General features: G+C 44.8%; 1 protein-coding gene across 2 annotated transcripts; it reads left to right on the plus strand.

The window, feature by feature from the left end:
- Positions 1 to 26,518: 26,518 nt before the first annotated feature.
- CLDN19 (claudin 19) lies at positions 26,519 to 55,942 on the plus strand. 2 transcript variants are annotated; one of them, XM_044278380.1, is made up of 5 exons: positions 26,519 to 27,046; positions 41,152 to 41,316; positions 42,740 to 42,824; positions 47,101 to 47,250; positions 54,405 to 55,942. In XM_044278380.1, exons 1-5 carry the CDS (start codon positions 26,824 to 26,826, stop codon positions 54,445 to 54,447), a joined length of 666 nt encoding a protein of 221 aa, XP_044134315.1. In that variant the 5' UTR covers positions 26,519 to 26,823; the 3' UTR covers positions 54,448 to 55,942. The 2 variants fall into 2 exon arrangements, with proteins under 2 accessions (XP_044134315.1, XP_044134316.1); XM_044278381.1 differs by having other exon boundaries at positions 47,101 to 47,199.
- Positions 55,943 to 72,089: the final 16,147 nt, after the last annotated feature.

The following is a 72,089-nucleotide window of genomic DNA, read 5'->3' on the forward strand; positions in this document are numbered from 1 at the left end:
AAGAAACAGGCGAGGAGATCCACGTTAACCACGCTTAGTCATGCGTGATTCCCCCCTTTTTGCGTGCAAGCGACGCGGGGGTGAGCCCTGAAACACTGGGTACATAAGTGCAACAACCTTCATTGATTGTAGTGGCATATGGCATAATTAAAATTATTGCATAAAGGTGACTTACCGAGGTATTTCACCGGGCGCCCCAACTTGTCATTGGACGCGGAAGCCCTGCCCGCCGGCTGGATGGGGAGAACGCCGGACACGGAAGGCGCAGCTGTGCTACCGCTCTCTGAGCACCATCCGGCCGTGTGGGCGTAGGAACCGCAACCAGCGCAAGCCGGGGCCTTGAGGCCCGCAAAGTGGCGGCAAAATAACTCGGTATCCATCCGAGACCAGTCTACGACATGTTTGCACTGAGCGAGTGTGGCCGCCGCCTTTGCCGAGAAGGAGCGGTGGTACTCATAGAAGGCGGTGCCTCCATACTTGTACCCTAGGTCGACGACCTTGAATAAATACAGGTCCAGCTCCTCCCTCCTAAGGGGGCTAGCAGAGCACACCACGTCTCGGTAAAGGCTGAATGCCAGCACAAACTCGGGAACATTGAGTTTCCTGTTGAGCCGTGCGTCCCTAGACTTGAGCACAACAGAGACCTCTCCGCAGGATATGGTCTTGTTGTCCGGGGCTTCGTGTGCTGGCACGAGCAGGGACGCCAAATTAATGTCTTTCCCTTCCAGAATATCCTGCCGGATATTGGGAGGAACAAAATGGGAAGGAGCTATGGTTGTGGAAAAGCTGGACCCACCCGGCGCTGCGGATGCTGATGAGCTGGCGACAGACCCTGTCTGCAACACTGTGTTGAACGCTGCAGGCTGGCCCTCGACAGTCTCCAGCCTAGCCTGCATGTCTGACACCGCTGTACCCATGGTGTTGACCGCAGCATGCAGCTCCATTAGGGAAGTCAGAATGGCACTGAGGGACCCCTCATCTCGGCTAGGAGCCGCTGGTTGTGAAGTCAGAAGGTGGTGAAGTTCCGCCTTCCTTGCGGCGGCCGGGAACGGTATCCCCCTTCTTGATAATTCTGCCGTCAGCCTAGGGACGGTCCACAACCTTATCGGCAACTCCGCTGATCTCACGGACTGCTGCTCCCCGCTGTCCCGAGACGATAAGGACCCCTCCGGAAGTAACTCCTGCGACATCTCCCTACTAAAAGAAATTCAAACTCAAGTAACCACATCAATGCTAACCGTTATCTACTGGCCGGACCAGACCGGCTCTGCCCGGGGGGGGGGGGGGGCCTAGTGTCTGTGGCCAAGGGCCGACGGCGCCCACGGTCGTGACCAGAAGCGCTGCCAGGGATTCTGAAGTCCGTAGTCAAATGAGCAGGTCCGAGTATCGTAGTCTTTGTGACCGTAGCCAGGATGCGCGACTCCGCTGTTAACTGCCCGGCTGTATATTTATATTTATTTATTTATATTTTTTGTGGCGTGACTGGGACCCGCTGGGAGACTGGGGCCTGACCGGGCCTAGCCTGTGACCGTGAAGTTGCATTCCCCGGCTGTGTCTGGGCTGCATGTGTGGCCGTGCCGCCACCTCCCGCAGCTATCCCCACCCCGTGCCTGTGGTCAATGGGAGTGCGGCCGAGTCCGTGGATGTGACCGCCTCGCACCTGCAGCCCCGAGGGGACCCTGCATCGTAAGTAGCGGTACCGGAATCCCTCCTACCGCCGTGGTAGTATGGCTCACGAGTATGTCGTCGTGCGGTTACTGCGTGCCGTAGTGGCTGGCCTAAATAATGAGTCTGTAGTCGCAACGGATTTGTGCCTGCAGTCGTGGCAGGGCTTTAGAGCGGGTCTGTAGTCGTGACAGACTGATGCCTGCAGTCGTGGCAGGGCTTTATAACGGGTCTGTAGTCGTGACAGACTGATGCCTGCAGTCGTGGCAGGACTTTATAACGTGTCTGTAGTCGTGACAGACTGATGCCTGCAGTCGTGGCAGGACTTTATAACGTGTCTGTAGTCGTGACAGACTGATGCCTGCAGTTGTGGCAGGACTTTATAACGTGTCTGTAGTCGTGACAGACTGATGCCTGCAGTCGTGGCAGGGCTTTAGAGCGGGTCTGTAGACGTGACAGACTGTTGCCTGCAGTCGTGGCAGGGCTTTATAAGGAGTCTGTAGTCGTGACAGACCTGGCAAAGCAACATACCTCTCTGTACAAATTTATTTTATTTATTTTTTTATTTTTTTTTCTTCCCATCCCCCCCACCAAAGGCCACGACTGTAGGCGCCACCCTGTAATAGATGCGTCAGCGGCCTGGACCCAGTAGTCCACCATCCCCCGACCCCCAAGCCTAAGCAGGAGAAAAGAGGGGTTCAGCCCGTGCATGCACCACCCCTAACTCACCTGGCGGCCATGACAGCCACAAACCCCCACAGTGTCGTAAATTTTGCCAACCACCTGTGGACCTGGGTAAACAAGGACAGACATATGAGTGAGCGCATGCCGGCTGGGTGACCCTTCACTCATGCCGCCGCTCCCTAGCTAACCACCGGACTATGGTGACTGCGCTTTAACCAACCCCCTGCCGCACCGTACGGCCTTACGGGCGGCCCGGCTGCGTGCGCAAGTGCAGTGGCCAGCACCCCCTCCTTGAAACCCTCTATGTCTTTGCTCTTCATACATATTCCAAATATATTAAACACACACTTTTTTTTTTTTTTTTTTTTTTTTTTTTTTCCCCCCTTTCCCCTGCCTTGTACCTGGCCACTGCCTTGTACCTAGCCACTGCCTGAGCAAGGGATGCCTGTACCTGGACTGCAGTACCAGTATGGGCCTGTAGGTGTCGCCCACTAACAAGCCAGGAGCTGCTGGAGCGCAGCAAGACAGTGAGCTGTGCTGTGGAGCCGACGGCCGGCGTGATCCGACGCTGCTGCGCCACAGGTGAGGGGTGCCCGCCTGGGGGACACTGTATGTGGGAGCAGGGGTGCTTGGCGCCGGGCCTGGCGCGGATCGGGGTGCCTGTATGGGGGTGCCTAGAGCAGGAGTGTGTAGTAACCACGAGTACACACCTAGAGAAAACCGGAGATGTCACTGGGGGTGCCGGCAGCGATCGGGAGCGCGGGTAGTCGCCAGCGCGGCTGGGGACCGGCGGCACGCTCGGCAGCCCCACATGTTAATACATAACACCCAATATGTTAATACATCGCAAGATGGGTGTGCGGCCACCCTGCCTACCTAATCACCGTAGCGACGAGCCCGACGCAACCGATCACCCGATCCTCCAGTGACACATACGCTTCTCTGGCACCAACCCACAAGCCGATTTGAAAGTGTTCAAACCGACAAGTGGGGGCAGGAGGGCCAGGTTTAAATAGTGAACGCCCCGCCTCCCCCTCACACAAATCCGGCACTCTCAATTGCCTACCACTTGTAAAAGATACAACAAGTAAGAGGTGTCTCCTTTTTCCCCCTTAAATTTCCATACATCATACATTGCATCAGTAGCAAAGTCAAATCATATACAGATTATAGATATATCCAACATCATATGACAACCATCAATGAATTGAAATCCGCTCCACGGACACCTCCTAACATAAAAACTAAGCCCTCCCACCCATATCCCAACTGTATCCCTTGCATTCCGTTTTAAAGGGAGTCTTTCACCGAATATGACCATTACAGACCACTCAGATCAGGTTCTCCATTACTTTCCCCAGATTACTATGGTACCTTTCATATTACAGTCCATCGCCGATTTGCTCCAAAAAACACTTTTATACCATATGGTAATTAGGTTCTGAAGGTGCCCAGGGGCGGCGCTCATGCGGCCGGTGCCCAGGCCCCTCTGCGCTTTGCTTACCATACCCCTCCTCTTTCACCCCTCTGGCCCACCCTTGTTTAATCTGATTACCTCCTCCTCTCTGTCTGAAATCCCGCGTCCTCGCCGCTCCACACATTCCCGGCGCGTGCGCGCTGCATTGCCCATTATGGGCAGAGTAACACGTACTTTCAATGCGCATGCGCCAGCCTGCGCAACCCGATCCAGCCGGCAGAGGCACGGGATTTCAGAAGGAGAGGAGGAGTTAATCAGATTAAACAAGGGCGGGCCAGAGGGGTGAAGGAGGAGGGGTTTGATAAGCAAAGTGCTGAGGGGCCTGGGCACCTTCAGAACCTAATTACCATATGGTATAAAAGTGTTTTTTGGAGCAAATCGGCGATGGACTGCAATATGAAAGGTACCATAGTAATCTGGGGAAAGTAATGGAGAACCTGATCTGAGTGGTCTGTAATGGTCATATTCGGTAAAAGACTCCCTTTAATACAAGTCTATGGGCAGCCTAACGGATCCATCCTTCCGTTTTATGGATTCCATTATTTTTCGTTATAACCATCCTATAACGAAATCTACAACGCAGATGTGAACCTACCCTTACAGAACATACCTCCTGCTCCCCAAGAGCAGGAAACCCTGCGATAGTCCATAAATATATGGTGGTTATCCAAACTGGAGTATATAGACACAGTGCAGACAGGAAGGGGTTAATGGCCTCTCCAGTAAAGCACATTAACAGTCACTAAAGGGTTAACTCTTCGGAACACTACCATACACATTAGTCATAGACACCAGTGACATCACAAGCACGTGTGTCATAAGAGAAAAACCCTTGTAAAAAGCCACCGAGCGGCCATATTTGATGCCGTACTTGATGGCCTGAGGACCTTGAGCTTGACTACCCCTGCCCACTGTACCTTGATGAAATTTAGAGGTTCTAGCAGGAAGCCCATCGCCCAACGGGAGAAAAGGACATGTGCCGAGCCTTCCAGATCAGCCCGACTGCTACACCCCCCTTACTATTTATGTGGCAGCCACATAGTGGCATTACCCTCTAAGCCCAAGGGAAGGGCAGCCCTCCAGCCATGGTTCCCTAGAGGTTTCCTCCACAGGGGGTTTTCCTCTCCTGAGTGTTGAAGGGTGACTCTCCGTGAGTCGGGGGTTTGCCATTTTTAATATTTTAAATAAACAATTTGGCCATTTATCCCCCAATTAACATGTTCTGTGTCTTTATTCAGTTTCTTTAATTTGGGTTCTTATTTTCAGGGGTGTATGCATGATTTTTTCAGGGAGGGTGTTAAAGGGGTATTCCCATCTGGGACATATCTGGTATATATTGATAGCATGTGCCATAAATGTCTTCCTCTGGGACCCACTCATATCTCCAGAACAGCGATTCGAAGTAAACGGAGAGCACATTACGTATGCTCGGCATCCTCTCTATTCATTGCTATGGGAGTTCCAAAAATAGCGAGCACGCTTGGCTGTTTTTTAGAAGTTTCATAGCAGTGAATGAAGAACAAGCAGCACAGACGCGGCCACCTCTCCTGGTCACCACTATGGGACTCCTGAAAATGGTCAAACCGATGCTGAGCTATTTTTATTTCAATTTTTTTTCGGGGGCCCCATCCTATAGATACAGTATGCCAGAAATGTCCCAGATAGAAATACCCCTTAAAATGAAATTCCTTATGAAATAACCAAGTTAGCAGAGCATTGCTAGGACTCTTACCAGTATTAGGAGTCCAGGCACCATAACGCAGACTGAGAACAGTCACTGGTGAAGCCGAGGGTCATCTATTGTTTAGGTGAATGATGTGGGCGAATGGATCAATTTTCTACTCCAGTTTTATGGCATCGGAAAGTTGAAAATGTATGTCCCATTTTGTGCCTATATTGGAACACAGCCTTCCCTAAATATATAAATGCGTAAAATATATATATTTATTTATAAAAGCTATCTACCAGTAAGACTGTCATTGCCCATCAGCTTAAATTTTTCCAGAGCAGGTAAAGAAATGAAAGCTGGCCTCTTATTGGTTGCTAGGGGCAACTAGAACAGTCCTTGGTAAATGAGGCCTAAGATCTTTCGCATGTTTCTACCATCGCAGTACACCAATAACACCACAAGTCGCAGTCCCAGTGCCATCATTGTGCCCCTTTATCATAAGTGCCATACTGAGCCCTCATACATTTACTCAAGAGCCTGGAATTGCCCTAATAACAGCCAACCATAGTTAGTGCCAGCCACATTACTCCTACAGATCTTAGGCCCCTTTCACACGGACGAGAATTCTGTGCGGGTGCAATGTGTGAGGTAAACACATTGCACCCGCACTGAATACGGACCCATTAACTTCAAAGGGGCTGCTCAGATGAGCGGTGATTTATACGCATCACTTGTGCGTTGCTTGAAAATCGCAGCATGTTCTATATTCTGAGTTTTTCATGCTGGCCCAATAGAAATGAATGGGTCTGCGTGAAAATCGTAAGCATCCGCAAGCAAGTGCGGATGCAATGCGATTTTCACGCATGGTTGCTAGGAGACGATGTACGTAAATTGATAAAAGTCAATTTACTGTATTATTTTCCCTTATAACATGGTTATAAGGGAAAATAATAGCATTCTTAATACAGAATCCTTACTAAAATGTGGCTTTAGGGGTTAAAAGATAAAAAAAAAATTAACTCACCTCATCCTGTTGTTCGCGCAGCCGGCATCTTCTTCTTTTAGGACCTGCCAAAGGACCTTTGATGACATAATCGCGCTCACCACATGGTGAGCACGGTGACATCGGCGCAGGTCCTGCTGAATGAAGATAGAAGATTACTTCATCAAAGGTCCTTTGGCAGGTCCTGAAAGAAGAAGAAACAAGACGATGTCGGCTGCGCGAACAACAGGATGAGGTGAGTTAATATATATATTTTTTTTAACCCCTAAAGCCACATTTTAGTAAGCATTCTGCATTAAGAATGCTATTATTTTCCCTTATAACCATGTTATAAGGGAAAATAATAAAATATACAGAACACCAAACCCAAACCTGAACTTCAGTGAAGAAGTCCGGGTTCGGGTCTGGGTACCACAGTCAGTTTTTTATCACACGCGAGCAAAACGCATTGCACCCACACCATAAAAACTGAACATCGGAACGCAATTGCGTTTGTTCAAATGGACCGCGCTGCTCCAGAGCAAACAGACGCACCATAAAAAGGCAACGTACTAACGGCTGTTTATCTTTATTTTCATATCGGAACGCAATTGCAGTCAAAACTGACTGCAATTGCGTACCTACTCACACGATTTTCCCTGATCGCAGACACAATGCATCCGGACCTAATCCGGACACGCTTGTCCGCAAAGGGTCTTAGAGTTGTGGGCTCACAGTATCCCTATTAGAGATAGTGAGCGATAATGCCATATAAGTGCCAACCACCGCGCCCATAAGATTCATCTGCTGTCTCTGTAACTGGCAGCCATAGTTACCCAAGAAATTCTAGCAATATTGAACCGATAGGTGTTTTCCACACTGATGCCAAAAGAAAAAGGCCCCAGTGCCCCAATAACTGCCAGCCACTGTACCGCATAATTGAAAGCCACTGTGCCCCACACTGCCAGCCGCTGAGTCTCCATAAGTGAAATCCACGCTGTCCCTACAACTGCCAGCAATATTGGTAACATAAATGCTATCCCACACCAATGCCAAAGGTGACAACTAGTGTTGATCGAGCACCAAAGTGCTTGGGTGCTCTAGTAGAACACCTCAGGACGCTCGGAAGTCAATGGGAGAACCCGAGCATTAACCACTTCAGCCCCGCTAGGTGAAACCCCCTTCATGACCAGGCCACTTTTTACACTTCGGCACTACACTCCTTTCACCGTTTATCGCTCGGTCATGCAACTTACCACCCAAATGAATTTTACCTCCTTTTCTTCTCACTAATGGAGCTTTCATTTGGTGGTATTTTATTGCTGCTGACATTTTTACATTTTTTGTTATTAATCAAAATGTAACGATTTTTTTGCAAAAAAATGACATTTTTCACTTTCAGCTGTGAAATTTTGCAAAAAAAACGACATCCATATATAAATTTTTCACTAAATTTATAGTTCTACATGTCTTTGATAAAAAAAAAAATGTTTGGCCAAAAAAAAATGGTTTGGGTAAAAGTTATAGCATTTACAAACTATGGTACAAAAATGTGAATTTCCGCTTTTTGAAACGGCTCTGATTTTCTGAGCACCTGTCATGTTTCCTGAGGTTCTACAATGCCCAAACAGTAGAAAAACCCCACAAATGACCCCATTTCGGAAAGTAGACACCCTAAGGTATTCGCTGATGGGCATAGTGAGTTCATAGAACTTTTTATTTTTTGTCACAAGTTAGCGGAAAATGATGATGATTTTTATTTTTTATTTTTTTTCTTACAAAGTCTCATATTCCACTAATTTGCGACAAAAAATAAAAAATTCTAGGAACTCACCATGCCCCTCACAGAATACCTTGGGGTGTCTTCTTTCCAAAATGGGGTCACTTGTGGGGTAGTTATACTGACCTGGCAATTTAGGGGCCCATATGTGTGAGAAGTACTTTGCAATCAAAATGTGTAAAAAATGGCCTGCAAAATCCGAAAGGTGCACTTTGGAATATGTGCCCCTTTGCCCACCTTGGCAGCAAAAAAGTGCGACACATCTGGTATCGCCGTACTCAGGAGAAGTTGGGGAATGTGTTTTGGGGTGCCATTTTACATATACCCATGCTGGGTGAGAGAAATATGTTGGCAAAAGACAACTTTTCCCATTTTTTTATACAAAGTTGGCATTTGACCAAGATATTTTTCTCACCCAGCATGGGTATATGTAAAATGACACCCCAAAACACATTCCCCAACTTCTTCTGAGTACGGCGATACCAGATGTGTCACACTTTTTTGCAGCCTAGATGCGCAAAGGGGCCCAAATTCCTTTTAGGAGGGCATTTTTAGACATTTGGATCCCAGACTTCTTCTCACGCTTTAGGGCCCCTAAAAAGCCAGGGCAGTATAAATACCCCACATGTGACCCCACTTTGGAAAGAAGACACCCCAAGGTATCCAATGAGGGGCCTGGCAAGTTCATAGAATTTTTTTTTTTTTCGCATAAGTTAGCGGAAATTGATTTTTTTTTGTTTTTTCTCACAAAGTCTCACTTTCCGCTAACTTAGGACAAAAATTTCAATCTTTCATGGACTCAATATGCCCCTCAGCAAATACCTTGGGGTGTCTTCTTTCCAAAATGGGGTCAGTTGTGGGGTGTTTGTACTGCCCTGGCATTTGAGGGTCTCCGCAATCATTACATGTATGGCCAGCATTAGGAGTTTCTGCTATTCTCCTTATATTGAGCATACAGGTAATGAGATTTTTTTTTCCGTTCAGCCTCTGGGCTGAAAGAATAAAATGAACGGCACAGATTTCTTCATTCGCATCGATCAATGTGGATGAAAAAATCTCTGCCAAAAAAAAAAAAATGGAGGGGAAAGGCGTCTGCCAGGACATAGGAGCTCCGCCCTACATCCATACCCACTTAGCTCGTATGCCCTGGCAAACCAGATTTCTCCATTCACATCAATCGATGTGGATGAATAAATCATTGCCGGGATTTTTATATATATATATATATATATATATATATATATATATATGTACAAAGTGCTTGCCAAAGCATAGGAACGCCGCCTCCTCCTCAGCTCGTATGCCTCGGCAAACGTATCTGTCACTGCAGAGGAGAAAATCCCGTCTTGCAGCGCCGCATACACCGACTTGCGTGTAATCTGACAGCAGCGCAATGCTTCTGTCAGAATGCACATCAGTGCTGCAGCTAGTAGATTGGTTGGTCCACCTGGAAGGTAAAAAGACAAAAATAAAAATGAAAAAACCAGGCCACAACGCAATAATTTTATTAACTTTGGAACAGAACATGTAACTTTAACTTTTGGAACTAAACATTAACCTGTTTGCTTACCTGTTTTTTTTTTTGTTTTTTTTTTTACCTTTATAGAACAAACCTCTCCTTCCCCATGGGTCAATGTGCAAAGCGCAAATCGCCCAAAGATGTGGCGAAGTGCGTTATGCACTTTGTCCCATGTGAAAGGAGACGTTTGCAGCAGCTGTGAGTGAATGGGCCCTAATAGCCCTGTGTGCCTATCCTGGTGAGATGTGATCCCTATGCTAGGTGTACCTGTGTGTGGTACTTTCGGAAACACTCCCCTAAGCATAGGGCAGGGTGGTCGGGACAGTCAGGACAGAAATAGCGGGTGTCACGCCTTATTCCACTCCTGCTACAGACACGACATTTTTTTCGGGGTGGCGGTCGGTTTGAGGTACCAGCAACGACACTAGGGAAGTGTCGCTCGTGTAGACGGCTAACTACACTGGTGGATGGGGCCACGGAACCTCCTGGATACAGGAGGTTCGCGATGATCTCTTCCTGAAATTTGAGGAAGGATCCAGTTCTCCCAGCCTTACTGTAGAGAACAAAACTATTGTACAGAGCCAATTGAATTAAATATACAGACACCTTCTTATACCAGCGTCTGGTGCATCGGGAAACTAAATACGGAGCCAACATCTGGTCATTGAAGTCGACCCCTCCCATGTGGAGGTTATAGTCGTGGACTGAGAGGGGCTTTTCAATGACACGGGTTGCTCGCTCAATTTGTATTGTCGTGTCTGCGTGAATGGAGGAGAGCATGTAAACGTCACGCTTGTCTCTCCATTTCACCGCGAGCAGTTCTTCGTTACACAGTGCGGCCCTCTGCCCCCTTGCAAGACGGGTGCTAACGAGCCGTTGGGGGAAGCCCGCGCGACTAGTTCGCGCGGTACCACAGGCGCCAATCCGTTCTAGAAACAAATGCCTAAAGAGGGCCACACTTGTGTAGAAATTGTCCACATAAAGATGGTACCCCTTGCCGAATAAGGGTGACACCAAGTCCCAAACTGTCTTCCCACTGCTCCCCAGGTAGTCAGGGCAACCGACCGGCTCCAGGGTCTGATCTTTTCCCTCATGGACCCGAAATTTGTGGGTATAGCCTGTGGCCCTTTCACAGAGCTTATACAATTTGACCCCATACCGGGCGCGCTTGCTTGGGATGTATGGTTTGAAGCCAAGGCGCCCGGTAAAATGTATTAGGGACTCGTCTATGCAGATGTTTTGCTCAGGGGTATACAAATCTGCAAATTTCTGGTTGAAATGGTCTATGAGGGGCCGAATTTTGTGGAGCCGGTCAAAAGCAGGGTGGCCCCTGGGACGGGAGGCGGTGTTGTCGCTAAAGTGCAGGAAACGCAGGATGACCTCAAATCGTGTCCTGGACATAGCAGCAGAGAACATGGGCATGTGATGAATCGGGTTCGTGGACCAATATGACCTCAATTCATGCTTTTTTGTCAGGCCCATGTTGAGGAGGAGGCCCAGAAAAGTTTTAAATTCGGAAACTTGGACTGGTTTCCACCGGAAAGGCTGGGCATAAAAGCTTTCCGGGTTAGCGGTGATAAATTGTGTGGCATACCTGTTTGTCTCTGCCACGACTAAGTCTAAAAGCTCCGCAGTCAAGAACAGCTCAAAAAATCCCAGGGCCGAATCGATCTGAGCTGTCTCAACCCGAACTCCAGACTGGACGGTGAAAGGGAAAACTACGGGTGCGGCTGAAGTTGGGGACTGCCAATCAGGGTTTGCCAGCACCTCTGGGATTCTAGGGGCTCTACGGGAACGTCTTTGCGGTGGCTGCGACGGGGTCACTACTGCACGTGCCACCGTACCAGCTTCAACTGCCCTTCTGGTGCTCGCTACTTCACCAGGTTGTACGGCAGTGCTGGTACTAGGTCCAGGAAGGGCTGGGCTGCTGGTGTATGCCTCACCACGTAATCCGACAGCACCAGCCCCACTCTGCTGCTCTTGAAGCGGATCCTGCGCAACCTGTGGTCTAGCGACACGGGGCCGGGTACGCCTGGTGCTATCAGGGACCTCAGCCTCCTCGTCCGAACTTTGGGTCAGAGAGCCACTGCTTTCTACAGGTTCGTATTCTGACCCGCTGGATTCATCAGATGAGGGTTCCCACTCCTCATCCGACTGGGTCAGAAGCCTGTAGGCCTCTTCAGAAGAATACCCCCTGTTAGACATGTGGGCAACTAAATTTCGGGGTATTCCCTGAGACTACCCAAAAAAAAAAAAGAAAGCCTGTCTTACAAATGGGAGACTAGCGAAGTACCGGAGGCTGCTGCGGTTGATAAAAAATATCAAAACTGATTTTTTTATCGCCGCAGTGCGTGTAAAGTGAATGTGCAGCGATCAAAAAAAAAAATTTTTTTTTGTCACTGCGGTGGGGCGGGCGTGGGTGTACGCATGTGTGGGCGACCGATCAGGCCTGATCGGGCAAACACTGCGTTTTGGGTGGAGGGCGAACTAAAGTGACACTAGTACAATTATAGATCTGACCGTGATCAGTTTTGATCACTTCCAGATACTATAAAAGTACAAATGCTGATTAGCGATACGCTAATCAGCGAATAACGGACTGCGGTGCGGTGGGCTGGGCGCTAACTGATCGCTAACTACCTAACCAAGGGACCTAAACTATACCTAAAACCTAACGGTCAATAACAGTGAAAAAAAAAAAGTGACAGTTTGCACTGATCACTTTTTTCCTTTCACTAGTGATTGACAGGGGGGGATAAAAGGGGTGATCAAAGGGTTAATTGGGGTGATCTGGGGGCTAAATGTGGTGTGGTGGGTACTCACAGTAATGATGTGCTCCTCTGCTCCTCTGCTGGAACCAACCGACCAAAAGAAGGAGCAGAGGAGCACAGCAGCCATATAACCCCATCATATTTACTAATATGTGGGGTTATATGGCTGCTGATTGTTTTTTTTAAAAATCAGCAGCCTGCCAGCCAATGATCGTGGCCGGCAGGCTGCTGACGAAATACTCTTCTGCGAAATGCCGGCCCGCGATGTGCATGCGCGGGCCGGCTGTGACGTAATCTCGCGTCTCGCGAGAGGACGCGCCGATGCGTCCAGGAGGAACTAATCAACCACCTCCTGGACGCATCGGTGCGTACAGCGGTCGGGAGGTGGTTAAACCAGGCACCCCCTGCTCTGAGGGGAGGGTGTCTGGTTCACAGGTCAGAAATTGATGGAAACACTACTAAAAATTTTCAGGAACAGCATGGGGAGGATGTCTGGATGCATCTTGGACTCCCAGGTCGCTGCTGGGAACGATGTTGTCCGAGTGGTATGCCACTTTTACAGACTGACAATAATACGCACAAAACCGAAGATAAAATCGATTTTACTGGAAAAATTGTATGGAAACATTCTTTCCTGCATATTTACTTGTATATAAAGTGCAAGTGCTGCCAAAAATTACAAGGAAGAGGCACTCCGATACAACCTGAATATCACATAAAGGAGGGCCTCATTCACATTGTGGTACAATTGTTCAGGTAGTGGGACTCCTACACTCATAAAGCCTATGCACTAAGTGAAAGGGCTGCCAAAAATTACAAGGAACCGACACTCCAATACACCCTTTATTACACATAAAGGAGGGCATCATACATATCCTTGAAAAATTATCATTGATGGCCTGCTGGTGACCCTCTAAAACATTAGGGGCGAGGGCCTGCTGCTGATCTGACAATCTAAAAAATTAGGGGCGAGTGCCTGCTGCTGAGCTGACCAGGGAAAAATTTATAGGCGAGGGCCTGCTGCTGAGCTGACCCTTTAAAACATTAGAAGTGAGGGCAGCCTAAAAAGCATGTTTATATGATGAAGGAGGAGGACAAGAAAATGAACATTGAACCATATACCCTTTTTAGTGGTGGAAGGGATGCATGGAAATACAGTGTATTCAATACACCATAAAAGCCCCATTTAGAGAGCCTTTATGTTCAGCCGCTTTCCTCTGGTGGAGTAGAGAAGTCAGGGGAAATCCAGGCCTTGTTCATTTTGATAAGAGTCAACCTGTCAGCATTTTCAGTTGATTAAGGCGGATGCGCTTAGCAGTTATTATGCCACCAGCAGCTATAAATACCCGCTCAGACAAAACGCTGGCGGCAGGGCAGTCCAGCACCTCCAAGGCGTAGAGCGCCAGTTCGTGCCATGTATCCAGCTTGGACACCCAATAGTTGTAAGGCACAGAGGGATCATTGAGGACGCAGACGTACTCCTTCACCATCTTCCAAAATGTTTCCCTCCTTGTGACTCCAGGCCGCGCATCAGGGTGAGGGTGCTGGCGGGGTGTCATGAAACTGTCCCAGGCCTTGGAGAGTGTTGTCCTGCCTCTGTTGAAACTGCTGTGTGTTCCCCTCATCTCCCCTCCTCAGTTGCCCAAGGAACTCTGCTGCCAGCGTTGTATGCTGGAAATTTTTGGAGCAATTTTTTCACAAGGGCCTCCTGGTATTGTACCATTATGCTAGTCCTCTCCACCACAGGAATGAGACATGAGAAGTTCTCTTTGTAGCTGGGGTCGAGAAGGGTGAACAACTAGTAACACCAGTCAACAATGATTTTGCTACTGAGAGAAAAACATGTGATTTATACTAAACTGAGCGCACTGATTCCAAATATGAAATCGGAATTTGCCTGACACGTCTAGATTTTAACCCCTAAAGGACCCTGGGATTTTCCATTTTTGCATTTTTGGTTTTCACTCCCTGCCTTCCCATAGTCCTAACTTTTTTATTTTTCCATTCACATAGCCTTATGAGGGCTTATTTTTTGTGGGACAAGTTTTACTTTCTAATGGCACCTTTTACGGTTGCATTTCATGCAGTAGGAAGCGGGGAAAAAATTCCAAATGGGGTCGAAAAAACGCAATTCTGATAAAGGTTTTTATTTTTATTTTTTTACACTGTACACTATGCTGTAAAATTGACCGTACACTATGCGGTAAAATTGACCTGCTATCTTCATTCTCCAGGTCAGTACGGTTACAACGATACCACACTTACAGTTCAGACCAAAAGTTTGGACACACCTTCTCATTCAAAGAGTTTTCTTTATTTTCATGACTAGGAAAATTGTAGATTCACACTGAAGGCATCAAAACTATGAATTAACACATGTGGAATTATATACATAACAAAAAAGTGTGAAACAACTGAAAATATGTCATATTCTAGGTTCTTCAAAGTGGCCACCTTTTGCTTTGATTACTGCTTTGCACACTCTTGGCATTCTCTTGATGAGCTTCAAGAGGTAGTCACCTGAAATGGTCTTCCAACAGTCTTGAAGGAGTTCCCAGAGATGCTTAGCACTTTCTGGCCCTTTTGCCTTCACTCTGCGGTCCAGCTCACCTCAAACCATCTCGATTGGGTTCAGGTCCGGTGACTGTGGAGGCCAGGTCATCTGGCGCAGCACCCCATCACTCTCCTTCATGGTCAAATAGTCCTTACACAGCCTGGAGGTCATTGTCCTGTTGAAAAATAAATGATGGTCAAACTAAACGCAAACCAGATGGAATAGCATGCCGCTGCAAGATGCTGTGGTAGCCATGCTGGTTCAGTATGCCTTCAATTTTGAATAAATCCCCAACAGTTTCACCAGCAAAGCACCCCCACACCATCACACCTCCTCCTCCATGCTTCACGGTGGGGACCAGGCATGTAGAGTCCATCCGTTCATCTTTTCTGCGTCGCACAAAGACACGGTGGTTGGAACCAAAGATCTCAAATTTGGACTCATCAGACCAAAGCACAGATTTCCACTGGTCTAATGTCCATTCCTTGTGTTCTTTAGCCCAAACAAGTCTCTTCTGCTTGTTGCCTGTCCTTAGCAGTGGTTTCCTAGCAGATATTCTACCATGAAGGCCTGATTCACACAGTCTCCTCATAACAGTTGTTCTAGAGATGTGTCTGCTGCTAGAACTCTGTGTGGCATTGACCTGGTCTCTAATCTGAGCTGCTGTTGACCTGCGATTTCTGAGGCTGGTGACTCGGATGAACTTATCCTCCGCAGCAGAGGTGACTCTTGGTCTTCCTTTCCTGGGGCGGTCCGCATGTGAGACAGTTTCTTTGTAGCACTTGATGGTTTTTGTGACTGCACTTGGGGACACTTTCAAAGTTTTCCCAATTTTTCGGACTGACTGACCTTCATTTCTTAAAGTAATGATGGCCACTCATTTTTCTTTACTTAGCTGCTTTTTTCTTGCCATAATACAAATTCTAACAGTCTAACAGTCATTTGCACTATACCAATACAATGATGCCACCTAGTGGCCTGTATTGGTATAGTCATCTAATAGGCACCGAAGCCTGCTTGAGGCTTCAGCCTATTAGATCAATGTAACTTGTTCCCCGATCTCAGCCGGGGAACGCTGGTCCCGGAAGTGCGCGACTTCTGCTTCCGGACTGCACAGATGCCTCTGTAGAGGAGGCAACCGTCTTCTGCTCCTCCTCCTCATCCTCATTCAATTCGTGCTGAGAAGACGAAATGAGGGTGGTCTGGCTATCACCCTGTGTACTGTTTTCCCCCATTTCCGCCTCTTCCACATGCAAAGCATACACCTTAATTGTGAGCAGCGAGCGTTTCAGTAGACACAGAAGTGGGATGGTTACGCTGATAATAGTGGCATCGCAGCTCACCATCTGTATTGATTCCTCAAAGTTGCGTAAAACCTCACAGAGGTCAGACATCCATGCCCACTTGTCGCTTGTGAAGAGTGGCAGCTGACTGGAAAGGCGACGACCATGTTGCAGCTGGTATTCCACTACTGCCCTCTGCTGCTCACAAAGCCTGGCCATCATGTGGAACGTGGAGTTCCAGTGCGTGCTCACGTCGCACAACAGTCGGTGAGTTGGCAATAGCAAGCGCTGCTGCAGTGCTGCCAAACCGGCGGCAGCTGTAGATGACTTTTGGAAATGGGCACACACGCGGCACACCTTCACCAGTAGCTCAGGCAAATTGGGGTAGGTTTTAAGAAACCGCTGAACCACTAAGTTTAACACGTGGGCTAGGCATGGGATGTGTGTAAGCTTGCCGAGCTCCAAAGCCACCACTAAGTTATGGCCATTATCAGACACAACCATGCCTGGTTGTAGGATGAATGGCGAGAGCCACAGCTCAGTCTGGTCCCTTATACCCTGCCACAGCTCTGCGGCGGTGTGCTGTTTGTCACCTAAGCAAATTAGTTTCAGCACGGCCTGTTGCTGCTTTCCCACTGCAGTGCTACACTTCTTCCAGCTACTGACTGATGGCTGACTAGTGCTGCAAGATGACAATTCAGAGGTGGAAGTAGAGGAGGAGGTAGAGGAGGATAAGGGGATTTTGCAGACACTAATGTAGGTGGTGGCGGAAATCCTGATGGAAGTAGGACCCGCAATTCTTGGTGTCGGTAGCACATGTGCCATCCTAGGGTACGACTCACTCCCGACCTCCACAACGTTCACCCAGTGTGCCGTTAGGGAAATGTAGCATCCCTGGCCAAAAGCACTTGTCCATGTGTCAGTCGTTAAGTGGACCTTCCCAAGGGAAAAATTGTGGCTGGGGACTGAGTAACGAGGGACCGCTGCCGAGCCTCACTGTCCACAAGCCTAAATGGCAACATTTCCAGGGCCAGCAATTTGGAAAGGTGTGCATTTAGTGCTATGGCCTGTGGGTGGGTGGCTGACTATTTGTGCTTTCGTTCAAAGGCCTGGGGTATGGACATCTGCTGCGTTGGGACACAGAAGTGCATAAGCTAGCTGATGGTGCTTGTGAAGGTCCAGGTGCAGGGCGAGAGGCATCCAGGCCTGCGTCTTGGAAAGGGGATTGGCCAGCACGTAACACAGGGGAAGAGGAGGCAGTGGTATGACCCGCAGACACTGATTGTGGACCCAGGCGTTCGGCCCACCTATTACGGTGCTTTGATGCCATGTGGCAGATCATACTGGTGGTGGTAAGGTTGCTAGTGTTCACGCCCCTGCTCATTTTGGTACGGCACTTGTTGCTAATGACAATTCCTTTATCGTCCGCACTTTCCTTAAAAAAACGCCTACGGAACACCTACCCCTTGGCAAGGGAGATTGCCGCAAGGGGATGCTCTGGGGAATAGTTGCGGGTCTGTTTGGTGTGGCCCGCCTTTTCCCTTTTGCCACCCCACTGCCTCTTCCAGCCTGTTGCGGTGCTGTGGATCCCTCCACCTCTGTATTGCTGTCCTTGCTTGGCTTGCCACCTTCCCAGTTTGGGTCAGTGATTTCATCTTCCACCATCTCCTCTTCCACTTCCTCACTCTGGTCATCCTCCTGACTTGTTGACCTAACAACAACCTCACTTATTGACAACTGTGTCTCATCCTCATCATCAACCTCTTGAGACACTAGTTGCGGTTGACTTATTGGCAACTATGTCTCATCATCATCATCCACCTCGTGAAACACTAATTGCCGTTCCCCACGCCATCTTCTTCTGGGGGTTAAATGACCTAGACCGGCATTATCTGGTGTCTGCTGTATTGTACAGCCAAAACCCGCCATGTATGTTAGGGTTAAACCCCTAACTGGCATGTTACAATGGTTCCCTCCACTGAACTTCTGAGGTGACACTTCTTCAGACCTCCCTCTCTCTCACACTCTCTCTCTCGACTAGCCCGTTCCCCACTCTACTGGACCTCTTCTCAGTAGTTACAGCTCAGACTCTTAGGGGGAGATTTATCAAGATTGCTGCTTTCTGTGCCACTCTTGATATCACCTGTGCTGCTGGAGGATGTGCCTAATTTATGACAAGGTGTAGGCCTCATCCGGCAGTCCATGCGTCGAAACAGATATCTTCGACAGCTTAGCTGCCATAGATTTCTGGCTTCGTTTGCAGCAGAAAACCGGTGGAGATTAATTTGTTGCTTTCCCTTCCTGTCCTTGCCACATCCTCTTTAGGAAAAGTGGCGAGGGAGCTGTAAAAACTGGGAGATGGGACTATTTTTTTTTTAAAGTTACCATTCCATTACCAAGTCGCAAACAAGGTGCAAGGGGATAATAAGGCGCTACACTGTATTACAGCTATTACTTTGTCAGGAGACATGTCGTTATAACAGCTCCAATTGCAGCTCCACCTCATAGATATGTTGCCTCTAGGAGTTTTCCCTCCCCCTTGCTACCGACTCCGACATGTTGACATTGAAGTACTGCCATCACATTTACAGGTACCATTAACCAGACATTGAACACTTACCAACCAGACATTTTGTCCTGTAAGGGGTAAAATGCACAAAATACTGTATGTCCAACCATTGTAACCTATTACACACAATGTTGACGGTAACATTAAATGATAAGGTGGGTACTGCCATCTCTTACAGGTGGTGGGGTAGCTATAGAGTGTGCAAGAGTAGCAGTCATCCCCTGCCCTGGGTGTTACCAGTTGGGGGGTGTCCCTGGCCAGTCTGACACTGACAGCACTGATTGGATAATGTCAGACTGTGCAGGGACACACCCCTCACTGGTAACACCTAGCTGGACCTTCATTGCAAATTGTTAGCAATTCATTCAACATGGAGTGATAAGAATAAATGCTCCAGAACTGTTATTCCATGGGGGATGCAAGTAACTGCTAAACCAGACATTTCAGGAGAGGTCACAGTTCCTCTTCAAGCTTCCACATCTAGACCTTGGCAATGCTTCTCCATATAGCCATGGGGGTGATGATCTTATTTTTAACATATATTTGCAAAAAATCAATAGTTGCTCCTTTTGCTTTCTCCTATTCTGAGTCATAACTGGACCCATATCAAATCTGTAGCAGTCCCCGACCCACCATGTGCCACGGATAATACTCTTATGTGGCAGAGGATTGCAACCTCTCTGCTCCCGTTCTCCAGCACTATCCGCTTGCCATCCCATTGTATGTCTACTCAGTGCGTTAAGTGGCTGGACAACCATGTGATTGCTCCATATTAGTCTCCAGTTCGAAACAAAGGTGGCAGACAATGCTGATTTCAGGCTATTTATCCCCATTCAATAGAATAGAAGAATAGGAGCTGTGAGACGTAGAGTTTACCTTGGGGATTGCCTCTATGCATGTCATCCCATTAGTAGTAAGTGATGGACCAATTATTCCTGGGAATTCTCCGGAACAGCAGAAGCAGGTTACCATGGCGATTCAGCTGACATGGTCATGTACCATGAAAGATTAGGACTGTCACGCCAAGTTAAAGATTAATTTCATTTTCAAGTGGTATAGAAAAGAAGAAGGAGTAACACATGTTCTCATTCCTATGTTACTGCATAAAGGGGTTGGCAAGAGAAGATGACTTACCTGCTCCCTGGAGTTGGCTCCCCGATCAATCCCTTGCAAGCTTGCGATGGTCCACTCGACTCCAGCGATCTCAACATCTGCTTTGACATTGCTGCAAACAACCACAGGCCGTGGCGGTGTCTGGCTCATCTTGCAGAATGACAAATGGCTTGTGATTGGCAGTGGTGATGTCAAACTAGATGTCAAATAGGATGTTGACATTGCTAGAGCCCAGCGGAAAATAGCAGACCTGCAGAATAAGGAGAGGGGAGCCGGCGCCAGGAAGCAGGTAAGTCATCTTCCCTCTGCAGGTCCAGCAAAATGGGGATCCAAATCCTCTGCATAGACATAGAGTTAAAATATAACATTCTTCTTCCTGCAGTCACCACTAGAGGGAGCTTAGGAGCTGCTGACTACTGTTTATACACTGAAGTCAATAACTGCAGGAACTGGCCTTATCAATCAAGAAGGAGAAAGAGGCGCTGGCAGAGGAAGCAGAAGAAGCAAGGGTGCACAGAGTGGCTTGGGCCCGCCCTCATTGCACTTAATTGCACATTTGTATATGGATTAAAAATACTTTTTCTCCAGAATAAAGCAACAGATCAAAGTGAGCTAGCAACAGTGTATTTCCTGGTGACAGATTCCTGTTAAAGGGGTTGTCCCATCTTGACATTTCTGGCATATCAGCAGGATATCTGAAGAACCACAAGAAGAGGAACAGGGTCCCTGTACTTGCAATGGGACCTGCACCTAATGCCCTTTCTTTACGCTTTATACTGCAGCTCTGCTTGTTCTGACTGGCTCTTGTGTATAAGCAGAAGCCCACCAGGAAGTCAGTGCATAAAGAGCTCAGAGTTATGTTGTTAGTCTAGTTAGTAGAAACCAATATATTTTAAGAACTAATAACGAAGCAGTGTTTAAGTGACATCAGTGGTTTTCACCACATGGTCTTAGATCCATCAGAACTTGTCCAGTCAAGCGTCTGTTCTCTAGCACCATAAATCAGACTGGTCATTACTGGTAATGAGTACATTAGTCTCACCTCTCTGCTGGTTTTACATTTATAATTATAAACTCATTGACCATTCGAAACATTCTTTGTCACAGAGCAGGTGGAGAAGTGAAACAGCCCCAGGCTGCATTAATACCTCACTAGATGTCATTATTATTACTAAAAGCATAGAGAAGGGTCTTGTGAGAACTAGGGTTAACTTAATTTGTGACAACGGGAATATGAACCAATTTGGTGGTGACGTTAGATACAATCATAGGGTTCATCAATAGGGAAATGTGTTGACTCGATATATGAACGTCTGGAGGAGCCATGTAGTCTCTAGATAATTATGGTCACTTGAGTTTTTGCTTGACTGGTCCTTTCTCACAATACAGACCTGGAATGTCAATTCTGTCATGTTCACCAGCTGGAACCTAGCAAACTGTGATACAAGAACTAGTGAAGCACAAACTGCCTAGTCCCTGCTGGGAACATGTGAGAGCCTGAAGGTCCAACCAGGCTGGGGTTCCCCATGGTGATATTAATCCTGCTTGATGGAGAAGTCACAAGAACTGAGTATACATAAAACAAATCTAGTGTGTATAACAGTACCATATCTCATATGGATTAGAGGAGAACGTTTATATATACTGCATATCTAGAAAGTATGACATGCAGCAACTATGGGACCCATTCCTTTCTCCTCTCTCAAAAAGAACTGCATTCTTAACCAGGAAAGGGGTGAGGATTGCACCAAGGTTCTTGGCAATGGTGTTGTGGAGGATACAACCACTGGGGCCTTTGTTGACACAAAGAAGTTGCCAAACTATCATCTGTGCACCCAATATATGTTGGACATATGTATGGTATGATGAATTGATGTATCTTCATTATGGCTAAACATTAGAACCTCCATCCTGGGTGACAAGAAAGGGTCCTAGTTTGATATCTTCTGTGTTGTATATAAAAAGGGGACCTAGACGCCATATGACTTCCATCTGTAATTTTGTAGCATACATAGAAGCAGTCCCCAAAGACTAGTAAGCTCCTATGTAAAGCTGGCTACCAGCTCTGGTCTGTGCCATCACCCATGGATGGTCCTTCCTACAGGCAACTTAGTGTTAACAGTTGAAAGATGGAACTGACCCAAAGTTCATATTGCCTTTTGATCATTTTAGATATGTGAAGGAGGATGGTGAAAAATTGTCAGGTCCCTCAGCCCAGGTGTTGAGGCCATGAATCTGTTACACTAGGGTGGACCTCCTATTATTTTTTTTATCTGCAGGGCACTTCTGTAGTAGCCTTTAACACTAATATGCTCCATACATAATAAAACTATTTAAATATGTGGAATTTTGGAATTCATCATCTAAAATAAATATTGCAAGCAACACATTTTTTAGCAAGTATTCCGTATAAAACTGAATTAAAGGCATGTCCTTCATGCGGGACGACACAATGGGTCTTGTATGTCCTCACTACCCAAACTTTGTTTCTCTGCAGCACATCTCCATGTTTCTATGGATGTGATTTCATTCTGCAGCACACACTGCCCAATAAATCGTTCTCAATGAATGGCTTTGTTGTAAAATCCTGACGTGATCGAGCTTGGACCCACACACATGTTCATTAACCCACTGCACAGGAGAGGAAGACAATGCATTCTGTGCTGTGGAAGCTCTGGGGTCACACTGAGCACATAACAGTACCGTAGTGAATCCCATACACTTGTATGCACTCACCAACCCTATATATGACATGCGGGGGCATAGCTAAAGGCTTATGGTTCTGATGCAAAAGCACAGCTTTAGCTCACCCGCACAACTTCTCATTAAACCGTCCCTCACGTAACTGTCACTTCTAAGCCTTGGTGATTGAGAAAGTTCGATTCTGCCCTTTCGAAGGCTACTTTCACACTAGCGTTAAAGTTTTCCGGTATTGAGTTCCGTCATAGGGGCTCAATACCAGAAATATCAGTTTTGTCCTAATGCATTCTGAATGGAAAGCAATCCGTATTTTCTCTGGCCAAATACCGTAAAAGGGACGGAACATCCCTTTTACGGTATTTGGCCGGAGAAAATACCGCAGCATGCTGCGGTATTTTCTCTGGCCAAAATTTCGGAACACTTTCCATAGAAATTTATTAATGCCGGATCCGGTACCAAGTGTTAAGGAAATTGCCGCATTGATGGATCCGGTTTTCCGGTCTGCGCATGTGCAGACCTTTAAAAAATTTAAAAAAATTAATACCGGATCTGTTTTTCCGGATGACACTGGAGAGACGGATCCAGTATTTCAATGCATTTGTCAGACGGATCCGGAAACAAATGATATCCGTTTGCATACGGATTTCCTGATCTGGCAGACAGTTCCGGCAACGGAACTGCCTGCCGGATTCTTCTAACGCTAGTGTGAAAGTACCCTAAGCCAGACAATACAGGGCCACAACCAATAAATATTAACATACAGCACCCTAATAATTATCTAGAACACAGCCAGATATTCAGGGCCATATAGCACCAAGGTAAATAGTGCTAAATAAAATAACTAATATTAGGAAGCATCCAGGTCTATTGCACTGAAGGTTATCTGTACCCCTGGTACCCTAGTGCAGTGAAAGGGTTCTTACCAGTATCCCTGGTGCTGGTGGTCTATAGCAGGAAAGGTTTTAGTTTCAGGATCCCTGGTGGTCTAGGGCAGTAATGGCTTTAATATCAATATACTTGATGGTCTAGATCAGTGAAGGAGTTAATTCCAGGATTGTTGGTGATTTTCAGCAGTGATCAGGTTAAAGAGTTATTCCAGGATTTTACTATTGATGGCTTATCCTCAGGATACGTTATGCGACCAGAAGTGACGAGGGAAGGGAAATCTCACGAGGTAGGGAAATATAAAACGTTACACCGACTACCAGCACTGAAGCTACTCTGAAACAGCTGCTCGATGGCAGCGAGGGGTGTCAGACCTCTGCAAATCTGATATTGATGGCCTATCCTGAGCCATATAGGAGTGCTGTGCCCGAATAGTATTTGTGTTGTGTGGGGGCCTGTTCCCCACATCTGATCCAAGCCTATAAATATGTTGTACTTAAAGGGGTTTTCCAAGTTATTATTATTGATGACCTATCCTCAGGATAGGTAATCAATATCAGATCGACACCCAGCACCCCCACCAATCAGCTGGTTAAAGTGAAGACTGTGCTCCGTACCAGCGCTGCCTTCTCTTCATTGTTTACCTGCTCGCTGTCGCAACAGCAGTGGTGAGCAGGTGTAATTACCAGTCGTCCCATTCACGTCAACAGGACGGCTTGTTCCTATTCAAGTGTATAGGAATGAGCCGTCCCATAGAACCAAATGGGAAGGCTTCTTGTAATTACACCTGATCATCACTGCTGTTGCGACAGCGAGCAGGTAAACCATGAAGAGGAGGCAGCGCTGGGGCATGCCTTCTCTTCAACCAGCTGATCGGCGGGGGTGCCAGGTGTCGGACCCCAGCCTATCTGATATTGATGGCCTATCCTGAGGATAGGTCATCCATAAAAATCAATTGGACAACCCCTTTAACAGCTTAAAGTTGCTGATGAACTACTTCTAATATATACTGCCAGTGTAGTGTAATATTAACCTCTTTAAAAAGCAGCAGTTTTTATTTTGTTTAATCTTCATCACATATAGAGGGCCATAACTTTAACGTTTTTTACATCAACGACCCGCGAACCCTCTCCCTCAGTCAAACAACTTTAGATGCCATAGTCGCAATTGACTGTGGCATCTAAAGGATTAAACAACTGGGATCAGAGTTGTTTGTTTATCTTGTCCTACCTACATACGGACATACTGTGTACACAGAGATGCACTTCATATTAGTACCATTCTGCATAACATACATACTGTATATTATTAATTGGATGAAGTGTTCATATAAATAAAGGCGTTGTCCCATCTTCGCTTTTCATGGATCAGATGGGAATAACCCACAATAAGTGCCAGCCTGGGGTGGCTGGAGTTCTGGAAACGGCAGAGCGGTAGTGTGAATCAAAGACTGAGATGGAAATGACCCATTTATACCCCTTTACGTGAAAGCACTGTAGAAGAGGCATAATATTCATGTCTTTCTTCCTGAGGATTGAATTTCTTCCAATAGTCCAAAGTAGGTTGAGCACTTTTGACAATACTAAACTGCTGACAACAATAGGTAGGAGCTGGGGGGGGGGGGGGGGGGCGCCCCAGCAGTGCAAACATATATTTTAGAGCTTTTATCATCAGGAGTAAGGATAATATGAACTTTTATGCTGCCAGATTCTGCTCCTTCAGTCCACTGGAGGTGGAGCTCTGTACATTGAGCTGCCTCACAGCCCCTCTCCTGTGTCCTGAGTTGTAGTGGTCTCCTAGTTGCATTCTACATCTATCACTCACAGAAGATGGGAGAGGTGGTGAAGGTTCAGAGAGCACTTTATAGTAAAGCTCCAACTTCAGTGCAGGATAAAATAAAATCTGGCAGAATAAAAGTTCATATTCTCACAACTCCTGATGATAAAAGCTCCACAAAAAGTGTGCTTGTCCTGCTCTCCTCGAGCCCTACCTAGTGCTTTCAGCAGTTTAGCACTCTCAAAACTGCTGAAGGATTATTTTTAAAGGGATGTCTCATTACAAACATACACTACCCACAGGGCTTCTTAGAATCCAATCACTGGGGCCCTCACTGATCATGAGAACTGGGGCACTGTGTTTTCCCATTTGAATGGAGCAGAAGTCAAGCAAGTGCACTGTAGCTCTATTCAACTCTATGGGACTGTCTGTGGATAGGGAATAAGTGTTTGTAATGGGACAACCCCTTTAAAGCATTGCTCCACTCTCCCCCTGACAAAAGATCATTCCCCCCAGTATATGTGCAGCAATTACCTGATCTGTTTCTCATTGGTGGTCTAGTAGTCTGTACTTTATATTCAGCGCTGTAATAGAAATCGGCGCTCCATGTACTGACTTCCTGGTGATCATGTGATGGACTTTTGTTTATACATCACAGCCTATCAGAAGAGGAAGAGCTGCCGAGGGAGAGAGAGAGCAGCAGCCTGAGCCAATGGTAAGACAGTGGGTGTGTTTCAGACTACCTGAGACTTCCTGTAGGCACTGGAGCTAACCTGTAGTCACAAATCACAGCTCTGACCTAATGAAACTGCAATAGAAAGCAGCCAAGAAGAAGCAATCGGTGAGCAGGTGCTGACCGACATAACATATTTCTGGACTATTGCTTTAAATGAGCTTCATTGGTAGAAAATTTGATTCTAAGCTTCTCAGGTGAACATAATAATATTACAAGTGGTCATATGATGTGATTCCAGGTTACAAAGTGTTAATCCTAATTTCCATGAGTTCGGCCTTTTCCTCTGTGGGTGTTCCTATGAATTCCATTAATCTGAGGACCTGCCTCCTTGCATTCTGTGAGCTGCTTCAAAAGACATTAGTGCACATATTTTTTTTTCATCTTCCTATTACCACTTTGTCCCCTAAGTGTCCTAGAGGCTCAGCCAAGTGGAAACATGAAGTTCTGGACACGCGAGTGTCCCATCCACATCTCAGCTTGGAGGAGCACTCTCATGAATTGCTACTGAACTGTTTCATCTTCCTTCCACCAAACTGCAGGCAAAGTGACTTGTGCTGAGACTTGGGACTATAGCCACCATCATCTCTCTGGACCTACATCTGCCTAACAAGGTGGTTTTCTTTCATTTATTTGAAGTCATTGAACTTTATTAACACAATCATGGTTAATTCAGGGATCCAGCTCCTTGGCTATTTTTTGGCTCTGGGAGGATGGATTGGAATCATCTCCACCACAGCATTACCTCAGTGGAAGCAGTCGTCCTATGCCGGAGATGCCATCATCACAGCAGTGGGACTGTATGAAGGACTGTGGATGTCATGTGCTTCCCAAAGTACTGGGCAGGTGCAGTGCAAAGTCTTCGACTCTCTTCTCTCCCTGGAAGGTGTGTAAAGTAACCCCCCCCCCTCCCCTCTAAATATTAGGGGGGTCATATATCTATGAACTTCAATAATGTGATTTTATAATGCTTTCATTAATATATGACCTAATTTATGAATGTCATACCTGTAATTTTTAATAGCACCAGCATAACACTGTACTGGGGTTATCTGGAAGGGTTAGCAGTGCAGGTGCCTCTGGTGCTGGGTGCTAGGGGGATGCCAATTAGCGGCTTATAGTTGTATAATCATGACACATACAGGTGATGTACATATGTGTATACATACAATTTTTTTTTCTCCAGACAAGGTATTTTTATTATTTGAAAAAGTTGCTAAACTTTTTCTCTCCCTTCCATAGAGTAACATAAAAACTGTATGTATCTATAACAATTTTATCTCACAGTAATATAGCACTGTCCTGGAAAAAGATCAAACACATTAACTAAAATTGCATGAAAATTTCCCTTGTGACGCAACCACTTCTTACAGATGACCACATGATACTTGTCACCATTTAATATTTTTTTTGGTTTCTTTATATCCTTTATTATATCAGAATTTTAATAACTTTTCGAATAGAATAAAAAATGTAGTGCAAATGAACACATTATCATAAATGAAAAGAAAGTAAATGGTGACAAATTGTAATAATTCTGTAATCTTATAAATCAGCATTTTATTCATTTCTTATAGTTCAGATTTTTTTTTATCTGTTGCTCTCTTTTAGTCTATTTTAGTTAAATAGGCTTTAAGTTAAAAAAGAAACGTAAAGAAAAAGAAATGCATTTAGTAATCATGTACAAGCTTTACAGCACTGCTCATGGAGAAATCCAAGGACAAAGAGTTTAACATTCCAGCCTAATTAGCCTGAGCGAGATTTATAAGGCACAATGCACATGTCCTAAGAATCTGGTGGCACATTACTGTATTGGTTATGATTGGAATTGTGAACGGTGAGAAAAAAAAACCTGATATTTCTGTGATATTAAAGGGGTTTGTCTCATCTGGAAAAATGGGGGCATATTGCTAGGATATGCCCCCATTGTCTGATAGGTGCTGGTCCCACCTCTGGGACCAGCACCTATCTTGTAAACGGAGCCTTGAAAATCATGGAGGGGCCACTGCGCTTGTGCGGCCACAACTCCCAATCATTTCTATGGGACTGACGGAAATAGCCAAGCCAGCTTGTCTATTTTTGGCGGCCCCATAGAAATCCATGACTTTCAAGGCTCTGTTTACGAGATACCCACACCTATCAGACAATGGGGGCATATCCTAGAAATATGTTCCCATTGTCTGAGATGATACAGCCCCTTTAATATTTTTTACTCTGATTCTGTAGTTTACAGAAACATCCCATACGTGGTTGTAAACAGCTGCATAGGCACGGAATGGAAAGTGCACTATATGTTTTTTTCGAGGGCAGATTTGTGGGTGCCATGTTTTTTGTTGACATGTCATATTTGAAGAGACCTTGAGGTACCCCTACAGTGGAAACCCCCAAAAAGTGACCCCATTTTGAAAACTACACTTCTCAAGAAATTTATCAAGGGGTGTAGTGAGTGCTTTGAGCCCACATGCGTTTCATAGAATTTAGAAACACTTGACTGAAAATGAAAAATTTAATTTCTTCCAAGAAAATGTTGCATCAGACCCAATTTTTTCATTTTCACAAAGGGTAACAGGAGAAAAACACCCCTGAATTTGTTACGAATTTTCTCATGAATACAGAAGTGTTGTGTTTGTAAACTGCTGTATGGGCACACAGCAGGGCTCTGAAGGTAAAGAGCGTTATATGGCTTTTGGTGGCACTGAAATGGCTTTCAGGCTCCATGCTGCATTTGAAGAGACCCTGAAGTGGAAACAGTGGAAAATTGATTGAAGGATGTAGTGAGTGCTTTGACCACACAGGTGTTTCAGAGAATTTAGAAACACTTGGCTTTGAAGTCGAAAAATTAAATTTTTACATATTTTTACCCCAGATTTTTCATTTTTACAAGGTGTAACAGGAGAAAAACACCCACAATTTGTTACCCATTTTATCCTGAACATTGCAACACCCCATATGTGGTCATAAACTGCTGTATGGGCACATTGGAGGGTTCGGAAGAGAAAGAGCTAATGTGTACATTTTAGGCCTAATTTAGGGATTTATACAGCACTGGACGACAACTGCAGAGGTGAAGTAAAGATACCCTCAATAAGTGACCCCATTTTCGAAACCACCCCCCTCCCCGAATTTACTAAGGGTTGTAGTAAGCATTTTGACACCACAGTTGTTTTGCAAAAATTAATTAAACTGTATAGGCTCTGGTGTGAAATAATAAATGGAACCCCCGAGAAGTTACCCCATTTTGGAAACTCCGCCCATCAGATACTAAGAGAAGGAGTGAGCATTTTGCAGATATGAATGAGCAGAGACTGGGCGGAATGAAAATTGCAAGTTTTCCACGGATATGGCATTTCAGTGCCCAATATGTTGTGCCCAGCTTGTGCCATCTAAGACTCACACCACATCCTTTGATTGTTAGGTGGGTTCTGCTGGGCATTGGAATGCCATAAATGTGGACGTAATCTGCTGTTTGGGTACGGTGCAGGGTTCAGAAGGGAAAGACCACCTTGGCTTTTGCAGCACAGAGTTTGATGAATTGGTTTAGGGGAACCATGTTACTATTGAACAGCCTGTGTGTACAGCCATTGAATGAGAATCAGAGTTTTTGTTTTTATGTCTCAACGGAGCTGTGTGATGGCTTATTTTTTGCAGGATGAGTTGCTATTATCATTGGTTCTATTTTGGGGTACATACAAGTTTTGGGGTTTTGTTACTGCCACGAACACCGTGCCGGAAAAATTACATGTTATCTTTAGGCTACATGCACACGACCGTTGTGTGTTTTGTGGTTCGCAAATTGTGGAAGTGCAAAACACGGATGGCGTCCGTGTGCGTTCCGCAATTTGCGGAACGGCACGGACAGCCATTGATATTACTGCCTATTCTTGTCCGCAAAACGGACAAGAATAGGACTGGTTATATTTTTTGGGCGGGGCCACAGAACGGAGCAACAGATGCGGACAGCACACGGAGTGACTGGGTCCGCATCCGAGCCGCAAAAACTGCTCGGATGCGGACCAAAACAACGGCCGTGTGAATGAGGCATTACCCTTACTCTGCTGGTCAGTGCGATTACAGAGGAATACATTTCATATAGTTTTTTTTAAAGATTTACCAATTTTACACACCGCATTTAAAAAAATATATATATTTCTGCGTCACCATTTTCTGAAAGCCATATATTTTTATTTTTCTGGTGATGGTTTTGTGTGAGGGCTCGTATTTTTCAGGATGAGGTGACTAGAGATGAGCGAATCGAATCCCATGAAGTGGAATTCCATCTGAATTTCAGGAAAAGGCCTGAATGTACTCCGTATGCATTCGGTTTCCGTATTTCCATTCCGTTGAAAGATAGAACATGTCCTATTATTGCCCGCAAATCACGTTCCGTGGCTCCATTCAAGTCAATGGGTCCGGAAAAAAAAGGAACACATACGGAAATGCATCCGTATGTCTTCCATATCCGTTCCGTTTTTGCGGAACTATCTATTGAAAATTTTATGCCCAGCCCAACTTTTTCTATGTAATTACTGTATACTGTATATGCCATACGGAAAAACGGAACGGAAATAAAAAACGGAACAATGGATCTGTGAAAAATGGACCGCAAAATACTGAAAAAGCCATACGGTCATGTGAAAGAGGCCTAAATTTGGATTGCCTAAAAGCTGCATTTCCTCCTGCTTCGTGTCAGCAAATCAATTTAACCTGAAATAGTATAAAAAAAATAATAATTCAGCCGGCGTGATGACGTAATCTCGCGCCGCACAGGATTTCGGCCGAGATCTTCAAATAAGATGGCGGTGGCCGGCCCGTCGTTAGCAAATGAAGGAGGTAAGTTTGATTTTATAAATTTTTTATTGTTAATTTTACACTCAGATGCCGCGATCATGTATGAATGGGGTATCTGAGGAGTACAATGACGGGGGCGGCGTTATCGCAGCTCCCTGTCATTGCACCCGCTACTTACAAAAGTAATTAGTCACAAAGCTAATGAGCTTGTGAAATTTGGCGAATCAGCCGAATCAAACTTTTAAGAAATTCGCTCATCTCTAGAAGTGACGTTTTAATTAGTACTATTTTGGGGTAATAAAACTTTTTGATTGCTTGATATTATGATTTTTGGGAGGCGAGGTGACCACAAAATGGTTGTTCTGGCAATGTTTTTTTTAATGGCGTTTAGGGGATTATGTGATATTTTTATAGAGCCAGTCATTACGAACGCAGCAATACCTAATGCTTTTTTAATAATTTTTTTAAATTTTTTTCAATTGTAAATGGCTTGATGAGGGGAAACAAGCCTTTTGTACTTGAAACATATTTTTGTTTTATAAAACACTTTTTTACTTTTTATTTTTGTCCCACTAGGGGGCTTTAACCTTTGAGTGCCTAAACCCTTTTACAATGCATTACTATACATAGTGTATACGGTTTGGTTTACATCAGTGGAGGAAAATTACTGTATAATGTAACACAACAAATTATGGAAATGGTGAAGTTCTACAACCTTTGCAAAACATTTTACAGTAATATACAATTTCCTTAGACCGGGTTTAATTGCACAAAACTTAAAGTTGACTTTTTGTGCATAGCGGGGGTATTGAGTCACACAATTTTGAGGGATCCTGGGATTAGCTATCAGCAGCAGTGCAACCACAGTGTCAATGCGTGTCTTGACAGCTACAGACGTGAGTGATGGTCATGGTTCTTAGTTTTATCATAGCATAACCAATAAGCAAACGTTCAGTCCTGATCCCCCATTTAACACCACCGTGTAATTGTTCCAAGGGCAACAAATGCACAGAAATGTATTTGTCCAAATGCATTGAGCAACATTTTTGATCAGCAAGGACGTTTACTATTAGGTAAACCTGCTAACATTTATTAGAAGGATGTCTTGACAATTAGCTGATCACAAAGTCTCCAACTGCTGAGACCTCCTAGCAATCAGATATAATCTGTAAGAAAACCTGGCATAAAACGTTAAATTTTTATGCAGCGCCCCCACAGGATACATCAAACATTACATGGTGCCTATTTAAATGAGTGGATTTTCTGTGTAATGCAGGACCTGACAGATCCTCCAAAGCAAGATACACTCTTTGTAGCCATCACTCTGACCAAGAGATGAGGACTCTGAAGAGGACCACTGTCACGGCGGACAGGATCTCAGATACACAGACAACCAAATACACAAGTGTCTAGGCTAGATGCTGGGGACAGGTCACCTCCTAGCACATCCCTGACTTCTCTCCCTATGCTGCTAAGCCCACATTCAGACCTTGATGGTAGGTATGAAGTGTCCTCGTGCCTGGACTGAAAAAAAACTAGAATCCCTGAGATGGTGAAAGGGGAGAAGGGGCAGAAGACACACAAATAGCCTAGACCGCAAACCACACAAACAGAAATCAAACTTATCTGATGGAACAGACAATCCTTCCTTCCTTGAATCCAAGGCCAGACAGAAATCTATAACCCGCACTGCCCTCTGGGATTGAAGGCAATTTAAGCCAATGACCCCACCCAGAGCACCTGAAGGAAGGCGGATCCAGCATGATTCCAAAACAAACAAAAGGTTAGACACGTGCTGCCAATCTGACAGACCTCCGTACACCGTCCGAGCAGGGCATGACAACCACCCTCTATTAACTCTCAATTACCTAAAAAGGTATATGGAAATGGGGTTTTTAAACCAGAGGACCCCTTTAAAGTCAAACCAGTATTTTCCTTTAAATAAGCTATAAGGTTCCAGCCAGGGGTGTAACTACCATAGCGGCACACCATGCAACTGCTATGGGGTCCAGGGCAAGAGGGGGCCCAGTCTTAGTTGGGATCATCTCCTCTTCTACTGGAGGTGAAAACTTGGTCAGGACTCTACCCCCTAAGGCCCCATTCACACGTCCGCAATTTCGTTCTGCATTTTGCGGAACAGAATTGCGGACCCATTCATTTCTATTGCGGACAAAAATAGGCTTATTCTATCAGTGCCAGTGATGTGCGGTCCACAAAATGCAGAACGCACATTGCCGTGTCTGTGTTTTGCGGATCCGTGGATCCGCAAAACACGCTACGGACTTGTGATTAGACCCTAAAGGAACAACTTTTAGCAAATGAGGCAGCGGAAAAATGGCCCAAGTGTCATTGAAAAGGGTTTAGGCAGAAAACCTTCTGTCCTGTGTGGGGGGCCTGGTGTGATCCTTGCTATGGGGCCCTTACTTCTCTATCCCACTAGTTCCAGCAATCAGACAGTATACCACTTAACTCAAATTACACATCATTGTCCAAATCTACATTACACCACTTCATAAACCATGTTGGAAAATCAGTGTTGCTCCTCTTATCTTGTTTATTCAGGACTTTCCTGTTAAAATACATGAAGGTTTAATACTTGCACTCATACTCTAGCTGTAAATGATATTAGCACCCATTGTAAACATTGTAAATTGTAGAAGGCTCAGAGATAATCCTATTTGAACATGAAGTAAAACACGATATGTCAACATTTTCCTTGTAGAAAAGGAAATGATTTGTGCAAAAACTAAAGTTTGGTTTCTACTTTGTCCAAATATCCAAATGTCCAATCAGTGTGGGTCGAATGAAGGGCATAGGAAAACTTTGAGAAGCATAAATCAAAAATGATGTAATTCTAAGGAAGTTTAACTTTTAAGGACTTTGTTAGTCACCGTCCTAAGGAGCAATCAATCACGCGTTGTAGAGTAGGTGGCCAAATGGCATATTGTGCCCAGAAAAGTAGCCCTCAGCTCGTGTGCAGGCTCCTATTCCACCCACTTCACTGTGTGCTGTGGCCCCTCAGCTCTAGTTCTGCCATAGCCCTTCAGATCCCATCTATTTTCTTACATTTTCGAGTGACCAGTCAACTATCTTATAAGAATGGGGGGGGGGGGGGGGCAACTCTTCCGAGCTGAATGATGTCCGAAGAATGAAGGGTTAGGAACTTCAACATCCCAATCCTTTGTTCTCATGTTAGATTAGCCACTGCCAGAGGTGTCTGATAGCAGCTTATTCCCCTCTCTGCATTGAGAACACATGCACACTTGGCTAAACTGAGCATGCTTGTTTATGGAAGGGGTGTCGGAAGGAATAGCCGTTCCTTCAACAATTATTAAAGGTATATGTTAATAGGTCTGGAACCAATGCAAGGATGTCTTCTCCAGACCTCCTGCAACCTTAGCAAACAAAGGTGTGGGGAATTAAAGGAGTTGTCTGGGATTAGGAAACAAAAACAGTTCCCCAACTGACCACTGGTTGTGTGTGGTATTGCAGCTCAGCTACATTGAAAGGGCTTCTGTCACCCCCCAAACCCCCAATTTTCAGTTTTTGACTTATTATATTTGTTAATGTAATTCCAGATTCCATATATGCCCCTCTTACCTCGGGCAGTGCAGTAATTACAGTAAAAAACGTACTGTTATTATATGTAAATTTCTTTACTACCAGCAAGTTGGGCGGACTTGCTGGTAGCCACCGCATCCTCTGTTTGAAAATACGCCCCCTCCTCCACTTGATTGACAGGGCCAGCGAGCGCTATCCTCCTCTCGCTGGCCCTGCCTGCAGTCTCAAATCCCGCGCCTGTGCCGTACCGGTCGTCATTCGGCGCAGGCACTCTGAGAGAAGGACGGCCGCTCCTTCCTCAGTGCGCCTGCGCCGATGACGTCAGCCCTACACCCAGAAGATAAGACCTCTCTTCCGGTATGGCACAGGCGCGGGATTTGAGACTGCAGGCAGGGCCAGCGAGAGGAGGAGAGCGCTCGCTGGCCCTGTCAATCAAGTGAAGGAGGGGGCGTATTTTCAAACAGAGGATGCGGCGGCTACCAGCAAGTCCGCCCAACTGGCTGGTAGTGAAGAAATTTACATAAAATAAAAGTACGTTTTTTACTGTAATTACTGCACTGCCCGAGGTAAGAGGGGCATATATGGAATCTGGAATTACATTAACAAATATAATAAGTCAAAAACTGAAAATTGGGGGTTGGGGGGTGACAGAAGCCCTTTAAAGTAAATTGCGCTGAGCTGCAATACTACCCCCAACATGACAGGTATGAAGCTGTTCTTGGGAAGAAGCAGCCATGTTTTTATCATCTTTAGGCCTCTTTCACACGAGCGTTGCGGGAAAATGTGCGGGTGTGTTGCGGGAACACGTGCGATTTTTCCGCCCGAGTGCAAAACATTGTGATGCGCGAGAAAAATCGCGCATGTTTGGTACCCAAACCCGAACTTCTTCACAGAAGTTCAGGCTTGGGATCAGTGTTCTGTAGATTGTATTATTTTTCCTTATAACATGGTTATAAGGGAAAATAATAGCATTCTGAATACAGAATGCATAGTACAATAGCGCTGGAGGGGTTAAAAAAATAATAATTTAACTAACCTTAATCCACTTGATCGCGCAGCCGGCATCTCCTTCTGTCTTCATCTTAGCTGTGTGCAGTAACAGGACCTGTGGTGACGTCACTCCGGTCCATCACATGGTCCATCACATGGTCCATCACCATGGTAAAAGATCATGTGATGGATCATGTGATGACCAGAGTGACGTCACCACAGGTCCTGTTACTGCACACAGCTAAGATGAAGACAGAAGGCGATGCCAGCTGCGCGATCAAGTGGATTAAGGTGAGTTAAATTATTTTTTTTAACCCCTCCAGCGCTATTTTACTATGCATTCTGTATTAAGAATGCTATTATTTTCCCTTATAACCATGTTATAAGGGAAAATAATAATGATCGGGTCTCCATCCCGATCGTCTCCTAGCAACCGTGCGTGAAAATCGCACCGCATCCGCACTTGCTTGCGATTTTCGCGCAACCCCATTCATTTCTATGGGGCCTGCGTTACGTGAAAAACTAATATAGAGCATGCTGCAATTTTCACGCAACACACAAGTGATGCGTGAAAATCACCGCTCATGTGAACAGCCCCATAAAAATGAATGGGTCGGTATTCAGTGCGGGTGCAATGCTTTCAACTCACGCATTGCATCCGCGCGGAATACTCGCCCATGTGAAAGGGGCCTCAACCTATCAAGAAAAGATTAAAAACAAGCATCAAGTCCTTCTGTCTCAGGTGTGGTAATGTTATCCAGCTTCAGAAGGGGACCACAGTTTAATCTTTTCTATGTGCCCCCAAGCTCTTTGTATAGCTTTGTACCAACCCACTTACACATCTTAATTAGGGCCTATAATAAATTTGTAAAATGCTCACCAAATACAGCCGCAGTCACTACCCAATTGCCCTCATGTACAACCAATAACTAAAAATGACATTACAGTGACTGAGGTAAAGAATGGCAATGTAATATTAAAAATGTTTAAATATATCAATCAAATCCAAATAAAAATATACAGGTAATGATATTAAAATATGGCATATATGCAACCTCTGGACGTGACATCCCAAGCCTAGGGTGGTAAATAGTATCTACACAAACCATCAGAAGGTATTTGTACACCATTGGGCTGCAATCCAGACGTCCAACTACAGGTGTTTCACTGACCTCACGACATCACTCTCAAAGGCTATCATGGTGCACAGCAATACGCCAAGGGAGACTGGACTGGAGGTCTATCCTCTTCAGTGAGTCACACTTTTGTCTTGGATGCAATGATACCCCTAGATTGCGCTAGAGGCCATGTGGGCGATGCCATGAAGAGGCCTTCACAAGGGAGCGTCACACAGGTCCTACTCCTGGGATTATGGTGTGTGTTGGCATAATGACTCCTCTAGTCTTCATTTCAGGAACACTAGTAGAATGGCATTGCATAGATCTTGTTGTGGAACCAGTGGTACTGACTTTTCTCAAATGTGTCCCGGGGCCATTTTTCAACAGGAAAACACCAGGCCGCATGCTGCTTGAGCTACCATGGTCTGCAGCATCTCTGATCTTTTCTACCATCAAGCACATTTTTTATGTCATTTTTTTCATTAAATATTTACTCCACTTAATTTTAAAAAAGTTGTACACATGGCAGAAATGTTACTGTAGGGATACACAAAGTCCCATGAGATCTTTGTACACCCCTGGCCACCCTCCGCAGTTCAGTCCCAGGTCTCCCTAGTCACCACACTCTTTAGAGTGAATTTGTCTGAAAATACTGTTTTTGTATTTTATTGTATATGTTCTACAGTTTTGAATGACGTTCCCTAATGAGCCACTCGACAATAAAGCTTTTATAGGCCAATTACGCCATATTTACTCATTAAATCCCATGCTACATTCCCATAACTTCCAATCCTTTCATGTCAGTCATTCGTCTTTGTGCGGCTTTGGAGCCCTCTATATTAGATTAGCCCTCACTCTCAGTCCTTTAAACCCCCAAGAATAAAATTCAGACGTCTCTTAATAGGAGATGTAGAAAAACAAGGAGATTATTTCAGATCTGGAATGTATTTTGCCGACTGGCCTTTTTTTAATGCGGTGCTGTGATGTTGACAAGTCCCTTCTAATTAACCACAATTTAATTATATCCCATAAAAATTAACAAATTCTTGAAATATTTTCTCTAAGGGCGATATCGCCCAGAACCCCGGTGATAACTGTAGCATGTGACATTAGATATTACCCACTGAACCAGACTGGAGGTCCTAGTGTGCTATTGTCCTCCGTATAAAATAGTAATAATGCTATGTATTGCTTGTTGCTGCGCCGACACCAGCGGGGGTCTTGCTAAGTATTTTTATTGCGGTGATATTATGGTTCTCATTTATGTGTTTTTACATACAGGTTCTTTATTCCACTATGTCCACCATTAGGAGCCATAGAATTAATCATTATTAACAGTTCAGTAGCTTTGTATTGAGGCCCCATGCACACGACTGAATCCGTTTTGTGGTTTGCAAATCCGTTTGGTGGTCAAGGTTGCATTTTTTGAGGACTTATTGATTTCAAGCGGATGCAAAAGCACACGGATGATCCATGTGCTTTCCGCATCTGTATGTCCACAAAATGTGGACCACGGATCTATTGAAAGAAATGGGTCCGCAAATAAAATGTGGATGGCACACTGTATTTGAGGATCTGTGATTTGTAGACCATAAAATGGATAGTCGTGTCCATGGGGCACAATTCTGCAGGCTTCAGAGCTGAATTCTGACTGTGTTCCACTACATAATGGGACCTATCATGTAAGGTACAGTTTTGTTGACTCTTTCCAATAGCAACAGGTAGAGTTGTGAATGCAGCTCTGGAGCATAATTCTGATTGTATAATAAAGGATGATTTTTATGTATTCACAAGGCTACTCACCTTTTTTCTCAGTTTATACATCAATTAACCAGATCATATAGGGCACCTGCACACGGGTGCGGATAAACGTGCAGAATATCCAAGATTTCTGTGGGATTTTGTGTGTGTTTCTGCACCCAAACTGCTCGCGAAATCACAAGTATTAATTGCTGTTTTTGCTACGGATTTGATGCAGATTTTCTGCTGATCTCTGCCTTCCTTTGTTCATACAATGTTTGTTAGGGTACTTTCACAAACTGCCACAATAGAAAACGGATCCGTCCCCCGTTGACTTCCAATGGAGTTAATGACAGATCCATTTTGGCAATGTTAAAGATATGTTAAAGATAATACAACCGGATCCGGAATAATACATCCAAATCAGTTAACGGAAATGTTTTTGCTGGACCCTGTGAGTGTAAAAGTAGCCTTAGTGATAATCTACATCGTGCTGTGTCCTTTTTAGGTAGCAAGTAAACAGCTCTTGAAGTTAATATGTTGGATGCAGAATATTAAATGGGCAAGTAGAATATTCTGAGCAACTTGGACAAGGGTCAAATTGTCATGGGTAGGTAACTGGATCACAGCATCTCCAAGAAAGCAGACCATGTGGGGTGTCCCTGAATGCAGATGTGGGGTGTCCCTGAATGCAGATGTGGGGTGTCCCTGAATGCAGATGTGGGGTGTCCCTGAATGCAGATGTGGAGTGTCCCTGAATGCAGATGTGGAGTGTCCCTGAATGCAGATGTGGGGTGTCCCTGAATGCAGTTGTTAGTACCTACGGTCTGGTCGGGCATGAAGTCCCTATCTACCACTACACATTCTTATTTTGCTGTTTGCTTAAAATCAAATCAGCCCATATTTGCCAGTCAACTCTTGTCCCAGCACTGGGAAGTGGCAGCCATATTGCACTGTGGTTGCAATAGACCATACATTCCCACCACAGTGCTTGTAGTAAATGAGAATGAGATCTGCACAAAAAGATAGGAACTAGGATGTGATTTGCTGGCTCCAGCTTGGGGGGGGGGGGGGGGGGGGGGTCAATGTTATGCCTAAGGCAGGGTCGGAGTGGGACATCAAAGAGAGAATCTCCAGCCCTGCAGTAGGCATAACACAATGCAGTGGTCCAAGTGGTTGTTTCCTATGGAGCTTTTTGAATTCCTCTAACACACAGCATCTACAGTATATACCAATTATTATTACTGCCAATCTGTCTCAGGAGATAAACCTAGAAAAATGCAGAAGTCTTGAAATTCGAGTTTCTGGCATACCGTGAACTTCTGTAATGAGCTTCAATTTGAAATCTGATTTTCCACTCATAGCAGCTTTAAAAAACTCTTAAGATTTAGTCATTTTCAGCAACTACAGTAGATTTTTTTTTCTTCACTTTTCTGGTCTGGTGATCCTCCAAAAATCAAGGAAGACACACGGAAGAAAAAACAGACACGGATCACGGAACAACGGGACCCTGTTTTGCGGACCGTGAAAAAATACTGTCGTGTGCATGAGCCCTATGGCAGTGTAGACAATCTCACCCCTGGCCCTGAAGTCTCGCGGCAGTATGTATAGAGCGCGCCAGAGCAATGAAATGTTGGCTGTGCTCCATTTCTAATTTGAGGTCATTTTTAAGATTTAAATGGGTTGTCTCACTTTAGAAAATTGCATGTATCATGTAGCCAAATTTAATACAAAGCACTTACTAATGTATTGCTTCCTTTGCTGGCTGGATTCATTTTTCCATCACATTATACACTGCTCGTTTCCATGGTTATGACCACCCTGCAATCCATCAGTGGTGGTCGTGCTTGCACACTATAGGAAAAAGCACCAGCCTTTGTGTGCTCCCATGGTCCTGGCCACCAAAAAGGCTGATGCTTTTTCCTATAGTGTGCAAGAACGACAACCGCTGATGAATTGCAGGGTGGTCGCAACTATGGAAACAAGCAGTGTATAATGTGATGGAAAAATGAATCCAGCCAGCAAAGGAGGCAATATGGATAATAACAATACATTAATAAGTGCTGTGTATTAACTTTCTCTACATGATAAATGGCACTTGCTAAAGTGAGACAACCCCTTTATGTGAAGATCGCCTTAAAAGTCAGTAAATATGCCCTTAGGTTATGTTGCTAGAACCAGTAGGCATAGCGGAGAGCCTGGTGGGCCATTTGCCATGGGTGTTGGGTTTGGAGAAGGGGGCAGAAATGGCATTGACAGCATTTTGGCAGAAAAATCATGTTGCATGGTGTAGATTTTTGTAGAAGAATCGGCCCCTGAACCTCTTACAGAGAATCGTTTTCCTTATTTTGTGAGGAAGGGGCACCAAACTGAATCTCTACACCAGATGACTGACAACCTGCCATTGCTAATAACTAAAATTAGGGAAGAAAGGTTTTGTTGTCTGTCTTGTGGAGCCCAAGCCATATGAGAATCCAACATCAGGGACAGTGGGCACCCTGCGTCCAAACCATCTCCCCTTTTTGGGCCAAATCTGGTCAAATTTGTTTTTTTTTACTGTTTTGTGTTGTAAAAATCCAAGCAAATCTTCTTTTAACAAAAGTCCCAATTCTAGAATTTCATAGATTTGTCATCTCAACCCAAAATCAGATAAATCATCTAATCAAGTAAGCAAAATCTTTAGAAATATGGTACCTGTGTGGATCAATAATCTGTAGGTCTACATTAGCCAAAAGGTCTTTCCTCTCAAACTTTACTATATCAGTTCATGTATATCTCTATACTTATCCTGCAGTTCATATCCAGGCGACGAGGGCTCTGATGGTGGTGGCCATGCTGCTGGGATTCATTGGAATCATTATCAGTGTTGTTGGAATGAAATGTACTAAAGTGGGTGACAACAATCCCGTCATAAAAAGCAGAATCGCGGTGTCAGGAGGAATCCTCTTCTTACTTGCAGGTAATACCGAAAAATGTTCAAAGTATTTTTAAATGTGGATGCTATGGTGGTATGCTTCTTTACATGAGGTCCATAGTTCACAGTAAAATTACCAGTTATCATTCCGAGGGACTGAGGCGACCCTCATGGGTCTCCTGCATGGGAGTAGGAGTAGAGTGTACCATCTGTCCCTCAGTATGCTATGCCAAGTCTTCACCAAAAGTACAGTCATGTCACTTCCCCCGGCCTATCGGGCCTTGGTGGTTTCAGTCCACACTGGCAAACTCTTTACAGGTGCAGATTACAAAAGAACACATAGTCAAGCCATTTAGAAGCAATTAGGTATCATTAGGAGTTGTGATGCCACCAATAAGATCCTGTCACTGGTGGACCGTCAACCTCCCAGATGGTAGAAGTTGTTCACACGTTTGGGCAGACTAGATGGGCCAAATGGTTCTTATTTGCCGAAACATTCTATGTTTCTATGTTTCAATGTATGCACCGGTTCCTGGCACATGTGGCCCCATTGAGCCAGCTTATACCAAAAGTGTGCCCATTGCCAGGTTGGTATATCTTTTTTTCACTTTAGGGAATAGCATTGTAAAGTATGTTATTCCATGCAGAGGCATCAGTGATAAAAATAAAGTATACTCTGCAGTATATGGCTACAATGAGGTCCTATGGGCAAAGTATGCCATGGTATGTCTATCCAATGGCTTACATTGGAGCCTTCTGTCGAAGCTACATGCCAGGTAAGACTCCAGAACCATACCTCCAATGAAAGGCTCAAAAGCAACGTGAACAGAGCCTAGCGTATTATGTGAACTATGGAAATGTCAATATATGGCTTGTATAACACAAGTTGCCATTGATGGTTCAGTATTTGCATTGGAGCCAGGGGCTTAGCTATAGGGGAAGCAGGGGAAGTTGCTGATTTGGGGCCTGAACTCAGAAGCGGCCCACCTAGGAAGAGGACTAAAAGATTTATTGTCTGGACCACCTCAACAGTATTATAAAATGACATTATATACAGTGACTCTGTAGGAAATGAGAGTTGCACAGAAGGAGGGGGTTGTGAAGAAGTTTCTGGGGGGGGGGGCATTCAAAAATTTGCTGTGAGGCCTGGTCATTTATGGTTATGCCACTGATTGGAGCCCAGATACACCTCTTCTTCAACTCTATAACAAGCACTGATGTTATAGATGTCATCTCATCCCATGTTTCTGTGTTATGCTTGGCCAAAAGGGACTGCTCCTCTGGGTCCTTAATGAATCAGGCCATCCCCAGTAAAAGTTTGGGTATCCAGGCCACCGGCTCTGTCTATGTTACCTTTACACTGGCCAAACAGAATTAATTTTGAACCTACAGACTGCTGAGATAAAGATCCTGTACTGTAATACTTGACGTTATTTTTTCCTTTTTCCTCTTGTCTCTGCATTATCAGGTCTGCTGACGTTAATAGCCGTCTCTTGGTACGCCACTCAGGTCACTCATGACTTCTTTAACCCGAATACTCCAGTGAATGCACGGTAAGGTGACATATGGAAATTCCTCCATGACAATTAAATAATGCTCAGGATAGGTCATGAATATCGGATCAGTGGGGGTCAAACCCCCTGCACCCCCACCGATCAGCTGCTCCCTGCTGGCTCTCTAACTAGCACTGTGAATGGAACTGGAAGCACAGCTCCATGCAAAGTGTAGTGGCCGTGCCTGGTTACTGCAGCTAAGCTTCCACTGAAGTGAATGGGATCTGAACTGTAGTAACCCAGCATGACCACTACACTTCGAACGGAGCTGTACTAGTTCCTGATTATTGTTGGGGGCACGGGGTGTCAGACCCTCACCAATCAGAAAATAATGACCTATCCTGAGGATAGGTGATCAATATCAGGAGTCTGGAAAACCCCTTTTATACTGGCACAAGATAAAGATACTCCTTCATTTCTAGTCTGAGGGAAGTAGAGAAGTGATCTGATATTTTCCTAATGCTGCTCCACTTTTCGCCTACATTAGATATGACAAATATGGGTCAAATATTGTCTCTATAGAAACTGTCTACAGCTAAGCTGAGTGCTGACCTGTAATGTATACTGCACCTCATAGTCGTTCCAATTACTGTATAGTTGTCCCCTTTTACAACCAAGAGGGGCAGGGACAGCAGAAAAAGGGAAGTCTGTATATCATACTGGCCAACATTTGACCCACTGCCTCTGGAAAAAGGGAGAGTGACATTTTTTGGACATTATCCTAACCCTTTAAACACTCCTATCCGTTTTGTACATGCCCTGCCCCTGTCATTATGGTACCATGCCCCTCCGTTATGACGCCAAGCCCATATGTTTGAGGTCCAGGGTTGCATCTACTGACACGGAATTCTTGGGCCTTACGCATTTAAAGTATATGGCGGCCTTCCTTCCTGGAGAAAGCAGTGCTCCATGCTGGGAGACTTGACAGCTCTTCGAGGAGTCCAGGAGGCCTCCTCTTTTTCTGGGAGCCTACTAGATGGTCCAAGAATGTTGGCAAGTATGGTTTATATACTGTGTCCAATGAGCAGCCAGTACGATTAAAGGGGTGTACGGGATTAGAAAAACATGGCAGCTTTTTGTCCAGAAAAGTTTGATACTGCAGCTTGGCTCCATTAATGTGATCAGGACTCAGCCTCAATACCAGAGACAACCTATGGACAGGCACGGCACGGCCATACTTTTCAATCCTGTACAACCCCTTTAATGTAAATAGGGCATGTGATCAAAGAATTGCTCTCCATCCCTGCAACCACAATCACCAGCCAACCAAACCTGGGGGTAGGGAGAATACACAGAGGGGATGTGTCATTGTATAGAGCACCCCAACCCCTATATGCAACACCATTGAAAATGGGTAATTTTCACTCTCTATTCTGCATATATTGAAGGGGATGGCCCACAAACAACATTTACTATTTATCCACAGGAAGCGTGATCCCAATTTAATCACCGGGGTCCAACCACTGGATCCCCACCGATCATGGGAACAGGGATTCCTGAGTCCTCTGTATGAATGAAATGGTAGTTTGCATATGTGACCATATCAAGGAATGGTGGGTGCACATGAGCAGTACCCTTCCATTCACACAGGGGGTTCATGATCTTGTGATCATGGGGGACTCAGCAGTCAGACCACAGAGATCATACGTTAGGTGTGGATAGATGATAGTTGTTGTTCGTTGTCCAACCCCTTTAGGTTTGCGGAGGGCAGTTACTTTTTCACATGAATGATACAGGTGCCAAATAAGTTTACTTTCTTAGAAGGCTGTGTCTGGTATTGCAGCTCATACAGTGAATTAGATTAAGCTTCATTACCAGACACAGTGCCTGAAAGAGAGTGGCGCTGAGTCTAGTAAAACTGTGACGGAGCATTGACATTGCCCCCTCCATTCTTGTGTTTTATGGAAATGCCATCAGGGTTTAAACTTCTCACGTGGCCCTGTAATAACGCCGCTGATTTCAGGCGTAGAAAAAGCTAGGAAGCTGTCTTACATTTAGAACTGGAGAAGGATCTGCCGAAGTTAGGGGTTTATAAAGATTTTTTAACCCAAAATGAGTAAAAGACATTCATAAAAAATTCCCCCCAAAGGTGTATCCTCAGCATAGGTCATCACTCTCATACCTGTGGAGGGATGACTCCGGGCACCCCTGCATATCAGCTGTTTGAAGGGCCACGGCGCTCAGATGACCGCGGCAGCCTCTTCCTAGTATGCCAAGGACAATGCTATACATTGTATATTGGCTGTCCTTGGCATTGCAGCTCCATCCAATTTAGGCCTCATGCACACGACCGTTGTGTGTTTTGCGGTCCGCAAATCGCGTATCTGCAAAACACGGATGGCTTGCGTGTGCGTTTCGCAATTTGCGAAACGGCACGGACAGCCATTGATATAACTGCCTACATGAGGCCTTACTTGAATGGTTCTTAAAGGGGTTATGTCATGAAGATCGGGGCCGCGCTCCGCAAATGCGGATGCGGACAGCACACTGTGTGTTGTCCGCATCCATTCCGTCCCCATAGAAAATGAATGGGTCCGTACCCGTTCCGCAAAATTGCAGAACGGATGCGGACCCATTTGCGGTCGTGTGAATGTATCCTAACTGCCACCGCTTCTAACAGAAGATATGGCTGGTGACAGTTGAAGATTTAAACTGAGCGCGTTCGACCAGCTCAGTAACATGAACATAAAATGAGGAAAAGAACAAACAGCAGGTGGCGCTATACAGATACATTTTATTGAATAACTCACTGGCTATACTAAATTATTAATTACATGCAATTACAAAAGTATTCAGATCCAGGTGCTGGTTTGGAAAATGTAGAATATGCTTTGTGACACAACCCCTTTAACTGCACATAGGCCATATGACCAAAGAAAGTGATGTCACAGGCAGAGAAAGACGGTGGGGTTGTAGGGAGTAGGACGCCCACTAGTCAGATATTGTTAAAGGGGTTATCCCTCAAAAAACTCCACCTGCCATGGATGATTGACAGCTTTCTTCCAAATCTGTGTATAGGGAGAAAGTTAGGAATCAGAGGCAGGGAGGCGGAAGGGGTAGCTCATGAATATCGAAGACTTCAGTGTCGGCTCACGCTGCAGCTGCTCACCAATGATTTTACGAAAAATACTTTACAAAAAAAAAAAAGATTAATTTTTTTTTATTGCTTCTTGTATTTTAAGCTTTTGGTAAATTGCCAAAAAGTTTACTTCCCACCTTTATTCTACAATGTCATTCATACAAAGCCTTACGTTCATATGCACTTTTAAGAGTTAGTGTAATTCACAGCAATATACAGAGAATGTGCTGCCAAGAATTGGAAGACGATGAAATTTACAAGGTGCTTGGAATGTCTCCATTTTGAGAAATTATAGTTCAGGAAGGAAATGGGGGGGATGGTCTACAATGCACAGTGCCATAGTAATATAGCAGAATGTAGAAGTTTCTTTTAAGATTCTCTAGAACAGTGAAATGAAGATGCTATGACAAACTGACCATTCATCGTTTCTCTATAAATCTTGAGCTCAAGGCAAGTCAGCACATTTAAGTGCACCGAGGGCGGGCCCAAGACGCTCTGTGTGCATTGTTCCTCCTGATTACTCTGTCAGCCCCTCCCACAGAATTTTGATTAACCCGGACAGACGAGATGACTATGTGGGAGTCTGCAGAGGAAGTAGGAGGAGCAAAGGTGCACAAAGGGGCTTGGTCAACTCTCGGTGCACTTAGCTGCTCATTTGCATATAGATTGAAACTACCTTTTCTCCAGACTGAAGCAACAGATCAGTAAGTGAACAGTATCATTACATTAAGCTGGGCTAGCCCTACAAGGCATTGTGCCTAGTCTAAAGGGGTTCTCCAAGTCTAATAAACACCTCCCAGAGTGGCTGACCCATGTTGGTGATCATACTTATCTCGTCCCTGCCACTGGGTTCGGTGTCTGCTCCCGGCCCGGCCCTGCAGCACTGAAAACAACATCCGTCAATGGGAGGACACGTGACCGCTGCAGCCAATCACAGGTCGTAGCATCAGGGAGCGGAAGAGCCGAACCGGGAGCGACATCGACAGAACCCAGTGGCGGAGACCAGTACAGATATCCACCGTGGGTCGGCCACTCTGGGAGGCGTTTATTAGTCTTAGATAACCCCTTTAACGCTCGGTTTCCTGACGACAAACTCCTTTTAAGAACAATATAGTCACAATGCACCATGTTTCAACCATAATGTGGAAATCTCCCAGTCTACAATATCCTTCTTATAAACCCATTCTTGTATTGCAGGTATGAATTTGGCTCTGCATTATTCGTGGGGTGGGCCGCAGCCAGTCTCACCATGCTGGGAGGATCCTTTCTGTGCTGCTCATGTCCCAATGGAGAGAGGCAAGGGCAGCAATATTACAGACAGTCCCAACCATCAGCAACAACCAGAGAGTATGTGTAACACCCAGCCCAATTCAACTTATCCTAGTGCGCGGCGTCTCCACGTGTTCTCATCTCAGCCATGCCCAATCAGATTATGTGACTTATTACTCCTGTTTTTATACAGTTCTTTATATTTTATTTTTAATTTTTCATATCTTAATATTTTGTAAATAAATTTAGCCTAATAACCCATCAATTATTATTACTGCCAAAGTCTTTAATGAACGGCCGCTATATCATTTGACTGATGTAATTTTTATCATCTAAAAAAAGGGGGACATTGAGAAGGCACCAGTTCTCCTGTGAGCACTTTGGCCTTCTCCCCATTCACTTCAATGGGGCTGAGTGCGGTGCAAAGCACAGCCGCTATGCATTGTACGGCCCTGTGCTTGGTAACCACAGAGAAGGCCACGGCATTCACAGGAGCACTGGTGCCTTTTTAAACAGCTGATCGGCGAGGGTCCCACGTGTCGGACCCCCGCCGAACAGATACTGATGACTAGAGATGAGCGAATTTCATATTTTGAAATTCAACAGATATTCAACAATTAATACTCTGCTACAAAACCTGCTCCTGATGATGTGCGAGGTTTCTCTTGCACAGATACGCGTTGAGCGGGTGATACTGTAGATTTAGAAAGTCTAGGGGACTAGTGCACCAGGAATAGTGTAGATGAGAGTGCACTAGGTCATTCCTCTAGACCATACAAACTCGAAAACAAATTTGACTGATGTAATTTTTATCATCTAAAAAAAAAAGGGGGGACATTGAGAAGGTCGGTAGGCCATTTTGGAAATCTAAATTTGGGATTATCGCCCAATAATTTACAAGGAACCGTCTCTGTGTATGTCACACGCTTTGAAGTTACATTCATCAGCCCCATGTAAAGCATGACTCATGGGAGATAAAGTACATTCTCATTGCTAACCTCTAGAAACAATTTATATACAAATTATTTAAATATCTGAAATTTTAGCCCATTTCAAATTATGTCTATTTAGAGCTAGATTTCATCTGGTAGCCACTGAACCTCACCCATGGCAATTGTGTCACATATGGAGGGGCAGAATTTTTTGGTCATTATTCGAACACATTCTTTCACAGAAATGACCAATGACCATGCTAGATATTTTTGGTGGGTAGACCGCCATAACTTAAATTTTATTAAATTTTTCATAAATTTGCAACATTTTATTCTAATTTATATAATTTGACAGTTATTATATGATCGGACATTGTAATACTATTGAATCAGGTGGTTTATGCTTGTGCATGGTAGTAAATGTTTGTAATGCTTTCGGTCAAAAATATGTCCATCTGACGGCCAGTTAATATATCCTGTCTATGACCAACTTTAATTCTTGTATAGGGGGCACCTAGCTGCAAAAATATTATCTAGGGGGCACCTGGCTGAAAAAAAATTGTACAGGGGGCACCTGGGTGCTGAAATAGTGTATAGGGGCACTTGACTTAAAAAAAATTGTCTAGGGGACACCTGGCTGCAAAACTATTGTATAGGGGGCACCTGACTGCAAAACAATTGTATGGGGACACCTAGCTGAAATAAATATTGTATAGGGGGCACCTGGCTGCAAAACTATTGTATGGGGGCACCTGGCAGCAAAACTATTGTATGAGGGTACTGGCTGAAAAATAATTCTATGGGGGCACCAGGCTGAAAAAACTATTGTATTGGGGTACCTGGCTGAAAAAATATTGTATAGGGGGCACCTGGCTGCAAAACTATTGTTTGGGGGCACCTGGCTGCAAAACTATTGTATGGGGACACCTAGCTGCAAAACTATTGTATTGGGGTACCTGGCTGCAAAAATATTGTATATGGGGCACCTGGCTGCAAAAATATTGTATATGGGGCACCTGGCTGCAAAACAATTGTATATGGGGCACCTGGCTGCAAAACAATTGTATGGGGACACGAGGCTTCAAAACTATTGAATGGGGGCACTGACTGCAAAAATATTATATAGGGGGCACTGGCTGCAAAAAAATTATATAGGGGGCACCTGGCTGGAAAAAAAATTTGTGTAGGGGGCACCTGGCTGAAAAAAAAATATTGGATAGGGGCACCTGATTGCAAAACAATTGTATGGGGGCACCTGGCTGCAATATAATTGTATGGGGGCACCTGGCTGAAAGAAATATTTGTATGGGGACACCTAGCTGCAAAACTATTGTATGGGGGCACCTGGCTGCAAAACTATTATATATGGGCACCTGGCTGAAAAAATATATTGTATAGAGGGCACCTGGCTGCAGAGATATTGTATGGGGGCACCTGGCTGAAAGAAAAATTGTATAGGGGCACCTGGCTGCAAAACTATTGTATGGGGGCACCTGGCTGCAAAATATTGTGGGGGGGGGGGGGCACTGGCTGCAAAAATATTATATAGGGGGCACCTGGCTGAAAAAAATATTGTATGGGGGCACCTGGCTGCAAAACTATTGTATGGGGACATCTAGCTGCAAAACTATTGTATTGGGGTACCTGGCTGCAAAAATATTGTATATGGGCACCTGGCTGCAAAACAATTGTATAGGGACACCAGGCTGCAAAATTATTGTATGGGGGGCACTGGCTGCCAAAATATTAAATCTGGGGACCTGGCTGAAAAAAAAATGGTATAGGGAACACCTGGCTGCAAAAATATTGTATGGGGCACCTGGCTGCAAAACAATTGTATGGGGACACCTGGCTGCAAAAAAATTGTATGGGGTGCACTGGCTGCAAAAATATTATCTAGGGGGCACCTGGCTGAAAAAAAATTGTACAGGGGGCACCTGGGTGCTGAAATAGTGTATAGGGGCACTTGACTTAAAAAAAATTGTCTAGGGGACACCTGGCTGCAAAACTATTGTATAGGGGGCACCTGACTGCAAAACAATTGTATGGGGACACCTAGCTGAAATAAATATTGTATAGGGGGCACCTGGCTGCAAAACTATTGTATGGGGGCACCTGGCAGCAAAACTATTGTATGAGGGTACTGGCTGAAAAATAATTCTATGGGGGCACCAGGCTGAAAAAACTATTGTATTGGGGTACCTGGCTGAAAAAATATTGTATAGGGGGCACCTGGCTGCAAAACTATTGTTTGGGGGCACCTGGCTGCAAAACTATTGTATGGGGACACCTAGCTGCAAAACTATTGTATTGGGGTACCTGGCTGCAAAAATATTGTATATGGGGCACCTGGCTGCAAAAATATTGTATATGGGGCACCTGGCTGCAAAACAATTGTATATGGGGCACCTGGCTGCAAAACAATTGTATGGGGACACGAGGCTTCAAAACTATTGAATGGGGGCACTGACTGCAAAAATATTATATAGGGGGCACTGGCTGCAAAAAAATTATATAGGGGGCACCTGGCTGCAAAAAAAATTTGTGTAGGGGGCACCTGGCTGAAAAAAAAATATTGGATAGGGGCACCTGATTGCAAAACAATTGTATGGGGGCACCTGGCTGCAATATAATTGTATGGGGGCACCTGGCTGAAAGAAATATTTGTATGGGGACACCTAGCTGCAAAACTATTGTATGGGGGCACCTGGCTGCAAAACTAATATATATAGGCACCTGGCTGAAAAAATATATTGTATAGAGGGCGCCTGGCTGCAGAGATATTGTATGGGGGCACCTGGCTGAAAGAAAAATTGTATAGGGGCACCTGGCTGCAAAACTATTGTATGGGGGCACCTGGCTGCAAAATATTGTAGGGGGGGGGGGGGCACTGGCTGCAAAAATATTATATAGGGGGCACCTGGCTGAAAAAAATATTGTATGGGGGCACCTGGCTGCAAAACTATTGTATGGGGACATCTAGCTGCAAAACTATTGTATTGGGGTACCTGGCTGCAAAAATATTGTATATGGGCACCTGGCTGCAAAACAATTGTATAGGGACACCAGGCTGCAAAATTATTGTATGGGGGGCACTGGCTGCCAAAATATTAAATCTGGGGACCTGGCTGAAAAAAAAATGGTATAGGGAACACCTGGCTGCAAAAATATTGTATGGGGCACCTGGCTGCAAAACAATTGTATGGGGACACCTGGCTGCAAAAAAATTGTATGGGGTGCACTGGCTGCAAAAATATTATATAGGGGGCACCTGGCTGCAAAACAATTGTATGGGGACACCTGGCTGCAAAAAAATTGTATGGGGGGCACTGGCTGCAAAAATATTATATAGGGGGCGCCTGGCTGAAAAAAAAATATTGTGTAGGGGGCACTTGGCTGCAGAAATATTAAATTGGGGCGCCTGGCTGAAAAAAATATTGTATAGTGGCATCTGGCTGCAAAACTATTGTATGGGGGCACCTGGCTGCAATATAATTGTATAGAGGCACATGGCTGAAAGAAATATTTGTATGGGGACACCTAGCTGCAAAACTGTTGCATGGGGACATCTGGCTGCAAAACAATTGTATGGGGGCACCTGGCTGCAAAACAATTGTATGGGGGCACCTGGCTGCAAAACAATTGTATGGGGGCACCTGGCTGCAAAACAATTGTATGGGGGCACCTGGCTGCAAAACTATTGTATGGGGGGCACTGGTTGCACAAATATTATATAGGGGGCATCTGGATAAAAAAATATATTGTATAGGGGGCACCTGGCTGCAAAACTATTGTATGGGGGCACCTGGCTGCAAAACAATTGTTTGGGGACACCTGGCTGCAAAACAGTGGTATAGGGGGCACTGACTACAAAAATATTATATAGGGGGAACCTGGCTGGAAAAAAAATTGTATTGGGGCACCTGGCTGCACAAATATTGTATAATGGGCACCTGGCTGCAGAAATATTGTATTGGGGCACCTGGCTGCAAAGGCTGCAAAAAAATTGTATAGAGGGCACCTGGCTAAAAAAAAAAATATTGTATAGGGGGCACCTGGCTACAAAACTATTGTATGAGGACACCTGGCTGCAAAACTATTGTATATAGCTATACACATATAGCTAATTACGGTAAACACCAAGAGACACTAATACTTTACCAAAATCACATGATATCACCTACAAAACCTGCATCTTTGCCTTAATGGTGCAATTTTGTTGCAGGGCAAAGCACCTGTGAGACAATCATGTGACCTACAGAACCAATCAGATATTACAAATCCTTTTCCCGTTACTACACAGGCTGGCAGCCTGCTTGCATGGATAGTTAGCTCTAAAGCAGTAAAAAGTAGCCCTAATAAAGCCACTACAACTAAATATGCCTCTGCATCCTGCCCCTACATGCCTCGCTCAGTTGTTTGCTTAACCTGACAACCTGCAAAAGTCCAGGTATGTAATTACTGATAATGCCAACTATTACCCACATATTCCTCCCACTGCATGTATGATGGCAATAATGTCTAAGCTCCTGGAGTCCATGTTACTTGCCTCCCATTGCCCTGCTCACCTGGACTTCACATTACAGGGATAATTCTGTAGATAGAGTCCGTAAAGTAAAAGCATCAGAGATAAAGCAGCACAGGTTACAATAGCAGATAGAGTATTAAAACAAATGCTTACTGATTTCATGTAATTGCAAGGTTTGTCTCTGGTTAGCTGTATGCGAGAGGATACACACTGCTCTGGGGCATACCTCCCAACAGTCCCGGATTTCAATGGGTGTCCTGCTGTCTCGGTACGGGGGAGGAATGTCCCGCTTTCTGGCCGCTGTCTCTGTGTCCATAGGACGCAGAGACAGTTGCCTGTATTATGATGACGCAGAGGGCCGGCATCGGCTCCCTGCTTCATCATCCCTCCCCCCTACCGGCGCTCTACACCTCTTGTCTGTGCGTGGGTCGGGCCGGAAGGCAGTCAGCCTCTGCTTCGCCTCCTTTACAGACTCGACCGGGCGATGTCCTGCTGCTGCTGCTAGGATGAAGGTTGGTATGTGGTGTTTATTTTTTTTACTTTCTGTGAGGGGCACAATGTGGGCATATTACTGGCGGCACAATGTGGGCATATTACTGGGTGCATAATATGAGCATATTACTGGGGGCACAATGTGGGCATATTACTGGGTGCACAATGTGGGCATATTACTGGGGTGCACAATGTGGGCATATTACTGGGGGGCACAATGTTAGTACATTACTAAGGGCACAATGTGGGCATATTACTGTGGGTACAATGTGGGCATATTACTGTGGGGAACAATGTGGGCATATTACTAGGGGGCACAATAAGGGCATATTATTGGGGGAGACAGCAGGGCATATTACTGGGGGACACAGCTGGGCATATTACTGGGGGCACAATGTGGCCATATTATTTTGGGCACAGCTGGGCATATTACTGGGGGCACATAACTGGGCATATTACTAGGGGCACAGCTGGGTATAATTCTGTGAAGACACAATGTGGGCATAAATACTGTGTGGTGGCATGAAGGGGGAATAATTACTATGTGGGGGCATTAAGGGGACTTGGTGAGATTAGGTGTTTTGGGTGGAGTTAGAGGCACGCCACACAATGTGTCCCTCTTTGTTTGTTTGTAAGTTGGGAGGTATGCTCTGGGGTAGTGGGGAAGTTATCTGCATTCTGATTCGTCATGCTAGTTCATGTGAGGAGAACAAAGGGTTATGGGAAGAGAGGGAAGTACAGGATGGCCTCAAGGACAGGGCAAAGATCATCACAGGAAGTGCAGCAGAGGCCAACTTAGGAAGATGCTGAAATAGAGGCACAGAGAAATAGGGTTACTAAGGGCTGAATCTGTACATCAGAAAGGTAAAATTAACTGAAAAATAAATCTTCGGTTCATAGTCTAACTGACCCAAACAAAGCCAAACAGATATCATTGACTATAATGGGGTCTGTTCCATTTCCGTTTTTAGTGGAGAAAAAAGAGCTGCACTTTTCTCTCCACTGTTTTTGACCGAATCTGCAATGGAGGCTCAAACAGAATCTTCAACAGAGATGTGAACAAGCCCTTGGAGTGGTAGGTAAACGGGGCTACATGCTAGGCAGAAAATCATGAATTTCTAACAGTGACATCTAAATGAAAAAATAACATAGTGAATACACAAAAATAAAATAAGAAAATCAATTTCTTCTAAGGTTACTAGGGAAATCAGTATACAGACACTGATATGATATAAAATATCCATAATTTTGTTTTGTAATTTGATCATTCTTTTATCTAGAATTACAAAAGTCCCTATAAAGAAAAAAGAAGAGACAAGTTAATGTGAGAGCCCATCATGAAAGCCATGTTGGAAATGTTTTGGAAAGGAAACAATGGAAGATCCTGGAAATGGAACAAGGATTATTTCCTCCTACAAACAGACTGTTGCTTTACTGAAAGACTTTTGCTTTAAAGAAGTTGTGGCAGATCTATTGTAATTGTGAGGAGTTCAAAGTAGAAGAAACTTTTATAGTCAGGGTTATCCTACAAAACGCTACCCCCTACTTGTGTCCTTTAAAGCCTTCTTCACTGTAGTGTCTTATAAATGTTACGAGTACTGTCCTAACTTCCCACTAGCATCCTATAAATCCTACTCTGCAATGGTGCCCTTATGAACCCTTCTCCTCGTAATGGTCCTCTAGACAGTAAAACCCATTCCCCTTTGGTATCCTAAAACCAATACTTCCCAATAAAATTCCCTATTGTGTTCTACTTCTCCCAGTATCTTGTAAACTTTACAGTAGTGTCCCATACAACTCCCTGCCTAGTGGTGCCTCCAGTCCTTGGTTGTGTCCTATAAACCTTTGTCTCCAGTAGTATTCTATAGATCCTACTTTATTCTATGTCCCATAATCCCAAGTCCCTGATTTTGTCTTACTAGGGCTTCTCCTCTATAATGTTCAGCTAACCTTTACTCTATTATCTTACAAAGCTTACTCCCAATGGTCTCTTATAAACCTTAGTCCCTATCTGTGACCTATAAAGTCTTCTCTCCAGCAATGTTCAATAAACCTTCTCCCTTCCATAGGCCTATAAACCCTTCTCCCCAGGTGTAGCCAATACACATTTCTCTCCAGTAGTGTTCAATGAACGCTTCTCCTCCATAGTATCCTACAAACCCTATTCTTCAGTAGAGCCTTATAAATCCTACTGCCTAGTAGAGTTCTATACACCTTACTTATTGTGGAAGAGAGTCCTTGAAACCGTCCTCTTCTGCGGTGTCCTATATGCACTTGTATGCTATGAACTTCACAATATGGCAGTGTCCTATAAATCCATCTCCATGTTCTCCTACTCACCGGTAGTGTCCTGTACACTTTACTCAAAGGTGGTTTCCCGTAAACCCAATCTCCTCCAGACCTTACTGAATAATGCAAATAGTGTCTGAGGAGGCATTTTATTTCCTGCGACCTAGCCAGCCACAGAATTATATTACCTGAAGTATAACAAGCACTGCCGACTTTATAAAATGTTGTAAGGGTTTTTATTCATTTTTAGTTTTTGGATTTCAAAGAAAAGCAGCACAAAACCTTCTTCTGGAGAGCTTCGGTTATACTACATTTGCCATCGTCTTCTTAACATAGTAAATCGGGAATGTGTTATTATATTTCCCTGCAAACAGTCTGAAGGTCATCTTTGATAAAATAACAATTTAACGTCCAATTTTTTCATAAGGAATTGTAAATATTAGACATAGAATGAAGAACATAGTATAATGTTTTGCTGTGAATGTAACTTTTTGGTCAACTAATAAATAAAATGAAGGTATTGAGCTGTTATAGTTCCCAATTTCACATTTATGTTAGAGGGGATTCCCATCTGGGACATTGCTAGGCCAGATAGGTGGGACCTGCACTGCAATTAACTATATAAGCTTATCTTACATATCTACATTTGGACAGTAAGCTAGAGATGGAGCACAAAGCACAGGACGCTCAACGCTCATTCGGCCGACAGCTATCTCTCTTGATCCCCCCATCCCCACCATACATATACATGCTCGGCTTGGCATCTATGTGCTATGAAAGGGAGAGGGGAGAAAGCTGCGGCGAGACACCTCTGGTGTGCGGCTTATCTCCTCGAGAACAAAACCTTCTGGTATATTAAAGGATAATTGTCATATTTTTTTTATTTGCTAATTTATTAGAGCTAGGCATGTATACCTGAGTTAGTCTGTCAATGATTGCCAAAAGATCTAGAATTACCTTATAATACCAGCTTTCATTAATGTCTTCTGTCAATTTCCACTGCTCCCTTAAAAGACCGTTGCTAGGGCCTGTCTGTCTCCGGCTAGGAACACGGAGGGGCGGTCCTTCACACAGCATGCCTGTATTAGGCTTCAGAGTGAGGAGGCGTGGCTCTCAGTAATCCAATCTGATTGGCTGGCAGGGAGCTGCTGGCTACAGCAAGTGTGTATGTGACCTGAGGGAATGCAGTTTTGGCCTCAGAGAACTGGCAGAGGAGCCATCTTGAGAAGATCCTCATAATGTAGGATTCAAAACAGCCGTAACTAAGGGGATAACTCAAGGAAAACAGTGGTAAGTGAAGAAACTAAAGATTGCTTTATGCATAATGCTGCTGTAGCAGTAACATATGCTAAAATAGATTTTTTTTAATGAAAATATGACAGTTATCCTTTAAAATCCAAATCTTATGTTGGAGGAGAGTCAGGAGGCCCCCATACACATTAGATGGTTGGCCAATCCCGTGGAAACTGGCGGGTTCGGCTGACATAGATCTTCAGTGTATGGCTAGCTTCAGACTACACAGGGATTATTTGTAGTCTGTAACCATGAAAATATACAGTAGGTCTGCAGTAGACACTAAACAATAAGATATTTTTAATCAAGACAAATTTTAGATGCAATAGCACAATAAACAAAGGTGAAAATACCCTTGACATTTAAAAGTATGCCTACTGCAAATACCATAAAGAATATTTCAGCTTCAGAGCTAAGGTACTATCTTGAAGGGATACTCCAGGATGATCACCTACTTAAAGGGGTTGTACATGATTAGAAAAACATGGCATCTTTTTGTCCCAAAAACAGTGGCACACATGTCCATGGGTGTTGTGTGGTACTGTCCCTAAGCCCTGTTCATTTCAATGAAGCTGCAACATCAGATACAACCCATGGGCAGGAGTGTTGCTGTTTTTTTTTAACAAAGCAGCCATGTTTTTTTTCTAATCCTGTGAACCCATTAAAGCCCATGTGACTCTTCTCTGAAATAACGGACTGCTCATCACATGGAGATGCCTTAGCCGCAGCCTGCAGAGAGCCCCACAGGTGATATGTTAACAAAGGCACGCAATGTAGTGTAACCTAATCCCAGCAATAACTACTGAACATTCGTTAATGAGATCGGTCCCACGCGATTCACCCTTCACTTCTCTAAGGCTTGTGTTATTTTAGAAAACATTGCTGCAGCTGTCTGTCTCCATAGAGTTATCTGTGACCCCCAGTCAGTACTGAGTTCTGGTAATATACTGAGGGCCATTTACTAATGACAAATGTGCACAATAATTTGTGACTTTTGAAGCTTGTCGCAACTTAGGGCACTGGGCTTAACGGAGAGGGCATTACGTAGTGGAGCCTACCGGATTTACTATACCTTATACGAGAAAGCAGGCTCGGACTGGCCCACCGGGTAGCCGGGGAAATCTTCGGCGGGCCCCTGGGATTTACAGTTAATTGTGCAGCAAGCAGCTCCAGCGCCGCTGCCTGGAACTTCAATAAGCACACACTTAACGTTAGCAAGTGGCGAGATGACTGATGATCACCTCGCCACTTCACTTGTCAATGGCTGCCTCTGTCTATGCCCAGTGTCTCCACACCCGTTCCGTTTATAACGGAATGCCCAGACAGAATGAACATCGGAAATCTTTAGAGGCATTCCGTTTTGATCCGTCACAATTGAAGTCTATGGGCAGCATAACGGATCTGTCTGGTTTCCGTTATGCAGGACGGAAAACAAAGTCGTGTCGATAGCATCCGTTATGCTTGCCCATATACTTTCACTGTGACGGATCAAAACAGAATGCCTCTTAAAGGCCTCTAAACAGAACCTATAGTGGAATGCCAGAACGTAAGTGCGAACCTGCCCTTAAAAGGTTTCTGTCACCACAATTATCCCTATTATACAGGATGACATTATCCATGTGCAAATGTGAGCGGAATCAAACTCTGCTATTCATTGTTTAATGTATGCCCCTGTTACTCCCCAATTTTTACTTTTAGGATATGCAAATTAGCCTCTAGGAGCAGGGCGGCGTTGCTCCTGCACCTACAGGCTCCGTTCTCCTACCTAATTCCACGCCCTGGCAGTGGGACAGCGTCAGGCCAGCATTCATCTCCTCCTGCCGACCCTGTGTGCTGGGGAAATATCACACCCCTTCACTATGCCTGCCTGCGCCAAATACTGAACGGCACAGCGCAGTCGCAAGACGCTGTCAATCAACACTGAAAAATACTGATCCAGGGGATGAAGGGAACCGGTCAGTTTTATCTCATAGGGAACACCGTAAAAACAAAACCCATAAAACTATATAAATGTGGTATGGCTGTAATCGTACTGACCCGGAGAATAAAGGGAAAAGGTCTGTTTAATTTTATGGGGAATGTCGTAAAAACAAAACCCATAAAACTATATAAATTTGGTATCACTGTAATTGTACTGAATGGGAGAATGAAGAGACTGAAGCCGCACTACCGCCTGCATGTCCATTTTCGGTCCTCTGCAATGTTTATATCCACCACAGCATGTGCATAGTCAAGTCCTCTGCTGCCAATGACATGCGATGACGTGCTGCTTGTGGCCGTGTCACTGCTGAAGCCAGTCATTGGCTGCAGCAGAGCATATTACTATGGCCACACTGTGGCAGATGTAAAGACAGCGGAGAACAGAACATGGACATGCAGAAGTCAGTGTGGAGAAACAAAGTGGTGGGGAGCAGGAAAGCACATGAATTCTCTGTTTAGAGAGGCAAGCTGCGGGCACTCTCCCCAGAGAGCCAATAGGCCACATCTTAAACAGTTATAAAATAAAGTAATGCAGAACAGTTTCCTCTTTACAATGAATGAAATGATAGTAAGGATCCGTTTGGCTCAGTTTCGTCAGATGGACGCAGCTGCAAGCAGCGTTTTGGTGTTCGCCTCCACAGTGGAAAGGAGACAGAACGGAGGCAAACTGATGCATTCTGAGCGGATCCTTTTCCATTCAGAATGCATTAGGGCAAAACTGATCAATTTTGGAGCGCTTGTGAGAGCCCTGAACGGATCTCAGAAACGGAAACCAAAATGCCAGTGTGAAAGTAGACTAAAGCACACAAGGTTTATCTAAGGTCTGCGCCTGGTGGCAGTCCAATTCAGAGGAAATGGTTGTCCTATCGTATAGAAACACAGGAACATTTGTGGCTTTTTGCCCTAACAGGTGAAGTTTTTTCATTGCTGGGTGGAGGGCTATCAAGGCACATGTTTATCCACTTCAACCCCGCTAGCTGAAACCCCCTTAATGACCAGGCCACTTTTTACACTTCTGCACTACACTCCTTTCACCGTTTATTGCTCAGTCATGCAACTTACCACCCAAATGAATTTAACCTCCTTTTCTTCTCACTAATAGAGCTTTCATTTGGTGGTATTTCATTGCTGCTGACATTTAAACTTTTTTGTTATTAATCGAAATTTAACTATTTTTTTGCAAAAAAATGACATTTTTCACTTTCAGTTGTAAAATTTTGCAAAAAAAACGACATCCATATATAAATTTTTCGCTAAATTTATTGTTCTACATGTCTTTGATAAAAAAAATAAAAAAATGTTTGGGTAAAAAAAAAATGGTTTGGGTAAAAGTTATAGCGTTTACAAACTATGGTACAAAAATGTGAATTTCCGCTTTTTGAAGCAGCTCTGACTTTCTGAGCACCTGTCATGATTCCTGAGGTTCTACAATGCCCAAACAGTAGAAAACCCCCACAAATGACCCCATGTCGGAAAGGAGACACCCTAAGGTATTCACTGATGGGCATAGTGAGTTCATAGAACTTTTTATTTTTGTCGCAAGTTAGCGGAAAATGATGATTTTTTTTTTCTTACAAAGTCTCATATTCCACTAACTTGTGCCAAAAAAAAAAAATCTTTGAACTCGCCATGCCCCTCATTGAATACCTTGGGGTGTCTTCTTTCCAAAATGGGGTCACATGTGGGGTATTTATACTGCCCTGGCACTTTAGGGGCCCGAAAGCGTGAGAAGAAGTCTGGGATCCAAATGTCTAAAAATGCCCTCCTAAAAGGAATTTGGGCCGCTTTGCACATCTAGGCTGCAAAAAAGTGTCACACATGTTGTATCGCCGTACTCAGGAGAAGTTGGGGAATGTGTTTTGGGGTGTCATTTTACATATACCCATGCTGGGTGAGAGAAATATCTTGGCAAAAGACAACTTTTCCCATTTTTTTTATACAAAGTTGGCATTTGACCAAGATATTTATCTCACCCAGCATGGGTATATGTAAAATGACACCCCAAAACACATTTCCCAACTTCTCCTGAGTACGGAGATACCAAATGTGTGACACTTTTTTGCAGCCTAGGTGGGCAAAGGGGCCCACATTCCAAAGAGCACCTTTAGGATTTCACCGGCCATTTTTTACAGATTTTGATTTCAAACTACTTCGCACATATTAGGGCCCCTAGAATGCCAGGGCAGTATAACTACCCCACAAGTGACCCCATTTTGGAAAGAATACACCCCAAGGTATTCCGTGAGGGGCATGGCGAGTTTCTAGAATTTTTTATGTTTTGTCACAAGTTAGTGGAATATGAGACTTTGTAAGAAAAAAAAAATAATCATCATTTTCCGCTAACTTGTGACAAAAAATAAAAAATTCTAGGAACTCGCCATGCCCCTCAGGGAATACCTTGGGGTGTCTTCTTTCCAAAATGGGGTCACTTGTGGGGTAGTTATACTGCCCTGGCAATTTAGGGGCCCTAATGCGTGCAAAGTAGTTTGAAATCAAAATCTGTAAAAAATGACCGGTGAAATCCGAAAGGTGCTCTTTGGAATGTGTGCCCCTTTGCCCACCTAGGCTGCAAAAAAGTGTCACACATCTGGTATCGCCGTACTCAGGAGAAGTTGGGGAATGTGTTTTGGGGTGTCATTTTACATATACCCATGCTGGGTGAGAGAAATATTTTGGCAAAAGACAACTTTTCCCATTTTTTTATACAAAGTTGGCATTTGACCAAGATATTTATCTCACCCAGCATGGGTATATGTAAAAAGACACCCCAAAACACATTCCCCAACTTCTCCTGAGTACGGCGATACAACATGTGTGACACTTTTTTGCAGCCTAGATGTGCAAAGCGGCCCAAATTCCTTTTAGGAGGGCATTTTTAGACATTTGGATCCCAGACTTCTTCTCACGCTTTCGGGCCCCTAAAGTGCCAGGGCAGTATAAATACCCCACATGTGACCCCATTTTGGAAAGAAGACACCCCAAGGTATTCAATGAGGGGCATGGCGAGTTCAAAGATTTTTTTTTTTTGGCACAAGTTAGCAGAAATTGATTTTGTTTTGTATTTTCTCACAAAGTCTCCCTTTCCGCTAAAATTTCAATCTTTCATGGACTCAATATGCCCCTCACGGAATACCTTGGGGTGTCTTCTTTCCGAAATGGGGTCACATGTGGGGTATTTATACTGCCCTGGCATTTTAGGGGCCCTAAAGCGTGAGAAGAAGTCTGGAATATAAATGTCTAAAAAATTTTACGCATTTGGATTCCGTGAGGGGTATGGTGAGTTCATGTGAGATTTTATTTTTTGACTTTGTAGGAAAAAAAACAAAAAACAAAAAAAAACAATTTCCGCTAACTTGGGCCAAAAAAATGTCTGAATGGAGCCTTACAGAGGGGTGATCAGGGAGTCTATATGGGTGATCACCCCCCTGTCATTGATCATCCCCCTGTAAGGCTCCATTCAGACGTCCGTATGTGTTTTGCAGATCCGATCCATGTATCCGTGGATCCGTAAAAATCATACGGACGTCTGAATGGAGCCTTACAGGGGGGTGATCAATGACAAGGGGGTGATCAGGGAGTCTATATGGGTGATCACCCCCCTGTCATTGATCACCCCCCTGTAAGGCTCCATTCAGACGTCCGTATGTGTTTTGCGTATCCGATCCATGTATCCGTGGATCCGTAAAAATCATACGGACGTCTGAATGGAGCCTTACAGGGGGGTGATTAATGACAGGGGGGGTGATCAGGGAGTCTATATGGGTGATCACCCCCCTGTCATTGATCACCCCCCTGTAAGGCTCCATTCAGACGTCTGTATGTGTTTTACAGATCCGATCCATGTATCCTTGGATCCCTAAAAATCATACGGACGTCTGAATGGAGCCTTACAGGGGGTGATTAATGACAGGGGGGTGATCAATGACAGGAGGTGATTAGGGAGTGTATATGAGGTGATCACCCCCCTGTCATTGATCACCCCCCTTTAAGGCTCCATTCAGACGTCCGTATGTGTTTTGCGAATCCGATCCATGTATCCGTGGATCCGTAAAAATCATATGGACGTCTGAATGGAGCCTTACAGGGGGGTGATCAATGACAGGGGGGTGATCAATGACAGGGGGGTGATCAGGGAGTCTATATGGGTGATCACCCCCCTGTCATTGATCACCCCCCTGGAAGGCTCCATTCAGACGTCTGTATGTGTTTTGCAGATCCGATCCATGTATCCGTGGATCCGTAAAAATCATGCGGACGTCTGAATGGAGCCTTACAGGGGGTGATCAATGACAGGGGGTGATCAGGGAGTGTAAATGAGGTGATCACCCCCCTGTCATTGATCACCCCCCTGTAAGGCTCCATTCAGACGTCCGTATGTGTTTTGCAGATCCGATCCATGTATCCGTGGATCCGTAAAAATCATACGGACGTCTGAATGGAGCCTTACAGGGGGGTGATCAATGACAGGGGGAGGATCAATGACAGGGGGGTGATCAGGGAGTCTATATGGGGTGATCAGGGGTTAATAAGTGACGGGGGGGGGGGTGGTGTAGTGTAGTGTAGTGTTTTGTGGTACTTTACAGGGCTGCCTGTGTCCTCTGGTGGTCGATCCAAACAAAAGGGACCACCAGAGGACCAGGTAGCAGGTATATTAGACGCTGTTATCAAAACAGCATCTAATATACCTGTTAGGGGTTAAAAAAATCGCATCTCCAGCCTGCCAGCGATCGATCGCCGCTGGCAGGCTGGAGACGCACTCGTTTACCTTCCGATCCTGTGAACGCGCACGCCTGTGTGCGCGCGTTCACAGGAAATCTCGCGTCTTGCGAGATGACACGTATATGCGTGACTGTGCGCAGAGCTGCCGCCTCCGGAACGCGATCCTGCGTTAGGCGGTCTGGAGGCGGTTATAAATGCATTAAAGAACATGAGGAGTCAAACTTGCACCAAGCCTCTGTATCTGCTTATTTAACTGCTGAAAAGAAAGGAGATATTGAAACATTGATCAATGTCAAAGTTAATAGACAGAAAGAAAAGGTTCAGCAAAATCGCACTGTTATTCTTTGCATTTCACAATTGGCTCTTGACTACAGAGGGGCGGATGAGGCAGCTCATGCTTTACTGAATGCTGAATTAAATCATGGCAATTTTCTGGAGTTGGTAATACTTTGCAGCAAATGTGATCCCACATCAAAAAACATGTAGACGAAGTAATAGTAAAAAACGAAAAAGCAAAAATCCAGAAAGTAAAGGGAGAGGTAGTCTTGTTACATTCTTAAAGGGCTTCTGTCACCCCACTAAACCTCTTTTTTTTTTTTTTTTTGCTTACTTATTATCCCTACACTGCGATTTATGGCTACAGATACTTGCTGGTAGCAGCCGCATCCTCCGATCCTAAAGACGCCCCCTCCGCATTGTGATTGACAGGGCCAGGGAACGGAATCGTTCTCTGCTGGCCCTGCCTGTTTGCATTCAAAATCTGGCGCCTGCGCCGCGGCCGTACCTGTCTTTAGTCGGCGCAGGCGCACTGAGAGTCGGCCGTTCGCTCGGCCGCTCCATCCTCAATGCGCCTGCGCCGATGACATCACATCAACACCGGGCGCAGGCGCATTGAGGATGGAGCGGCCGAGCGAGCACCCGCCTCTCAGTGCTCCTGCGCCGATTGAAGACAGGTACGGCCGCGGCGCAGGCGCCAGATTTTGAATGCAAACAGGCAGGGGGCGTCTTTAGGATCAGAGGATGCGGCTGCTACCAGCAAGTAGCCGCCCTACTTGCTGGTAGCAAGGTAATCTGCATATTTTAAAAGCATGTTTTTAACAAAATCTACAGGACCAAAATGACTAATTAGATCATGTAGCCATAAATCGCAGTGTAGGGATTATAAGTAAGCAAAAAAAAAAGGTTTAGTGGGGTGACAGAAGCCCTTTAAGTAAAACATCTATAAACCGACTAATTCTAATAATGGGCATACTGGTGAAACAAAAAATAACCGAAGGCGTGAAAAAAGCTGTACAATTTAGTGTAGAAATGGATAGTACCCAAGATGTTTCAGTTAAAGAGCAATGTAGCATAATTTTGCGCTACGTCAAGGATAGACATTTTCTTTCATTAATGTCAGCAGCACAACAGGAGAAGAGCTTTTTACAAAGCTGAAAGCGGAATTAGAAAAGTTCTCCCTAAGGCCTCTTTCACACGTGCATCCTGCGCGAGGGCCGGATAGGATGCAGGTGCGTTGCGGGAAAATGCGCAATTTTTCCGCGCGAGTGCGTAGCGTTTTATTGCGTTTTGCACATGAGTGAGAAAAATCAGCATATTTGGTACCCAGACCCGAACCCGGACTTCTTCACAGAAGTTCGGGTTTGGGTTAGGTGTTCTGTAGATTTTATAATTTTTCCTTATAACATGGTTATATGGGAAAATAATAGCATTCTTAATACAGAATGCTTAGTAAAATATCCATTGAGGGGTTAAAAATAATAAACAAATTTAACTCACCCCATCCACTTGATCGCGTAGCGGATCTCCTCTTCTTTCTTCAGGACCTGGGTAAAGGACCTTTGATGATGTCACTGCGCTCATCACATGGTCCATCACCATGGTGATGGACCATGTGATGGATCATGTGATGGAATATGTGATGAGCGCAGTGACGTCATCAAAGGTCCTTTACCCAGGTCCTGAAGAAAGAAGAGGAGATCCGCTACGTGGACAAGGTATGAAACCTTGCTGATATTGTTTCTATTCATGCAGATTTTTGAAATTGCAAGTCCAGTTTCTGACTATCTACAAACCCGTGGCCTGGACATTGTACAGGCATGGCGAATGATCGAGAATGCCAAAAGACTGATTGTTTCCCTTAGGCCCCTTTCACACGGGTGAGATTTCCGCGCGGGTGCAATGCGTGAGGTGAACGCATTGCACCCGCACTGAATCCGGACCCATTCATTTCTATGGGGCTGTGCACATGAGCGGTGATTTTCACGGATCACTTGTGCGTTGCGTGAAAATCGCAGCATGCTCTATATTGTGTGGTTTTTCACGTAACGCAGGCCCAATAGAAGTGAATGGGGCTGCATGAAAATCGCAAGCATCCACAAGCAAGTGCGGATGCGGTGCAATTTTCACGCATGGTTGCTAAGGAGACGATCGGGATGGAGACCCGATCATTATTATTTTTCCTTATAACATGGTTATAAGGGAAAATAATAGCATTCTTAATACAGAATGCATAGTACAATAGCGCTGGAGGGGTAAAAAAAATTTAACTCACCTTAATCGCTCGCGCAGCCCGGCTTCTCTTCTGTCTTCATCTTTTCTGTGCACAGGAAAAAGGACCTGTGGTGACGTCACTGCGGTCATCACATGGTCTGTCACATGATACATCACCATGGTGATGGATCATGTGACGGACCATGTGATGAGCGCAGTGACGTCATCAAAAGTCCTATTCCTCAAAGAAGAAGACAGAAGCCTGGCTGCGCGAGCAAATGGATTAAGGTGAGTTAAAAAAAAAAAAATAATTTAACCCCTCCAGCCCTATTGTACTATGCATTCTGTATTAAGGATGCTATTATTTTCCCTTATAACCATGTTATAAGGGAAAATAATAAAATCTACACAACACCGAACCCAGACCCGAACTTCTGTGAAGAAGTCCGAGTTTGAGTACCAAACATGCCGAGTTTTCTCATGCGCGTGCAAAACGCATTACAATGTTTTGCACTCGCGCTGAAAAATCGCACATTTTTCCGCAACACGCCCGCATCTTATCCGGGCCAAAAACATGACGCCCGCGTGAAAGAGGCCTTAGGGATTCATTTTCAGATCTAACCATGTTGGTAAATTAATTCATTGAACAGATTGAAACAGTTCTTGATGAGCAGTCTGTAAAGGCTGTGATTGAAAACAATTTACCACAAAAGAGCCCACCAAAGAAAAACTAGGCCTGGTGAATTAGCCAAACTTGGGCCTCCTCCTGACCCTATTAAAGGTTTCCAGTATCAAGTGTTTAATGTGGTCATAGACCAGGCAATAACCAGCCTTGATGCAAAATTCTCCAAAAATGAAACCCTTATCCATGATATATCACAATTAGACCCAAGAACACAAAAAGACATTCCATCTGAGTCTTTAAAAACAGTAGCTCAGTTGGTCAATGTAGATATTGTACAACTTAAACTTCAGCTACTAAGTTTCCTAGAGAACTGTGAACTCTTTGAAAAAAAAGAAACGTTCCCTGCTACCAGGGATGTATTTGATGTGGATGATGATGGTGAGGAAGACATCAGTGAGGGAACACATGCAGCTTGTGAAAACTGCCAGACATGCTATTATAGACTTTTATACGATCATATCATATAATATCATATCTTACATTCAGCTGCATATACGAATCTTTTTGCCGTTTATAATGCACTCCTTACACTTGCACTCAGGTTTCTTGTGAGCGAGTGTTTTCAAAACAAAAAATTGTTAAGGCTAGGTCTACACGACGACATTTGGGCACAATAGGGCACAACTACACTGCAGATAGGGCACAACTACACTGCAGATAGGGCACAACTACACTGCAGATAGGGCACAACTACACTGCAGATAGGGCACAACTACACTGCAACAATGCAAAATTTTTATAATGGCAGTCTATGGTGTCGCACTGCAACATGCAACTGCGATGCGACAGTCGCAGAAAAATCCATCTCGAATGGACTTTCTGCAACTGTTGCGTCGCAGTCGCAGCATGTCGCATGTTGCAGTGCGACACCATAGACTGCCATTATAAAAATTTTGTGCGACATTAGTGAAACAAAATGTCGCACAACAAATGTCGTCGTGTAGACCTAGCCTCAGAATCGACTGAGATCATTGATTGGACAGGAACTGTTGGAATCCCTCATTATAATGAACATCGAGAGGGATATTTCCATGACTTTAGATTATTATCATATTGTTGACAGATTTGCAAACTCGTCTTCTGTCTCCATAAAATGCCGCTGTAAGCTGGGTGTGTAATATGGCATTCTTTAACTGTTTCTAAGTTATTGCATTAATACCATTTTATTTAATGTTGCAGTATTTGTATGGTACTGTGCAATTACTATGTGCAGTAACTGCTTTGAGCAGTTTAATATTATTTTATTTAATATTTGAGTTTATTTAATGTTATTTATTCAGTGGATTTGTTTGTGCAATAAAATAGTTTCTCACATTTGCTTTTTTCAATATTTGTAGAATATCATATGGTTTGTGTGCGGATGTTCATGCACATGGATCTTGGATCTGTATCATACATAGATACCACTAGGGATGAGCGAATTTCATATTTTGAAATTCGTTTGCAGGGTCCTCTCCTGCATAACGGAAACAGGATGGATCCGTTTTGCAGCCCATAGACTTCTATTATGACGGAATGAATAACGGAATGCCTCTAAAGGCATTCCGATATGCATTTCGTCATGGAATTGCGTTATGGTCTGTGGTAACCGAATCCACAATGCAATTCAGTAAATACCACAAAAGGAACCGCAAACGAATTTCAAAATATGAAATTCGCTCATCCCTAGATACCACTATGATAGCAAAGAGAAACAAATAACTGTACGGCCTAAAGTAAAGCAAATGTTTGTCGGCTTCTTCAAGTTTACTGGAGTGAATACGCCTGTTCACCATCACGTATTGACTCCCTATAGGGTCTTACTCAAGTGGCCAAGACACTTGAGTAAGACCCTATAGGGATGGTTACACGGTGGCCTATTCACTCCAGCACTTTAACATTTGAAGATGCTGCAAACATTTGCTTTACTTTGGATATTGTTTAGGATGGCTGAGGGAAAGGGTGGTTCATCAAGGATAAGGGATTTCCACGTGTGACTGCTCTCCAAACTACTCCTGACTGGAAATAACAGATACATTATCAACTATAATGAGTTGCTTAATGATAAACACTTTGATAGAGTGCAGTGCACAATACCATTCTGTTTTGCACACTGTATTATGTACTGCAAAGATTCATGTATGGCAGGCCAAAAAATGAACACGTAATATTTCCGTTTATGGCAGCAGTAGGGTGGGCCCCTAGAATGAGTTCCACTGGTGGGTCCTAGGCACCCCAGTCCGACACTGCCAGAAAGTGTCATAAGTTATAGCTGCAGTATATGCCAGCTCCTAGCTGCCTTACACTTCAGACATGAGCCTAAATTATTAAGAGGCATCTGCCTTTTAATAAATTAGGCGTATCTCACTCCAGAGCAGAGGGATCAAGACAGGGATATGGCAAAGCCAGTGTTGGTAAGTGTTCATCGCCGTGTCTATATGGTGCCCAGATCCAGGTGGATCCAGCATACCTCCCAACCATTGAAAAGGAGGGACAACAGCATAGAACGCTGCAGCAAATTCTTTTACACTAAACTCCGTCCAATGCGTATCAATACATGCCCAATCTCCCCCAAGTCCCTTTTGTGCCTCCACATAGTAGTTATGCCCCCATAGTGTAACACAAAGTAGTTATACCCTCGTAGTGTACCACACATTAGTTATGCCCCCTTAGTGCCTTACACATATTAGATTGCCCACTTAGTGCCCCAACACGGTAGGCATGCCCCCTCAATGTGCTCCACACAGTAGTTTTGCCCCCACACAGTAGTTATGCCCCTTTAGTGCCCAAATATAGTTATGCATTGGAAGCAGAATGCTCCAATAGTGCCACCTTCACAGTAGTGATGCCCCTCAGAGCCCCAAAACAGTAGTTATGTCCCATTAGTGCTCCTACACAGTGGTTATGCCTCCTTAGTTTGCACCACACAGTAGTTATGCCCCTGTAGTGCCCCCAAACACTAGTTATGCCCCATTAGTGCCTCCACACACAAAGTAGTATTGCCCCCCAGTATCTGCTCCGCCAGGACATGCCACAGCACTCACAGGACAGCCGCTGAAATCCAGGTTTGATCCGAATGGTTGGGAGGTATGCCTAATATCTGTACTGAGAACAGTATTTTATATCCTCTAGCGTGTTAAAAACCCAATGCATCTATTGCTATACAGCTGGTAAGGATTTTCACATTATACACTATAGGTAGTGAAGTGGTGTGCGCTCCCACTATTCACCTATCACTTACTGCTTTATTCAAACACAGTTGATCCCTATTGCTTAATATCAGGGGCGTAATCGCGGCCACAGAGGGTGCAAGTTCTTTTAATGGCCAGTTGCCATCAGGGCCTACTACTTAATTTGCTGGGTGCGCTACTCAGTGGTGTATCTTTGTTTTGTGCTGCCCTAGGCGAGACTAAACTCGGGCACCCCCCTAATATAAATTTTACCCACCCCTCCCTGTCACGCCAAACCCCTTCCTCTGTAAACCCCACCCCTTCCTATTCAGGCTCCACCCTTTCCTGTTTTGCATAACAATATTAAGAAATTTATCGTGATAACGATATATATCGCGATAAATACCCGTTTAAAAGAAAGAAAAAAAAAAACACAAGGAGACGTTATACTGTATGGGGGCAGCCTCAAGGAGATGTTATACTGTATGGGGGCAGCCTCAAGGAGATGTTATACTGTATGGGGCAGCCTCAAGGAAACGTTATACTGTATGGGGCAGCCTCAAGGAGACGTTATAAGGTATGGGGGCAGCCTCAACGAGACGTTATACTGTATGGGGGCAGCCTCAAGGAGATTATATACTGTATGGGGGCAGCCACAAGGAGACGGTATACTGTATGGGGGCAGCCTCAAGGAGACAATATACTGTATGGGGGCGGGGGCAGCCACAAGGAGACATTATACATACTGTATGGGGGCAGACATAAGGAGACGTTATACTGTATGGGGGGCGGGGAACGGGGCAGCCACAAGGAGAAACTAAACTGTATGGGGGCTGCCACAAGCAAATAGTGCACTCTGCACTGTGACATAAATAAAGGTGGTATGTGTGTCAGACTGTCTATGGTGGCCCTGGCCTCTCCTTGAAGCTGCCCCATACAGTCTGTATGGGGCAGCCTTCAGGAGAGGCCAGGGTCACCATAGACAGTCTGACATACCACCTTTATTTATGACACAGTGCAGAGTGCACTATTTGCTTATGGCAGCCCCCATACAGTTTAGTGTCTCCTTGTGACTGCCCCCATAAATAAAGGTGGTATGTCAGACTGTCTATGGTGGCCCTGGCCTCTCCTTGAGGCTGCCCCATACAGTCTGTATGGGGCAGCCTCAAGGAGAGGCCAGGGCCACCATAGACAGTCTGACATACCACCTTTATTTATGAGTCTCACACAGTGCACTATTTGCTTTTTAACTCTCGTCTCACTCACTCCTGTTTCTCTGCCTGGACTGGACCTGGGCATTCCTTGCAGGGCAGGCCAGGAGTCAGGCGAAGTGGCCAACTCTGTTCTGTGACTGTCTGTGTGAGGAGGGAGGTATGTAGACTTTTCCCGTGGCTGCCGCTTGTGTTGTGAATATTCCGGCCCACAGCGCATGCGCGAAAAAGACGGCTTGGCGCAGGTGCAGTAGTTGAAAATTCCGGAACACCTAAGGTCGGGAGGAAGTCAGGAGGACTCGGGAGGAGGGTCCGTGCTTCACTATGCGGCGCCGGCAATGCCGCTCGCATAGTGAAGGATTGGCAAGCAGCGGAAAAAGGGGAAAAAAGGTTTGGCACATTTTACTATCACAAGGCAAACAAGACATTTTGCCGCCCCATTGGCAAGTGCCGCCCTAGGCAAATGCCTTGTTTGCCTCGTGATAGATACGCCTCTGGCGCTACTGCACACATCCCCAACAAAACCCATACCGTCCCGAAGCCACCCATACCCTCTCCGCCCGACGCTGCACCACCAGACTCACACACACTGTCAATTCATTCTGCGACAGAGCGAGACCTGGCGCTGAGATCACAAGTCTCGCTGGATCACAGGATGACGTAATGACGCGGCGCCGCAGAGAGCATATGATGTGATTGCGCAGAGTCTGACAGCTCACTGAAGGCCACAGCTGGTAGCACACGATACAGACCGACAGACGAAGCAGAACAGAGTAGGTAAGTTTTTTTTTTTTTATGTATGTCCACATAGGAGAGGGAGCACCTGGCAGTGGCGGCATATAATTAACTATCTAACCCTGGATTCAGAAAGGGGGGTCATATAAGGGGCAGAGCGGGGCACTGGAAGTCTGGCAGCAAATCATTCATTACTCAGGGGGCAAAATAATATATATAGGGGGCAAAAAAATGAAATATATAAATTGAGAGAGGGGGCAAAAAATGAAATATATACAGTGAGATAGGGGGGCAAAAAAATGAAATATATAAATTGAGAAAGAGGCAAACAATGAAATATATACATTGAGAGAGGGAGCTAATTTTTTATATATACATTGAGAGAGGGGGCAAAAAGGTAAAAGGGAGCGGGGT

The sequence above is a fragment of the Bufo gargarizans genome, chromosome 2 (genome assembly GCF_014858855.1).
Source record: "Bufo gargarizans isolate SCDJY-AF-19 chromosome 2, ASM1485885v1, whole genome shotgun sequence".
Taxonomy (NCBI): Eukaryota; Metazoa; Chordata; class Amphibia; order Anura; family Bufonidae; genus Bufo; species Bufo gargarizans.

What these genes read in the sequence shown, in the direction of transcription:
- CLDN19 (XM_044278380.1), top strand. Translation starts at nt 26,824, where the DNA reads ATGGTTAATTCAGGGATCCAGCTCCTTGGCTATTTTTTGGCTCTGGGA. An exon ending in CTCTCTTCTCTCCCTGGAAG is followed by an intron (nt 27,047 to 41,151) that starts GTGTGTAAAGTA and finishes CTTATCCTGCAG; the next exon opens with TTCATATCCAGGCGACGAGG. An exon ending in CCATCAGCAACAACCAGAGA is followed by an intron (nt 47,251 to 54,404) that starts GTATGTGTAACA and finishes TCTTTTATCTAG; the next exon opens with AATTACAAAAGTCCCTATAA.